This window comes from Neopelma chrysocephalum, unplaced genomic scaffold (genome assembly GCF_003984885.1).
Source record: "Neopelma chrysocephalum unplaced genomic scaffold, ASM398488v2 Primary Assembly neopelma1_97222, whole genome shotgun sequence".
Taxonomy (NCBI): Eukaryota; Metazoa; Chordata; class Aves; order Passeriformes; family Pipridae; genus Neopelma; species Neopelma chrysocephalum.
The window spans coordinates 917,004-989,092 of NW_020925863.1; the positions used below are offsets into that span (position 1 = coordinate 917,004).

Genomic DNA, 72,089 nt, shown 5'->3' on the forward strand with positions numbered 1-72,089 from the left:
CAGGCAGGATTTTATGGATGGCACTGGTTGCCCTAGCAGCCCCTACACCCTTAAATTGAGTGGTTAGTGAAGCAAAGGGGTGGCACTTCCCTTAGCCAAGAACTATACACTTTAGCAATTTTTCCCCTTTAAAATTGTTTTACGAAAACTTGGCTGTCAGGGTGCACTTCAAAACACCCTGTCATGTACACCCCACTGAGGTGGAGAAATCATTGAGGGGATATAGCTGTATTGAAGATCTAAGCAATCACATGCTTTGAAAAGTTGACTAGAATGATTTTGGTATAAGTCAATTTGTAGAGATGTAAAAGATGTGAAAAGGAGGAGGTGATGTGCTGATTACGCCCAAATAAGTGAAGCTTTCCTGCCTGCAAAAAGTTATATAAAGGCATTCTGGTCAGCCTTCCAAAATGGACTAGTTGAATAGATTGTAGTAACTGCTAGTGCAAACTTTATAAATTCTAAGAATCTGGGCATATTTGCCCATGCAAAGGTTTGTGTCCTCATATCTTTGATTTACTGAACCACCAGTTTGCTGCTAACAGAATAATTATAGGCAATGCAAAAGTCCATTATCATCTTAATGCTTTTCCAGTTCTTCTGTGTCCCTCGAAGCAAAGAACAGTATGAAAAGGCCTGATTTTCGTTTTCTTGGAGGTTTGTTTGTTTGTTTGTTTTTATCAAATACATTCATCTCAGTAGTGAAAAGCTGGCTGTAACAAGCGAGAACTGTGGCATATTTGGGCTTACAAACAGTTTCATCAAAAAGTACCACTACAGTATTGATTATATCAGAGACAATTTTGTAAATTTGAAGATTCTTTGCAAACTTAAGAAGGTCCACAGAGTGCAACAGGGGACAGAGCAGAGGAAATCAGATCAGGTAGAAAGTGTAGGTACGCAGAGTACACCTGCAGAGGCAGAGCGAGGTATTGCATTCTGCTGATTTGCAAAGAAGCCAGTTCATACATCAGTTTAAAGATAACTTGGTCATCTGTCACAGGACATGTGCTTCCTGCAAATTGACTCTGCCCTTTTTTTTTTCACTTATAGTCCCTGAACATTGAACCGCTGTGGTTTAATTGGGCGTAACTGGGTTTCAAGATTCAAGATACTGCTCAGATTATTCTGCAATAAACTCTTCTGATTGCCAGCAGGAGGGAGCCCATGGATGCCAAACTAACCTCATCTCTTCAGCCAGCTGGGCTATCACATGAAAAAAAGATTCTTACTTCTGGGTCACTCAGACAGCTGTGTTGTCCAGGTGATTTTTTGGATGTGTGACTGTTCTCTATACTTGCCTTTGATGCCTTTGATTTCCCATCTATACTTCCTGCTAATTTCTTCATGGCTTGCAGAAGGCATTAGTTTTATGTGTCTTCTCTGCCCTTGCAGTCCTCACTCACATAAAAGCTTCACCACAGCATGCCCTTTTATACCTTAGTCATTCTTGCTTACTGCTCTACAAAGGGCATAGCCGATCCTGGGAAATCTTTTTCTCTGGCATGCTGATGTATTGTGCTTAATGTATTATCAACAATGACAGATCTGCCTCAGGCAACTCCAGCAACCCAGAAAGCATAGGGGGTTTTTATACAACAGCTCTTTTGAAAACAAGTGTATATCCCACGCAGAAAAACTTTTTTCCCTTTGGTTTCCTGCAGGTCGAATCAGCAGTTGATGCTACACAGAAAGACAGGCCAACATGACCTTGCTCAGGTGAAACAAACCTGAAAGTAGCTGTAACTATGCTGAAGTTTATTTGTACTGTCCATTCGTATAACATTGCAGAGAGCTTCATGCAGCACGCAGCAGAAAGCAAGTTCTAGAAAGGATCCTACTGTTACCCCAACACCAAAGGGCAATCCTGCCCTCGCTTTGGGGGCTGTGATGTAAGGTCCACTCCTACCACTGCATTTGCATGAGAAAGCAAGAAAGCCTATGCCTTGTTGTAAGGCCCTGGAAGGCTGCACTTGCTAATTAGTTTGGGGAAATAGAAGGAGGCATTTCAGAAAAACTTCACATTTCTTGCACACAGTGCAGGTCATTTTACAGTTACATTTGAGCTCTTAGGATTGCAAAACATTTCTACTCAGAGAGATAGGGCTGCTGTTCCAAATAGATTTTTAAATTGTTTTTCTTTATTTTAAATAAGTCCAGAGTGAGTGTTTTTCTTGACAGTTGGCAGTTCTGTAATTTTGGACATTAGGAATGCTAGCATAAATCCCACACATGTGTTTCTAAATTAGAATCCAAAATAACTTTATTCTGTGATCATAATTAAAGAATTTTCCAGGATCCAGAAAGAAACCAATCTTTCAGAGAGTTTCACTTAATTTAGGAGGTTGTAATGATCAGGAATTTTTAATCTGCTTGAAATCTCCTTTCAAACTGAGCTCTAGCTATAACTGATCCTTCTGACTAGCTGGGTATAGTTAGAGTGCCAACAGCTAGAAATACAAGTGCACAGTGCTCTTCTGTCTTCACAATAAACTTGAAATCTCTGTATTTTGGAACTAAGCCTGAAATGTTTCTTGCATGCCCTCTCCTCTCTTGACCTCAGTTGTCACAGTGGCCCCCTGCACCACACAGGAAAGCATCTTTGTTTTCCATCAGACTCCATTTCAATATTATCAGGGCAATGAAGAACGGAGTTTTTGAAGCGTATGCGGTGCTGCACATGTTTTGTCTGTATTTCCACTATGCCATGTATACATATCACCATCTAGGAAACTGGTTCAGACATTTTCTGGAGCTAAGGGAAAGGGAGAGGTTTATGAATTATATCTTTTTCAAAAAGAGACCGTGCACAATGCGGCTCAGATTGCTCGCAGGGCAGATGAGAGAGCTATTTGGTAAGTCAGTGTTGTATGGCAGAAACCTTCCACCCACATCCTGGACAAAGCTTATACTTAGAAAATTACACAGTAAAAATGAATCTGCAAGCTGACCATTTAATCCATTTAAAATTTTTTATGATGTCTGTCCTTTTACCTGCTCCCATGGTGAACAGAGGCAAACTCAGGCACTGCAGTGGGGAGAGAGCAATGTTTAATAGGACAGAAAAGAACTACATGCCACCAGTCACGTATTTGCTTATTTGGCAGGTGAGAGGTATCCCCCTTTTTTGCATTTAGTTTTACCCCTGAGCTCAGAAGTCAGTACGAGCAGCAACAGACCTTCACAAATGTGCTAAGGAGGAACCTTATGGTTTGGCTTCTCAAGGTGCTTTATCTTTTGCTGACAAATTGGTGTCAGGGCCAGAACTTAATGAAGTCTTTAAAGAAAATTTTCCAGCGAATCAGGGGATCTCAAAGGTACAGACCTGCAGTAAAACCAGTGTAACATGTGATGTATCTACTTTTATTCATCTTTTGAAAGGCTGAAAGCTCAGCTTCGTGGCAAACTGTAAAATCACCTTCTTAGCTGCATCCACATTATTATTTTTCAGGTTTCCTTACATTCAAAAAAAAAAAAAAAAAAAGAGGCCAGGACAGTGGATTGCAGTAATTTGCAGTTTATCTCCCACTGATATCTTCAGTCTCTGAAGCTTCTTGAGCATCTCTGCTGCACTCCTTAAGAAAATTACCTGGACAACAAAGCTGTCCAAACATGGTATGTCAATGACTCTCTGTTTCCCTCTGGATTCATGTCAGCAAGGAGATGCCACTTTTTTTCCAGAAGGACACTAACAAAGTTTGCTCCCCTGTCTGTTTTAGAAACTCAAGAGACACCATGCTTTCCCGAAGCACTTCATTTCCAGTGCTGGACCAATGTTTCTGTCACCACAGAGGACTTCCAATGCTCAGGTAGGACCTTTTATGGGTTTGGCTTGTTTACCACAGAACTGTTTTGCTTTACTCACTCAGATGCAGGAAAGACAAACAAATGGGCAGAACCTAAAAGTGCTACAAAAGATCAGGACAATAGCGGTAGAAATAGAGCTGTATAAGTAAGTGGTTTTTCTGAGCACCAGCAATTTGGAGGGAAAATGTAAACAGTGTCATGATTCTGGAGAAATTAATGTAAAGTTGCCAAATTTGCCAAAATCGTTTTTTCCATTGAAAAAGATGTGGGCAGAAATGCTTTTCTCATGTTTAGGAGCTAGGGTTTTTTCTCCATTTGAAAACAGATAAGGTTTTCAAAGGAGTTGGTAGCATTAACCTCTTGGAAGAAAACCGGCCACTCATTAAAAAACACTCCCAGATCCGCATTGGCCATCTCAGCCCATAGATCAGAAACTGAATGCATATGTAAAATCAGTTACTTTCTGCCTAACGGAATAATATATATGAAGAAACAAGGGTTCCATTTGCTGCTGCTGAGCCAGGAGCTGGGGAGCACTGCCCTCATAGCACCCCAGAAACCAGGCTGGTTGTTTTGGGTCTGAAGGACAGACCTCAGCTGACCAGAATCAGTAGGAAGGTGTCAAAGGACTTGGGACATCCCAAAAGTGCAGATTCACTTGTATAAATACAGGGACTAATCTTTGGAAATTGCTGCTCTGAACTTGATCATTTCCACCAACAGTAAAACAAGGCAATAGAGATGGTCGTGGCCAGTGAGAAGATGAGAGTCCCACACATAAATGTAGCTTTGTTACTGAAAAAGGGTTATTTGTTCAGATGTGAAGGGAGGAGGGCCTAATTCCCTCTTGTACCTCTTGTTGAAACTAACTTACAAGGCTGCACAGTGGGTGTTTGGAAATCACCTTTACTAGATATGTTTTCTGTTTTAAAATTTCGTGTTGTAATGAACAGTCAAGAAATCCAGATGTGCTCTGCTACAATGAGAGCATTTTAAAGGGACAGATATTCTGGTGCAGTCTCAGGACCTTTCTGTATCTTTTGTATTGCTTCGTTGTTTATTGTCAAGGAGTTTGATTTTCTCAACAACATTGGGTGATTTTTATGAAATACATTATTGGATGCAAGTAGATACTAATACCCAGGATCAATTCCTTCCTTCTGATTCTTGTCTTATACATAGGACTTGTGCAATTAGATTTTTACATTAAACAGATTCCTTCTTTGAAAGCTTAATTAGCTTTCAAATTTAGATTTAAAAAAACATAGAATGAATGAAATTAAATGTTTCTTTTGGATAGCACACTGACAAAGAAAAGGAAATCCCTTGCTGGGGGATATTGCAGTCACGGGTCACGAATGTTTAAGCAGGAGTTACTGCCATCCAGAGGAGAAAAGCCATAAGCTGTCATATTTCATTTTTTTTAAGCATAGAAAGTAAACCTAAATGGTTGATTCCATTTATTTCATATTAAGGAACCAAAGTATAGAGAAATAATATACATGTACCCAGAAGTTTCTGTGGGGTTTTTTATGTAGGTATTTATGAAACAAAGTTCAGAGTAACACTGAAGAAGTACAGTGAAAAACACACTCATAGAAGCATCAGGTTATAAATGGGATTTATTTTCCGTTCTTCAGCTTGAGATATTTAAGGAAGAGGTTTAAGAAATACCTGTGCTAGGCTCCAAGCTTTATACATGACCCAAAAAGTGAAAAGGAGATGTATAATCTGGGCCACTCATATCCCAGGCCTCTGGTGACAGCAGAGGATGCCCCTTGTCATAGAGAGCTCAGTGAGACATGACTGGGGATGCTGGGGATGGACTGGGATCTCCCTGCAGGGCACATGGCAGTGCTGGCCCGCAAGGGCTGGTGGCAGAAAGCACCCAGGACTTGCAGGGTCTGGTAAATCAGGACACTGGGTGATGTTGTGGGCTGAAGGTATTTTTTACAGCTTCTGATAACCCAACTAACAAAAAACCCCTGGATGTCCAGCTCCAAATCAAAGGTCCCCCCTTCTTCAAACCCTCCTTCCCCCCAAAAATGCCAAAAGCACAGTAGAAAACAAAGAAATAAGTGATCTGGGGAAATATAAAAGGAAAAGGGAGAATGGGAAGTTCACCATGTCCCTGAAGTTGAACAAGAATAAACATTCTTAGCTGAAGGGGAAAAAGAAATCTGAAGGGGGAAAAAAAAACAAAACAAAACAAAAAACAACAACAACAAAAAAAACCAAATTATTGAAATGTAGTGCTTTTTTCAGACAGTCCATCACCAGTCACAAAGTGTAGAAAATCCAAGAATGGCTATTCATTCTGCACAAAAAAACAATAACAAAAACCCTCCCAAGAAAGGTCTTTCTGAATAACATCTTATGGAAATTGTAGTTAAAGACCCTTCTAAACTTTATCGCTTCAATACTTTTTCTCCTTCATCAGGAATTAATTTCCGGGTGCTCGTATCTGTCCTTACATACATGCTGAGTGAGAAAAGCCGACCCAGGCGTTCCGTGTGGCTTTTCCCGGCCGTTCCCGGGTCGGGAGCTGTTCCCGGGTCAGGAGTTTTATTCCCGCCTGGTCCCGCCGGCGCTTCCCGCGGGCACACGGGCCGGCAGCGCCCCCTGCCGGGCGCGGCGCTCCCCCGCGCGCTCCTCGCCCGCGCTCCCGGTGCCGCGGGGACGCGCACGGGCACGGGCACGCGCACGGCGGGTCTGCGCCGCGCACCGGGCAGCGGTCCGGGTCATGCCGCTGTTTTCCAAAGTGAAGCAAAAGGAAAGTGTCACTCAGCTCCGCACCGGGCAGGGGTTGCCAAAGCGGGAGCGGGAGAGCTCTGAACTCCCGTTCTGCAGCCTGAAGCACCTGTAACTACTTTGCGGGCGAGGGGGCTTTCGGGAGGGAAAATTTCCCCATCCGAGGTTGATGCTCTTGAATTTTAGACCACCTCTAAAGACCCCTACTTAGCTTTCCTGGTCAGAGTTTGCCCGCAAGCTTCCCAAACACCTAACCCAGGAAACAGCAGAGCCCAAATCCTCTGTGAACGCAGCCAGAGACATGGGAGGCATCTTCATGTTTCGTATGCAAACACAGTACCCAATGGGGTTAAATGAATTAATTCTTTCCTCGAGGGTCTCTGCTTAATGGAGGGATTTCCAGAAGGACCTCAGCCTAGGACCAGTGATATGCTTGCCCCAGTCTCAGATTTATTTGTTGAGGTAGGAGAGAGGTCAAAAGCACTGAGCCTTCCACTTCAGTAACTTATGTGCCTGATGACCTGCTGTAGGAATAACTATTGATCTCTGCTTATAACTCCTGTTAAGAGTCCTGTACGTATTGACAGTCCTGGAACCTCACATTTAAATACTAGGAGTGCCAAAGACAACCAGGAAAATATCTCAGCTTTGCTGTCTGCAAACTTCCCTTCTGGCAAAATATTTCTGGTTTGATTGTTTCCAATGACATGTAAAAAATCTGAAATTTTATTGGTTTAGAGCCATTCAAAATAATAAAATATTTCAAAATAATGGTTTAGGTTTTTTAAACAGGTTATGTTCCCTTCTCCTCCTTTATAATGCTGAAACTTGAGGGAAGAGGGGAGCCTCTCCTTTACTAAATAATTTTTTGTCAATAACATTCATAGTCCATTAAAAATTCCATCAGAATTTCCTATTGATTTCACTCAAATACCCACCCCACAGAAATTCAATTAAGTCAGTAGTGAGACAGGACAAACCAACCCCATGTTTTTTGCCACTGTGCCAGGTACTTTCAGTATAGCATCATGTCATCCCTAGCTCCATCACAAGATGACCTATTTCAATAACATGTGAGGAGCAACTGTTCTTACAGGCAAAAGATAACCCTAGAACAGCAGTACCCAAGAAAAGCAGAGCAAAAATCACTAACTACTGTTTCCAATTAGAAAATAAAGCATAAGGAAGAGCCCCATTTTACAGAGCTAAAATTGTGTTCTATTTCAGATGGTCTATTTTTTAAATATTATAACCCAAATAAAAACAGAGTTTAGAAATCTGTATTAAAAGCTGGAAGCAGCACTGTTGAGATATAAGGAGGTGTATGGGCCAGTACCCAAGATACTGGATATAATTTTCCACCACATTCATCGAACCAAATCCATGTAAACTTTGAACAAGTTTGGCAAGAGTTGTAGTGGTTTTGCTTTTACTGCCATATAAATGAAAAAAGTCCCTTGTGTATTGGATATCCCTTGAAATGGGCAAAATCATTGTGGTAAAATGTGTTTATATGTTTTAAGACAATCATGAATCAAGACAATTTTTTGAAGACAATTTATGGTAATAATTTCATGCCTGTTTGTTAAGCTGCCTAGTCTACATAGCTGCCTACATGGGTAAGTTCCAATGTAAACAGTCAGCATTAGGTGCTGCCAAATGAAATCATCACCCATTTTAGTGCCCCTTACCAAAGCATGCTCCTCACTGGCAGCCTTTGGTACATAAACAAACGGATGAATCATCTTGCCAGCTCAGAGGGTGACAGTGAAATTAGATTCCTTCTCTGCTCAATGCAACAGTTTAGTCATTTGAGACAGGAAATCACTTTGTGTTGGGAAGCAGTACTGGGTAAATCTCAACCAGTTTCCAGAACAGTGAAAGGCTCGGGTTGCAGCAGGAACGATGTGATTATGGTGGTCAGGAGGCAGAACAGGACAAGTTCCAGCAAAAACTCCACAGAATGCAATAGCAAATATTGTTCTTGGTGTAGATCTTTAATAGGTCGTTCAAAAATTATGCCAAGGTTAATTTTACAAATACATTAAGCTCCTAGAGCTGTTTCTATAGAATTCTATTCAATATGATAGGATTTTTCTGTACACATACTTGTCTGTGCCCTGCATCAATCACCCTGAGCACAGTTTTACAGAAGTATCTTCACGAATAATGATGTAAAGGAGGAGACACAGAGAAGTAAGAGTTCTTTTTCTCTCCCACTTCCTGTCAGCCATAGTATCTCACTGTCAGTGAAAGCTGACAGAGGGATCAGTGACAAGTTACCAAAAGATAAGGAAGGCACAGACTGTTCAAGAGCACTTTGAGAAGTATCTCCTATGAAGGATCTGCACCAAAGCTGATTTTGCTTCCTCTTTGTCAAGGCAGAGGCTAAACTTTGGAGTGGTGTCAAGTCTGTTTTTATGATACTAAGATCTCCCTGGGAATTTATGAGACTCTCTCTTTGGATTTAAATTATCTCTTCAGGAAGTGTGGGTTATAGATCAGTCGTTTTAAGCCAGCTGACCTCAGTCACCTTCAGTGACAGGTAAACTCAAGCTTAAATTAGTGAAAGGATCCTCAAGGTCATTGGTTTCTGTTGAGGGATGTGTGTGTGTGTGCTATCAGAATACTCAAATAAGAGAAATGTGATGCAAAGTGGGGTCACTCACAGCAGTGCTGCGGATACCGAACACTAATGTAAGAACCATTGAGATTTAATTCCAGAATTTTTAATGCTTCCCAAATGGTCCAGATTTAAATGGAATTAAATTAAATAGTGAATCCCACTTTATATGATGATACAAGAGACTAATAGAAATTCCCTGCTGAGTGACAAGGGAGCTAAGCAATATCTAAGACATTTGGGTTACTCATAGCAGACTTTAAATATTGCCTGAAAAGGTGCTGCCTTTTGTACAGCTCACTGTAATCTACCCGTAAAGCTTCATAATTTTCATGGCTGTTTTACATGCAAGAAGTTCAATTTCAAGCTGAAATGCTGGCCTTAAATATTCAGGGTGGGTTCATTAAATTCCCAACAGCAGTGAAGGGTGAAAAAGCCACTTGTAGAGCTCTCAAGACTGCTCATCAATCCTGGGCAAGGAAGTGTTCCAGTGTTTTCAGTGTCTTTGCAAGGCTATTGAAAGGCAGCAAAACATTAGGTATGTTCAGAGATATTGTGGAAGGCAGTAAACCATGCAGTACACTTCTGGAGTGAGTTTTTTAAGTAGTTTATGATTTTAAAACTCAAAGCTCCATCCACGTTGCAATTTAAGCATTTGTAGTTATTCTGAACAAGGGAGAAATTAGGAGAAGATGATAGATTCTATTGTAGGAGAGTTATTTAATGCCCTATTTGAACACTAACCAGATACTCCATCTGAAACTTTCATCTAGAGTAAATACTATGAGGGATCAGCTGTCTGAAAGAAATTAAAATGATGGAACATTTTCTTGGCTGTTAGACATCTGAGAAATCCAGAAGTGGATGATGCCAGACTATCTGTCATATGTGTACTTCCTCTAGTCTTATTCTCCTGAATGAAATGTGGTTACCACAAAGGATATTTGCAATTGAGATGGATAGATCAACTAGATTTGGCTTTCCTAGATGTGGTCTATCTCTTAGCAAGTGTTTTACAGTTTCTATTACAAATTTGAAGGAAAGTTTTTCTCATTAACAATTGTCAGGTTACATTTTAAGCACAGAAAAATTAAGGATATTGAGATAAGTTTCAAGCCACCATTTTAGAGTTTTAGACAAGCACTCTCATTGACTCATTTGATTTACACCACAGGCACCCAGTATACTAACTGGACCATTTACAGATTTACTTCTATTTCATCAATCACTGAAGTAAAAATTAAATAATCAAAGCATATTTATGTACCAAATTACAAAAATATTTTATAAGCTATTATAAGTAGTAAATACATAATTCCAACCCTTAAATAAATAAGACAAAAAATTGCAATTCAGTAAAATTTCATTTAATAACAACTGTAAGGAAAACATTTCTGATTTCTTCAGGTCAGTTTTCAAATCATAGATAATTTAGGCTGAAAAAAACCTTTAGAGGTCATCAACCCCTCTTCTCAAAGCCAGTTTCATTACATTAGGTTGCTCATGGCTGTGTCCAGTCTAGTTGAACCCTCCAAAGACAGAGATTCTGCAACCTCTGGTGAATGCTGATTGCTGCAATGCATTGGTAGGAAAGCCATACAAATGCAAAATTATTCTCCATTTTTCTGGATACAATATGAAATGTTCCACTTCCTATCAAAGGACATTCTCACTTACTTAACTTTCTGAATTGCATATATACCTTTCAGGAATCATATATCAGAACTTGTATCTGGGGGTATCTAACAGGTGCCAAGAGGTGCCTCCTCCACTTAGGCTTGCACAAGGCTACTGTGGAAATGATTACTTAAGTAGCTCAGAACTCAAATTTAGCACAGTAAGTAAAATCCTTTGGTTAGTCTGTGGTTTGTTCCCTTGTTTGCAAAACTTGCTGGGTTTTTTTCCCCATTTATTTTAAAGCAGTACTTCATTGTCTCCAAAAGGTCTTCTAGATATTTCATTTAACCTATAGCATTTTGGTTACTTATCCAAAGTTTTAATGGTCTTTTACTTATGCTTCATAGGAAAATATTGACAAAAGCCTTATCTGGCATCAAAGCCCCGTAAAAATGCATCAGGGGAATTTTTGCAACACTTATACTTCCCAAGCTGCTTTTCTTTGTGGGTCAATCTGTGGGTCTTTCTGCCTTACCTGTCCTCCTCCTTGGATCTGTCTGCGGGCAGTTGTGGCAATGTCAGGGTGAGCAGCAGTAAAATCTGATTCATTTTCTTCTTACCTTGGAACAAACCCCTCATTTTATATCTAATGTAATTTTTCTGGCCAACAGTCTCTTAGAATTAACTATGCTATAGTCAACTTTTAAGATTTAAATCTCTCTTAGGCTTATTGGGGAGGTTATAAAAATCTGAGGATTGCTATTGTCACTAGTATTTAGAAACAGCCCCTTAAAAAGTGTGCAGTGATTTAACTCACATTTTTGGACAAATTCTGGAAGCTCCAGCATCACTGCTAGAACCACTGATAGCCCTTCCCAGTGCATAAATCCCTGTTGAGTTCAAAGACCCTGTGCAGACCTCATCTGACCTCTGCAGAACTGGGCAGCAGAGGTTCTGCCTCATCCCTGCTGACCTGTCCTATCTCCTTCAACTTCTGTCCCCTCTTTCGTGCAGATCTCAGGTCAGGACAACCAGGAAAGCTTGTGAGTACTTTTGTGGCAAAGTGCTGCTTCGAGAAAAACACATCAAAGACACAATTGATCCCTACTACTTTGGTCCCAGATACTTGCAGTACAGAGGTTTGGATCCAGACTAATGCTGGGAGCCTCTTCTTCCACCTTCCTGGGAGACCAGTGCTGCACTAGGTCAAGATCCCCTGCCAGAAATGAACATGGGGCATTTGTTTAAACTGGGAAGCTGATAGTGTTGAACCCATCAATTTGAATAAATCAGCTGGATATCCTCTTGCCATCTCTAAAGTAAATCTATATAGTATTGTGAAACTTTATTTATTTTAAGCTTGCAGTATTTACCAAAGCAAACAAAAAGGGTTCTTTCTAACTTCCATAACATTTTTCTGCTGAGCTATTTGTTGGAAAGATATGTTCATGTATAATTAAATGTGGCTTGCTTAAACCTTTGCAGTTGGTAGCTTAATATATATTTTGTTGTGCTTTGAGTACAAAGGCTATATTATGCTTTTGTTGGCATCCTTGCTGGTTAGTATGCCAACTGCATAATTTTGTTCTCTGCTATATGTCAGGCTTCGAGTGCCGAGGGCTCAACAGGTGGTGCTGGGATAAAGTTCTGGCAAATCAAATAGGTAATGCGGTTATTTCTTTTGTCAAATTATAATTGAAAACAGAGACGAGTAAAATGAAACTCACATTTTCCTGGTGCAAAACAGAGTGTAGAATTAAATACAAGTCAGTTTCCATGACAAATACACACTACTACTGCAGCTTGTCTGTAAATAAACATGCAACACCTTAGTTTTGATGTAGAATGATTTGTTCCCTGTAAATTTAAACCTTAAGCATCAGTGTTTAAACAATAACAGAAGGCTTGAGTCCTCCAAGAATCTTCTTTCTTGTACATATAGTCAGAAAACGTGCCAAAAGCTTCAAAAAAACTTTGAAAAGATTTAAATCTAAAAAGTCAGAGAGTTTGAGACAATCTGTGATACATAACTCAAATGTTTAACATCGAGAGTTTCCTGCCATATTGTTTTCTAATCATTGCTATATCCATGCTCCCAGCAGAAAATGCTAAATACGTTGGAAATTCCAGTGAATGTGCTGAATGAGGTGCTGCTCATTTTATGCTTGACTTGGATAATGTTTATTAATTCTAAAATCATAAAAATGGGATAAAACCTCCTATAACAAAAATGCAACAAATCATATATGCATAGCTTGGTTTTTCCAAAATTGCACATAAAAAGGCCTATGCACTTCCAGGCCTATCCACTTCGCCATTGTAGCTGATCTTTTTACACTGAGACATTTTTATTTTCCTCTGAGGACCTATCTAAATCTAATATAAGTAATCTTATCTACAGTTTCTGTAATCATTTTGGTTTTATTTAGTTTTCCATTCCTCCTCATTCAAAGACATTTCTTCTAAACTACCAATTATTCAACTCCAAGTTTTGTTTTGTCGGATCTGAACCCATCATCCACTGAAGCAGCTTCCTGCAGTGGCCCCTGGTTCCTTAGGCTGTCACAAACATCTTTATGTCCCTTTCAAGCTCTTATTTAACTCAAGGCGTTACCTTTGTGTGGTACATCCTCTTCTCTCAATAACTAATAACCATAAGTGATCAGGAACTAAGCAGCATGGAAAAAGGGTATCGCATCAATCCATAAGCATAATTTTTTTCACTTTTTGTATACTGTAGTGACCATGGTTTAGTCCTAGCAGGGTGGATGCATTTCTCTCCCATGGCAGCAGGCTGTGGCTGTGACACCAACTGCAGGCAGGCAATGGGACCACTGGCTGTGCCCAGCCTGGGGCTCACTTAAAGAGCCTCAGAAACTACTGAATGTGGCACAAGAAACTGCTGGACATGACAGATCACAGGGTAAGAACCTGACAAATTTACAGACAGTGCCATGAGGAATTCACAGGTGGTTAAGGAGGAGTTGTGAGAAACAGCTGAATTTCAGAGAAAGGTGGGGGTGAGATCTGGGGTTGTTTTGGGGAGCGGGATAGTACAAGGCCAACAGTACCAGGTAACCATATCAGCTTACACACACAAGGCTGAGATCACCTTGAAATGGTATCAGAAAACCAAAATTCAAATTCAACATTTACAGAAGTTGAATATGGAGCAGAGATTAACTGGATTTATGGAGAGATAATAAATCTATGAACCTTTTAGCTTTTGCCTTAGGGCTAGTCACCAGTTTAATTTCTTCACACTTTTTCAGTATGAAGATATCTGGGAACAACAAGATTTTGGCTCAGAATAAGGATCCCACTTCAACATAACCCTCTTCACAATCCCACGCTTGGACTGATCATGTTCCTGGGGAAGGAGGGCACAGCTTCGTTAACCCAGCAAAGATGCACCCAGTTGCCTCAGGAGTTAATCTGGCAGCTTCAATGCAAGGGACTGGCTCAGAAGGTAAAAGTTACTTACAGACCAAGTATTATTAAATTCTTTACCGCTTTAAAAATTCTTCCACTGCACTACTGCATTTCTAGACTGATGTGGGACATGCCATTTGGACTGATCCCCACTCTCTGTGATTTGCCATTAATGTTCAAGGCACAAGAAGAAGTGTTCTGGCTTTTCTTTTATTTTTTTCTTTTAAATAACCATGTTGAATATTTATCTTAGACCTCAGGTAGCTATTTAGAAAAGAAACAGCTGAGAAGCAGATAATGTACCCCTTTCACTGACAAAAGATTTATGTCTTGCCTGGCAGGACTTCATACTTAGAGAGCTCACAGCTGACATAGTCAAACACAAGTAGCACGTAGGCCAGTGTTTATCCAGGGTAACCGAGACTGCTGCTCCCACACTTTTTTGTGCGAAATTAAATCAGCCACATTAAAATTGGCAAAGATTTAAAAACATGATAAAAATTCTATTAAGCAGAGGGGAGAGAGGCTCAGAAGCATTTTGAATCAATGAATACTGTGCAAAAATAAGTGGGGTATGCCTGAACATTTCTGATGACCTTCTGTAGGAGCCATCTGTCTAGTTGCAAGGCACCCTCTCCCCATGGGAACGGGTGAAGAGTTCAGCCACAGTGCCGACCACCCTTCCCCCACAGCTGTCAAAACCATTGTAGTTTGGCCCTAGCACATGTATCACTAAATTCCATGCTGTGCCAAAATGAGAAGGGAAACAGTATGAAACGTGTTCTTAGGTACGTCTTTGCCACGGACTACATGTAGCTCGGTGTCACTGACTGCTGAGAGAAAAGGCTTATCTGCATTTCAGCACAACTTTTTAGTCAATGTCTAGGAAAAAAAACACTAATTTTTTTTTTTTAAGAAGGGGTTGACAAAGGTAGACTAGAATAGTAAAATTCTGCATTTCCCAGGAAATCCTTAATTTTTTCCAAGGATAATATGACAGTTTCCACCAGCTTTGCCACAGCTCAAATGAAGCAGAAGGAATAAATGTCTTTTAGTGTAGTGTTTATACTCAGATGGGCTTTCAAGGGAGGCCAGAAGTAGGGGCAAGGAGTTGGGTATACCTTCATTTCATGAAGTGAACAGGTTCACTGTGGTTTTTCCCTTTCCCTGCCCCTCATCACTCTGCCAGTCCAGACAGCTCTACCCACAGAAGTGCTACTGATGGCAGCCTAAATTGTGTATTGGACAGCACAGGCAGAATTTGGCCCAGAGGAAATAAATTAACCATACATCTCCTTAAAATACCCCCTCCCATCTAATATAAATAATGCTAATATCTTCAGAAGTAATACTGTTACCCTAGGACTGAAAAAAAAAAGAAAAAGAATAGTCAGGAAAATCATTTTCTGGTCTGCATCACACTGCTGGAAAGCCTAGAGGTCGATGAACACAACTAGATGGCCACAGACCCAGGTGCCATTTCTTCTCTAGATGGTATGTTCTCCATTGCATCAGGCAAGTCACAATGTTTCTTCTTCATAATTTCATCCACAAAATGAGAATGAACCTATATAACTCCAGTTCCAGTGAGGATGGTAGAGCTAATCTGACTTGTTTGTGAAATGAGAATGCTAACATAGAAACAGGCTCCTGAAATTCAAATTATTCATATTATTCCATGCTGTTCCAATACAGAAGAATGGCAGATTTTTCTGTGGTACTTACTTAGGAACACAGGAACAGCAAATTTTTCTGATTTTTCTTTTACGTTGTTACAAATGAGAATAGAATCTGCCCTTTGCCTTTTTATGTACAGAATTTGAGTAATTGAAAATTAGAAATGTAATATCTGTTTTATCTTGATCTCTTAGAGCTTATGCTATGTTTGATTTCTTGAAAAGAACAAATAAAGTTTTTTCTGTGTAGTTTTTTGCCATCATTTTCTGTGAGGGCACAAAATGATATTTGGAGAAATAGGGGGCCAGGGGGTATTGTGTGTGTGAGAAGAGTTCGTACATGAATGTGTGGGGGTGTGTGTATTTATATATGTGCATCTCACAGTTAAACCTGCAACCAGATTTCAAATTTTTCTTGAGTTTACATATAAAAAAGGAATTATTTAGACTGAAAATAACATCCCTCTCTGTTATTAAAAAATGGGGTGGGGGCCACCAAACCCTCCAGGACAGAAGTATGATAGACATAATTTGTCCTCTCTACCAGCCCTCTTATAGCCCAGAAATATATACTTAGAGTTATATTTTCATCTCAGTTCGATGTACCAGGTTTTAGTGACTCAAATCCCCTTTTCCATTAGTGTAAGTTAAGCCGCTCAGGCTTTGTGAGTGGATGCTGCCCTACTTTTGCTGCTCTGTCTCTGTGATCCTTCAGTTCTCCTTCCCTAGACTGCCAGGGAGTGAATCCTCACTGGCTCTGGCTGGCTGGAGCATCACTCACAGGCTCAAGCATCACCTACTATGCCTCTCCGACCTGTGACACATTTAACACTTAATTTTCTCCTCCAGGTGAGGACAATTTACAGCAGCACAGCATCAGGTGGCAGGAAGTGCTGAGTGCAGCCAGCCTAGGCAAGCAGTGCCACATCATCAGCACCGGGAAGGCTCCCAGCACATCCCAGCCCCTGCTACTCAGGCCCAGAGATTAGCAGGGGAAGAGGCTGTGAATCAAAGTTTGGGCTTAGTCTGTGTGCATTCCCAGACTCAGTTCTGCCATCCCACCTCTGCATACAGCTTCCCACTTCCTTCTTATTGTTCTTGGATACATGTATGTGACATGAACACCTCTTTTCCCTCAGAACCAACCTCTCTATTTTGTTTGTTTCATCTTTGTTTCTTTCAACTACAAATAGTCTACTAGAGGCAGAGGACTTGATCCACAAAAAGTCTTATCATTGTGAGACCTAAAATGGCAATGTTTACCCTGAAGCGTCTGGTTTCCAGTGACTGTGACAGGCATTGCCTTGTATCACATGCCTAAATTTCGTAACAGTGCAGGAGAAGGGCTAGATACCTTGCTGAAACCTATTTCAGCCTTTTTTTATGATTTTATTATGATTAATGGATAAGACTAAACCATTTGTAGTGCATTCATTATCATAAACAATATTGAAAGTAATTTGACCCCTACAGTACTTTCTTTTTTTAATAATACTACACAGTGGCAAAAAGGCTATGAAATCCTGTGCAGAGATCTTTATCTTAGTTGAACTGGTTGAAATATAGACAATGGAAATTCTCTGGGTATAATAGGAAGCAGCATATGACCTGCTCTTCTGAGCAATGTGCTGTCACCACAAACTACATCCCCATACGTACCCAACATATAAAAAGTTTATTTGTCAGCCTTTTCCTGTGAGCTCTTTATTTATGGACACTTTATCATCTGAAATAAGCCATGTTTTTCATGATTAGAAACATAACAGTCTTGCAAAATCTGAAGTTTATAGGTGAATGTGAATGCTTTTATTATGAAGTCATTTTGCTGTAAGCACAAAAGAAATCAGATAATGCCATACTGTGTTACTCAACTAGCAGGTCAAGTGTGATATGAAAGCACAGTGTTCAGAAAACCTCTCCTGGCATGGTGTGTTTCACCAAAGGATTAATTACTCTCTCCCAGGAGCTGAAAAGTTGGAAACTCAAACTATTATTTTTGTCTGCAGCTTCTTCAGCTGTGCCCATGGGCACAGCACCTCCCCAGGCCCTGGGCTCCCCCTCAAAAGGTTCTTTCACAGCTACCACAGAAGCCAGTGTCATGTGCCACTTACTACAGCATGTGCCATTTAGCTCTGGAGAGATGCTCTAAGGGCTCGCCTGAGGAGTGAGAGCTGAGGTAAGATGTTGACTGACATACCTGGATGCCAGTACCGCTCAGTGGTCAGATGCATTCAGCAGAGTGAAGCTGCCAACTTTCTAAGTGTAAGGAAAAGAATTATGTCCTGACATGGTCACTCTCAAATTCAACTCCTCCCAGAAGGATGGAGTAAAAATAGCAAGCTTTGCAGCAATTTACCTTAAAATGGCAAGGTTGAGCAAAAAAAAGAGCAGCTAGCACAGTCCACTGAAAGTCTGCTTAAAGGTACAATAAAGGTCCAGTGTAAATATATACCATTAAACACTCCCCTTGAATATTAAAAGTAGTTATCCTGTCAAAGGGGTAGAGAACATGGTTTTCAGAGAAAAAAGGCACCCTTTGGAAAGTAAATCATATCCAATGGAGAAAAGTAGATAAGAACTGACTTGGAGAAGTTAACCAAAACCACCATAAATAGGCCAAAAACATTTTGAAGAGTGACTTACTAACCATAGAAACCTAATAACTGCATTCAGTTACCTCAGACTAGATGACTACCAGTGAACTGGTGGTGCCAACACATGAGAGGTGTGCAAATGGAGCAGTTCTGGAAGAGAAAGTCATTGCAGGAAACCTTTGCATTGACCTCAGTACCACAGGAATGGAAAAATATGAAAATATGTGAGAAAGGCTCAGAGGTGACCCTGAGACCTAGGGTCTGCTAAACCTGACTGCTGCAGCAAACAAACTGGTAGAAGTTGTAATAAGAATCAAATTAGTCAACATGGGAAAAATATGTCCCTCAGAGAATGTTCTCTTTTCTGAGGAAACCCCAGACAGTCCAGTTCAATGTGCACCCTCTGAGACACAACTGTGTACTGCTACCTTACTGCATGACATCACTGTGTTAGAGCCATCAAAATCTATTGCAATTATAACTAATATTGCAGGGCTTTGGTTTTCTTGTTGGATGGAACAGAATTCTCCGTACTTCTGACTTCTTTTGAAAGCAGCAAGCCAAATCTCATATGCATGAATTAGACTGTGAAAATGTTCTGCTGAAGCTGCCTGTGGAATACAACTTAATGATAAATTGCACGCATGTTGTAGAGAGACATAACAGAATGTTATTACCGTTGTTCACCTTTGGAATTTAGTCTGCAGAGTCTGAGGTTGTTAATCAGCAGTTCGTCCTGCTCTTACTCGTGTGTGTTCAGCGCCAAGAGTGAATTTCCTCTATATGCTTTTCCACTCCAAGCTTTGCCAAAGGTCTTTTGTTCAGTATGTCAGTCAGCTGTGCTCTTGCTTTAATTGTGCCAGTAACTCATGTCTGGAGATTATTCATTCTGGGCTGGTGCAATGTGTCAGCCTGAAGCTGATGGAGACATTGAGTCTTGTGTAGACCCAGTTCAGGGCTGGGGACACCAAATGTGATTCTGAACCTTTTTTCAAGAGCCCTGCAGCTCTGAACAAGGGGATTTTGAAGGTGTGCTAAGACTGTAAAAATACTAATTTCTTTATTGTGTACAAAGTGCAAGGAGTACAACATCTCATGTTGTCTGAGTGCTCCTATTGCGCAGGATTTGATCTCATGATGAGATTTGTTCCAGGAGATTTTTTTGAGATCATCACCAAGAAACTATAAAATTACTGTCTAGAAAATTATTTTGAGTAGTATCTATTACAAAGCACTAGCTCCTGCAATACTAATGCTAGTTCTAACACTTTGTGTGTCTGAGGGGGCTAGATTATGGTTATACATAACATTTCAAAACCAATGAGCTCATTCTTTTAAAGAAAAGATCAGCTGAAAGTGATCAGCTGCTCTTGGCCAGGGAGAATATATCACATATTTGGTAAAAGATATAAAAATGATTCATATATTGTTGTCTACAGCTTTGGATTCCACTTAAGCACTAATCAGGAGAGACGTTGGAATGGGCTGCCCAGGGAGGTGGTGGATTCACTGTCCCTGAAGGTTTTTAAGATGGTACTGGATGTGGCACTCAGTACCATGGTCTAGTAACCGTGGCAGTATTGGATCAAGGGTTGGACTTGATGATCTTGGAGGTCTTTTCCAACCCGATTGATTCTATGATTCTATGATTATAGGTACATCCTCTCCAGTGAACTAAGTCACCAATTTTCATATGTTTAGAGATGAGCCATTAAAAAGGCAACAGACTGATTCTCGTTTTACTCCCTTTCTCAGAAAGAAAATAGAAAAAGCATAAAAGAAAACTCAGTTAAGACACATTTCCCACAATTTAAGAGAAAAAAAAAAGAAATCATGAAATCATGGAATGGTTTGGGCTGGAAGGTACCTTTAAAGGGACATCTTCAATTATATCAGGTTGCTCAGAGCCCCATCCAGCCTGGCCTGGAATAGATCCAGATCTCCAGGTATGTGTTTGAAACACTGCTCACCCTTCTCATGTCTGCCCAGCAAATCGCAAAGTCCTACATATACCAAAAAAAAAAAAAAAAAAAAAATCAATGGAGATCCCCATAAAAATATATCCAGGACAAATGTCTTCATCTCCAAAGGATTTTGATGTGCAGCCCCAATAAAGATTTAAAGCAAGATAAGGTTGTTTTCATTAGCTGTTGGAAGTTTGGATGAAAACATGTTTCAATGGGCTGTTTCCTTTTTCTTGCCTTTTTTCCCCCCTCTCCTTTTTTTTTCTTTTTTTTTTTTCCACAAAGCTACTTTTGAAATAGTCTTCTGTTGGCATACACACTGTTCCAACTTTTATCCTTGATAAAAACTACAATAACTAAGGGGCAAACCTTACAAAGTAGCTCATGAGTAAATGGAATTTAATGGGGTCAATTATCCCCACATGCTTGTGTGCAGGTTTCATTAATATTAATAAGTCATAGACATGCTATTGAGCTGAAGAATAGGCTGTCACTGGTCTCTACACTCTGTTTTGTGTGTTCTGATTTAGGATTATTCAAGAAAACATGTTCATTTCTAAATGTCTAGCATGTCAGTAGCAGAAAAATCCACATTTGTCCATTATACCTGCAAGATACAGAAGGGTTGAAAAAAATAGGTTAAACATGACTGAAAGAGTGCAGATTCCGTTTGTGCTTTTTCCATAATTTAGAATCACATTACATGCATGTCTCTCCATAAATATTTAATGAAGTGGAAATGAATATGTAGCAGGCTGGATTCTTCCCTCTAAGGGTTAAGTTCCATTTCTGCAAATTGGTTTGTGCCCTATTTCTGTGCCTGTGTCTCTGTGCATCTAGACATTTTCTTGGCATCTCTAACTCTTCTGAGGTTTCAGGAGATCTATGGAGATTTGCTAGTAATTGACCTGTTTGGATTGCCCATGACTGGCATTTGCTAAAAGATAATACAGTCCTGCATTTTGTTGTTAAGTGCTGGTCATGTTATTAACTTGTGGCCAAACCAGAATAAAGGCTCAGGAGACATCATTTTCCCTTAGACAACTTCATTTGGTTCTTACCGTAATCTCCATTATAAATGAAGCACTTTGGTCTCAGCTGAAGGGAGTCACATATTCTTTAACTTGTGAGCCGTGTTTGTCCAGTAATGAATACATCCACTTTGCTTTATTTTTTTTAAGATATTACTGTACACTAAGGGTAAACAATCAACATCACATCAAAGTCAGATGATTTAACCTTCTGCCACTTCTCTAACCACTAAAGAATTCCTGCCGCTGCTAACTGGGTATTGGAACATGTGTAAATGTTTTCTGAGAAAACAGAATTATCAAATGAAGGAAACCTGACGTTTTCTCCTTAGAAAACAGTAATAATTAATAAGATTAGGTCTATCCTATCCCAAAGGAGCCTGAATGAACCCTATTTGTTTTAGGTTTATCATGTAACAGGAACAAATCTTGCCCCCAGCTACAATAGCATAATTCTGGAGGAACCTTCAGGTTCAGTTCTGCTGTAATTTAAACTGGTACTATCTCAGAGTAACACATCTGGTTTTAGCAAAGTTCCTCATATTTAGCACCATCTTTAATAGCCAAGAAAATTAAAAATGAAAATAGAGCCTAGAAACAATGAATTAACACTAGCCAGGGAATCTACTTTGTGTAACACAAGAATTAAATACTGCTGATCTTTGCAAGTAGCAATGACAACTCAAATGCCTTGGGGCCTGCAATAACCTGGAGGCTAATTAACTGCAGAGAGGGCTTTTTATATTACACTTTGTATTAAATAAATTCAGCACAAATCCACAGAGACCAATAAGCATTTTTAGGCAGTCTAGCTAAATTTTACCCCAAAAGTGATCAAGCTACATTGAATTCTGGCTTGTGAGGTGTCTCATTAATATATTGTCCTCCAATAATGCAGGAGCTTAAGATGAAAATAAAAGCAAATAAGAGATGGAGATAGAGGAAGTCTTCTGTCAGTACAATTTTCGTGAATTTGTATCTCTCTTTGGACATAGTACTAATAGAAATATAGAGAAATTTTACCTTGAGGTTTTTTTAATACTGCCCCAAAATGTGTCATCATTTTAAAATGAGAAGCTGATGTGATCAAGTCAGTAAAAAAGCAAAAGGGAGCAAGAACAGCACTCTATAGCTTAATTTAAAGGCTCATCCAAGTACCCCACTACCTCATCATCTCTCAGTGAAACCTGCAGATGCATGCTAGCACAATGCAAGCACAGTGCTGCTAGGCACTGAGCACAGTAGGGATATCAGCAGGGAACCTCTGGGCAGGGGCAATAAGATCCTGCTTTTTCATGAGATGTCTGACCACAGTCAACAACTGGAGTGTGTACAGATCTGTATCCAAGAAATACAGCAGTCACCCAAAAAGTCTATGCCTTGGCTGAAAAGGATGAGGAAATGGCCCACAGTAAAGTCTCTGTAATCCTCCAAGCACAATGCCATGGAAAAAAATAACATGTTCTAACAGGTTTCTTTTTAAGCAAATACCACACTGGGAACAAGCAATACACTGGGTATTAAAAATATCTTTTTAGTGAAAACTAATTCTGGATAGTATAGTTCTTAAAATATTATAATTCTGGAGTGATGATTCATCTGACAGGACATTCAGCCTCCCAGGACAAGTCTAACAGCTTCTTTGTTGCCATTACCTGGAGATGGGAAATTGCTTGGTAACTATTACAGTACTGCAGGGCATCAGACTCTGTACGTCAGCAGGAATCCGAACATTATTCTTCACTTGCGAGATGATGTCCCTTTTCTTCATGTATAAAAAAAGCCTCAATAACATTAAGTAAGTCTGGGCTTCTATCTGTTACACCAAAGTTCTTTAAGAAATTTTTAAAGGATCCTGTACCTGGACTTCTGCTGGTCCCTGTTGTAATGACCAATTTGTTTTCCTTGGACGGTATCATGGCCTGGTTGTGACAACATAGCAACCCAAAAATGGCACAGCTTATCTCAAACATAGGTCAGAAAGGAAAAATACAAGGGCAAACCTTGCAACTCCACTTTTACTGCAGCTTTTCTCTCTACCAGTGGAGACTAGAGTTTCTCTAATAACATCTCCCTGGTCTTAGATGGCTGAAAAATTTGGAACATAATTGGTGATGGCATCAACTAAATCACTGAAAAATGCACACTTAGAAAGATTAAATAATCTCTGTTTTGGTCACAAGGAAATGTGACACTTCTCTTAGTAGATGTGTTTGTCTTATTCTTATCCTCTTCTCCACAAGCCCAAGAAGACTAGAAGAAGAAACAAGGCAGAAACCATGTCTAAGTCAAACGCTTAGCTTAAAAATAAGACATTGCTCATTTTTTATTTCCAAACTAGCAGGTATGTGAATCAAAACTGAGCTAAGTTTTAAGTTATTATAGTGAACTATGCCTTCTTTCTGAACACTTTTCATGCAGTTATAATGCATTGAACATAGCAACGGCTTGCAAGGCAAGCAAGTGGAATCTAGCTTGAATTTTGTTAGACCCTTCAAGTTGAAGAAGCAGTTTCCCAGTACTTCTCTCTGTTAAAATATTAAAATTCCTTAAAAGAAAATCTGTCTCCTTCCAGAAGAGATGCCAGGTATGTCAACACTGTCTGGTACAGTCAGTGATGTCTTGTGTGATCTGAAATATCAATAGGACCTCCTCAAGCAGTCTGGCATAATCTTTGCAAAAGAGAGCAAAATGAGGCAAAAAGAAAGCAATGTTGCTTTCCTCCAGATTATCAGATATCTTTATCTCAAATTTGAAAGAAGAGGAGTAGACATTGGTGGACTTCACGAAATTACAATAAATAAAATAAAGCTGTCCCTCATATGGAATCTTTCACACAGGCACTGTCACCCTTTTTTGGAAAAACAAAAACTTAGCCACCAGTATGAGTCAAGTTCTCATTTAGGACCTTCAGTGAGGAATAACTGCTGAAATTTATGCTGGGAGTAGATCAGTGAAACCTTATATCTCCTCAAGTTATGACCCCACTAATAAACAACTTGTCAGCCTGCATCAGGATAGCTTTATCCACAAATTAACACACAAGCTGTTTGCCATCAGCCAACCTCAGCTGTTCACAAATGGAGGCAAGCTGGTTTCACCCTTCATTCTCATAGGATTTCTTAGATATTATGGCTAAAGCAAAGTTGTCATGTTTTGATTTCCATACAATCAGAATGGAATAATAAAGGAACAGAAAAGTAGTAAAGAGTAATTCACAGGCAAAATATATGTCCCTAATATGCAGCTGCCCTTTGTAACCACTGGTGGGTTTTTTTAAAGATGCTTGAAAGTTTCACAGTCTCCAGGTTAAGATAAATCCACTATTCCTGGAATTCCTACATTTGCAGTGTTGCACTGTCTTGACAGAGAGGTCATCATGGCATCTCCCCACTGACAGCATCCTACATGTCACCACTGGCAGGGTTTTGGCTGAGGAGAAAAAAAACCCAGATAAAACCATAATTCCAAAATATTTTTTTGAAAAGAAGAGCTGAATCCCACAAATAAATTTATGGCTTTCCAAAAAAAAAAAAAAAAAAAAAAAAAAGAAGAGAGGGCAGCTTTCTCCTGTAGTCAAGAACCTTCATTAATGAGATCCAGACAGATTTACATTTTTTTAAAAGCACAAGACTTTGGGGTTTTTCCATTTAAATCATCAACCTACTGCATATATTACATTTGTAAAACCCATTGGCTCCAATCAAGAAGTATTTAAGAGTCTGTCTGACTGAGTTATGAATGGAGCAGGTAAGAGGAAGTGGAAAAAAAGGGCAAGCTATAGAATATCCATTAGTAAGATGACTAATATTACTACAAACCTGAGTTCTCATTTCTTTGGCTTCTTTCATGGAGATTTAAAGATAATTGTAGCAAAGGTTCAGGAAAAAAAGCTAAAAGAAAGACAAGAATTCATATTTACAAATGCTTAATATTTCTTCTGGTTTATTGTAAAGGATTTATGAGGTGCTTTTCAATATTAAAGTTCTTCATTAGTTCATTGGAGACAAGATTAGTAATGAACTAATTGTCATAGAAAAAAATTTATTGCTAATGGTCTCCAAAAATCCAGTGGTTTGGCTTCTGTGGGTAAAAATGAGGTAATGTAGCAAAGTCCTGACTGTGAGGAAATAGTTTTTTAGATCACAGACAAATAAGATTAATGCTATATCCCGTGCTGTGCTGAAAGGAATATCTTGCATGGGTAAAAAATATATTTAAAAACCATCTAATTTCCCTGGGTTTTCCTATGTTTTACTTTTTTTTTTACCTAAATGTTTCCTGTTCCAATAATATAACTTTTCCCTGTCACATAGCTTGCATTTTCCGCAGCTTCAGTAATGAAAATAAATTAGTTAAATTCCCTTTTGTTAAAGCCAACTTCTCATTCAGCTTTCCACTCAGCCAGCAGACTACATTAACACTGAACTCAGAGCTGGAAATGAGGACATTGAAGACAATATCATATAGGTTTTTTTCTTCTAACTGATGGAAATATTTTTACTGCTTTTTTGTTTTTCAAAATCTTGGTACATTTTGTCCTTGAACTGATCTGGCAAATTGGTTCAAACTGAACTTGTAGAAAAATGGAAGCTCTTTCAGGGTAATGTTTCACTTTGATAAATTTTCTCATTGTTTTACTGCTTTGGACAAATATGCATTGATCTTTCAATCATCATCTAAGGCAGTTAATAACATATCTGTGGGCAAGGCAGATGGATCTGTGTAAAGCAAGAACTTTCCCTCACTGGCTGCTGTGCCTTTCCCTCAGCCTTTGAAGAACTGTAAGAACAAATTTCAGCCCAAAATCTGATCCCAAAGCAAACATCAAAAGGTTTAATTACTTTGGTTTGGTTTGTATGTGTGTTCTTCTTTATACTGGTTGTTTTTCCTCTGGTCACAAACAGCAGTGCCTTTTTCATGTTTTGAATGTCAGGAAATATGCAGAAATTAAGACTGTACATCCAATTTGAATTTTTCATCTTTTTTCATGCATTATTTCAGTCTCGAAAGGTTTAAATAGCCTTATGACAGCATGAGGCCCCCAACTTTCTTCTGTGAGTCACTCAGTTTGGACATCAGAGAGCACCAAGTCAAGAAATTCAAGTAGAAAATACTACTGGATAAACTGTTACAAATGAGACTTCATAGTGGCATATGGGAGGATAATACTTTGTAGACTAGTAAAAGTAGGAGGGGCTTCAGCATGCAGTAAAAATGAATCACTAAAAACGCATTCTGTGAAACTGCACACTTATGTAAAGAGAACCTCCAAAGCTTTCCATGTTAGTTTGAAATTACTTGTAAATGCCAAGAAACTCCAGGCAATCTACAGTTACTAATTTTCACTCTATTTATTGCTATTTAAAAATATAGAGGGAAAGAAAAAGGGGCCATGCAGTCTTCTCTAGTGGCCTACAGCACCATAGGAAACATTTTTATACAGATGTAAGATGTTATTCCTGAATATTTCAATTTTAACAGAACAAGTTACTTTCGAAAGGAAAATATTGTATTGGTAACCTCCTGCTGGAACTTCTATGTTTCATCTTTAGCATGAAACAGTCATGCTGTGACACAACCCAAGCTGCACCCAGGTTAAGACTTGCACACAAACACTCCTCTTCTGCTGCTTCCTGCTTTCTTTCAGTGAAGTTCTGCCTAATATCACCATTTGTTGTAATCAGAACTGCCTTTTTACAGTACTTAGAGGCGAATTTCATCCCCAAAGCCCCACAGTGGTGTTCCCTGTACTGCCACAGCTGTCATGCCACTAACTCCACTTCCAGGACACCGACTACTGATGCAACAAGCAGGCAATTACTACACTTCTCCAGAGTGACCAGGAGAATCAGAAATGTCTGCTTGAATATATTACCCTATGGCAAATTCAGAGACTCTGACCCTCTCTCATGTTCACAAGACCTAATTACTTCCCCATAACTCTAGCAACCTCTTTAGCATTTGGAGAAAATTAAACTAAATGCAACTTGCCAATGTCAAATACTCAAAGAACAACTTTTATTTTAACTACTGTAGACATAGAAAAAGGAGTTCTTTAAGGAAGTCTGTCAACTAAGAGCTATATATAACTCTTGAGGAATTCCTTAGTGATTTTCCTGGTGAAACAGAATTCCTTAAAAATGCACTTGTTTGCTGCACAGGGTGGAATTATTGTAAAATCAAATAGTTATTTTTCAAAAGTCTCATCTGACTTGTAATGCTAAGACAGCAGATAGTAAACAGACATCCGTTAGGTTTGTCGTATTGATCTTAAAAATGACTAGGCATTACAGAGCCAGTGTTTGTATCTACTGAGGAAAGGGCCAGGATGAAGTGTTAACTGGCGGAGTTAAAGCTCTTTCTCTCATCGATTTCAGTAAGCATTTTTCCAGATCCAAAGCCTGTCTATTAAGTTCAGTGCTCTTTCAGTCAGGGCTGTGATATCCATTGAAGCCGAAGAACAGCAAAGCTTGTCTGATCTTTTTTGAGACTCCGGTTTCAGTTAAATAACCCAGTGGACCATTCTCTGAATTAGCATTGCAGAATACATGCCAGCAGAGAGGGGACTGCTAAGCTGAGAGCTATCTGAGAGCTGCTCCAGAACAAGGAACCCAACAGGCCATGCAAGCTGCATGCAGCCCTAATTTTGAGCTATTATGAAGGAAAGCATCTTTCCAATATTTCATTTCTTTGCAGACTTGGATCAATTCATTTCTTTCTTAGATTTACATTCCCCTAATTTATTAATTAATTTCTTTATTAAAGTGAAAAGAAAAAAAAACCTACCTGTTTCAGTGCTTCATTTTGTAAAGAGTGGCATTACTTCTATTGAACAACACAAAACCAATCTGCACTGCTGTGAGAATTAACAGAGGATGTGTGAATAGGCATTCATAGGGATGAATTCAGAGATGATAGTGTAATATAAACTGAGGAAAAGGACCCACACAGACTCTGTGTTAAGGTAAATCATAAAAAGAAGGAGCAGAAGAGGAAAAGCAGTTAAGTGAATGGTATGTAACACCTAATCTAAAGCACGTTTATCTCTCCTTCCGCACACACAAAACTTTTACTAGTTTCTTTTTAGGGTTACTGAATACCCACATTATCTGAAGTAAGAATTTACTGTTCTGGGCTTTAAAACCTTACTAAGACCATAAAATATAGGCGTCATAATAAAAATATTTAATAATTTGTAACCTACACCAACTCTTACACTCCTACTACATTCATCACATTTTCTCCCAAGAAGAATATGTATGTCAGCCACAGAAATATATTTGATGTACTTACACTAGAATAACAGTGTTTCACTATTTTCTGTTTCTTACTACTTTGGCTCTATTTGATATACATCCGTATGTTTGCTCAGCAACTCAGCTTCTGAAACACAAAAATAAATTTACTAATTCCTACAACTGTGAAAAGATTTCTGGAATATGGAAAATTTTCATTCAATCACTTTCTTAACAAAAACAGCCCAGGATTAAAGAAATCCAGGGAAAGAGAAAAGATTAACCTAGAAAAGGCGAAGAGGCAAGTCAAGTGAATAAATCTGAGCTTCATTGTCACCTCCCACTTCAACAGAGGAGTCCTACAAGGGTCAGGCCATGGTGCTATAGCTCTCACAGGCAGAGCAGGGGTGAGCACAGGTACCCTATACGCACATCAGCTCCTCTGACATTAGTCAGGACCACAGCGCAGTTGTTCAGAGGAGGAGGAATACGCAGTCCCTGGCACAGAACTGCATTTTCTCCCTGCTTTCCTGCGGTTAACACAGGGAGCGCAGGAGTCAGAGAGATGCCGTGGCACCGTAATCGAAATAAATGACTCCGCAGACCCAACAGCGGGAGGTGGGAGCGAAAAAACCTCCTCATCCCCAGCCCCAGCGGCTGCGTAAATCTGTCCCCGTCAGGCGAGCGCCGGGAGGGGCTGAGCGCCCGCCGCCTCCCCAGGAGTCAGTGAGAGTTCAGGTGCTTACTATGTCATCAGGCTTGACCTTCAGAGGCGACACCGCCAGGACGTTTGTTTTCCCACAGCAGTGATTGCTTCAGTCAATTATTATTGCCCATCCTAGAGTGCAAACACATAAGGACTTGATTTACAGTGCAAAATATACATCCTGAATTTACTTCCTCTTTTGTTTTTGGGCTGCCGTAGCATCTTCAGCTTAAAGAGATGACAGCAAATTACTTCGTAGGTAAATATATCTACGTATAGGGAAGGATAAATATCAGTCATTCAGGGCATCCTGAGATGAACACTCAGTATAGCATTGGATGTGTTGTGTCAGATGAGACAATATATTTAAAGTTTTTTTGCTTTTTTGTTTTAAAAGTTCTCTTTCTTTCTGTTCCCCCCAGAAGAAAAAAATCATTAGCAAATTTGTTGATTTGGCAGTCTAACCATTAAACCCAGTTTAACACAGATTTAAGATTGTACATTCAGTTCTTTAAGCAATGTTTAGGTATTACCAATATACTGAAAGATAGATGAGACAGCCTCATGGTAATACAGCTTTTAACCTTTCCTCTCCTCTACCATGACGGGGGAGAATTACAGTAAATGATGGTTACCTTGTCTGCAGTATGGACAATTGATTTGACCTCACTGCATCTGATGCTCTAATGGACTTCGTGGCTGAATCCCTGGAGGTATAAAATATGTCCAAGTGAATTGGGGCAGGTTAAAGAACGGACCCGCTTTTCATGGCTGGCTCAAGCTGTAATAGATCTCCCGGTTGTTCTGAGAAGAAGATTAAAAATGATCAATATCCAAATCATTAAAAGAAAAGTGGTTGCTTCTGTAAATCTACCTTACCTTTTTTTTCCTCTGCTCAATGCTGGCGGGGTGAAGGAAGTCTATGTTGAGGACATGAGTTTCTTTAACAAATGTTTGCTTCTATTTATTTTCTTGTAACATGGTCCCTTTTATATTAAGAATCAGACACTCAGATGGCATGAATCAGCACTGCTTTCCTGAAGTCATGCTTGTTTACACCATGAGGAGTCTGGTCTCAGGTTTATTTAAGATGGATAAAATAACAATACTATAATATCTATAATATTTCTAGGACCAGAAAATAGCATAAAGGACAGATTTCAGAGAATAACGGCAACTTAGATAACTGAATGTCCTTATAGCTCTGCTAGCCATGGTGCCTAAGACAAAAAAAAAGGTCTAATTTAGGGAGGGAAAAACAAAAAGATTTTCCTTGGCTGCTCTGAGCCCTTCATTTGGCAAGAGTAATTCAACATCTTGTTTATCCTTGCCTACCTCTTCATGAATATGTTTGTGCTCTTTTCCCACCAGTGTCATGTACGTGAGCCTGTAACATCCCGCAAATCAGAGACCTTCCTCTCTGCATACAGCAGTAATGTGCCAGGCAACTTCTTTGGGATTATATACCTACATTTACTTCATTTCCTGTAAAACTCAAGCCTTAAGAAAGCAGCTGTACAACTGTTCCATAGGTGGCACGTGTGTATTAGATAATTGTTTAGTAAACTTGAAATCTAAGAAAGCCCCAATCTTTAACCTGCAAAGTCTGACATTGTTTGTATCTGATATTTCCATTTGTTTAATGACAGAAAGAAGAGCTAATCCCATAGTCTGTATTTGAAGATCCAGCCTATTTTCCTAGTTGGGAGAAATTTAAGGATACAAAAATTGGACTGACCTAGCTCATTCTATTAAATTGAGTGAATGTGAAAAAAACACTTCTATTATAAAGAAATAGGTTTCACCAATTAAAAAAAGTTTAAATTTTTTTTATCCAGTTGTTTGCTGACCAATGTTTACCTTTTTGTCTTTCACACATTTTTTGTTTAAAAATGTGGGTGTGTAACAGCCTCTGAAAGGAATGTTTGCTTAACCACATGTATCCCATATGTAGAAAAGTAAAGGCACTTTACATGCTCAAGTCTCTGGAATTGTCTATACCCTGTGGCTAGGGCTAAGCTGAATGCCTAGCATCCATGGGTAGAAGAGGGAACAACTGCTGACCCTCCAATCCAGCTATTCTTGTAGCTGGAAACATTGTCAGGGGCTGCAAGCATCAAGCCATCTGAAAGGCCAAAGTTGAGCACTACATTATTGGAGTAGATGACACCTTATTCTTATTCTTCAACAATTCTAACCACTTCAAGTCCCTCACTGTCCCTTTATGAACAAAGATGTCATTTTGATGGGGGGACAGCCAAAATGACAGGAAGGTGACCTGTCAGTGAACTCAGGAGCAGGTGAGGCCTGTCAGCTTCTAATTTGAAACTGGTGTCAGTCCTGAGGAATGGCTGGTATAATCACATTTGTAACTGATACCCTATAAACTCTGCAAACATTCACAGTGTGCCTGTTATGAGTAATATGAAATTAACAATTTGTGCTTATGACACGAGGCACCAACTGAATCAAGCAGGTTTCAGGAACAGGATTGGCTCCGTCCATCTTCCAGAACAGAACATCAGACTGCCCCAGTCACTGCCAAATGACTGTGTGCTTATATTACAACAGGCACTGTATTTATTTTGAAGACAAGCTTTTGTAACTAGGTGTAAAGTGAGGACCTAAGAACTAACTTCTAGATGAAATTATTCCTTTTAAAATTTCTCTCATTCAAGACCAGCCCTTCAGACGTTTACAATTTTTAAGCTGAAGTTTGGACCTCACGAATCGCATACGTACTGTATCTCAAATTTTCTGAATAACTGAACAGAAGGCTCTGTGTATATCTTCTCTCTCAGAGAGAACACATAAATTACCAGCTGCATGAATACTGCCATTAAGACATGCAGACAAGTGCAAGGGGTGGGGACAGGGCAGGATGCCCGAAAGAGGTGGAGTCACAGAGAAAACAAGACATTTGTTCACGGAGTAATTTATCCTTAATCTATCTTCACTGTAGCTGAGCAAGAATGAACACAAGTTAACCTGCTTCACTTCTCTGGCATCGGAAAACTTTTTTCTGCAAACTAGGCCTTTTCTTCCTGTTTCTGCATTGCTTTATCTGTATTTTTTAATTAAGAAAAGTCAAAATTGCAGTATGTGAGGCAAAGACTTGAATCAAAATCAGGTTCAAGTACAAACTTAGGTTAAACTATTTCTGATTTGGAGGCAACAAAAGTCCCACATATATTTCAGCCCAAATTGGCAGAAATTCTGACCATTCGGTTCCTTTCCTGATGAAAGCGCTGCCAAGCTTGCTGCATATACTAGAAGAAAGTTGCTTTTTGCAGACTTGCAAAGTTAAATAAGAACTGGAAAATGGCATTGCAATTTTTACAGTAGAATTTAGTTAGTGGCACTAGGTAAACTCAGGTCTAGAAACCAATTAGCTAGAGAAGCTTGCTGATTAGTTTAATACATTTCCACACATACAATCCCTTTGAGCTACTAGCCTATTGTAGTACTGCTCTGTGGTAAGGAAATACCACTTACTTATTCCCTTTTTCCAAGAGAGAACCGTGTCCCATAGGGCTTCAGTAATGTGATCAAGGCCAGGTACAGCAACACAGCTGTGAGCCAAGCATAGGCATCCTTTGCAGTCTGACCTGGCACTAACACACCACACTTCTCACACTGCTTAGCTCATGTTCCTAGCCATGGAATCGACCTAATCAACAAAAGACAGGTACAACTGCAAACAGCCATTTTGGGGACAATGACAACCCTAATCCCACCAGGAAGATCAGGGTGCAAACTGTCATTAAACTTTGGATGCATCTGAAAAATATAGGAGCACTTTGTGTTGCTGCTACCTAAATCTCAAGACTTCATCCCGTGCAGCTTTAAAACTCACTAGAAGTAGTCCATCATACTGAATACTGAAACCTTACCAATCCTTCTCCACCACACAAAAACTCATCTCAGAGCATCAACCTTGAATCCTGAGGCAGGGCCTACAGTGTACACACTGCCACTGATGTGGTCACCTCAGGACACTTAATACAACAGCTCACTTTAAATCTGATGTGCAGCACAATTTTTTTGGTGTTTGGATAGGGCACGTACAACCTTGATAAAAATGACATCCATTCAGAGCTTTTCTAGAACCCAGAGAAATATGTTTTTGCTTTCCTCCTACTTAAACAGTTATTATTCAACATATGGTTTAAATAGAGAGCTTACCTCTGTGGAACAAAGCCCAGCACAACAGCACATGGTCCCACTGCTTCAAGTCAACACAGAAGCATGGCTGCTGGGTGTGTGCACTGTGTCTCTGAGGCTACAGTGAGTTAGGCAGGGCATAAGATCATGTATAACATCAAAAGAGGCCCTTGGGCTGGGTTGCTGGAGGCAGGACTGGCAGATCTGTAGGGTTCTTCTGAAGCTCTATTCTTGTGTAAAGCTTTTCTGTCAACAGATAAATCAGTTACATTTCTGATTATCAGCTGTAAATGTGCATTATCTTTTGATTTCTTAGTAAATCAAGTGTGTATACATCCTCTGTGTTCATTATCTCTGGCTAGTCCCTTCTGAAAGGAAAGATAGGAAGTGAAAGAACAGGACAAAAACCTTTGTTGTGCTGTTTAGAACAGACCCTGATCTTGAGCCTATTCCCCATACAAAGAAAGGAGTTACAGAGCACATCTGTTTTCATGACATATCTGATGGTATTTTGAGCACTCAGGTCCTGCACTTCCCCCTGACATTGCATCACCACTTTCTGTTAATACAATTACTTTCAAGGCATCCTCAGTTCCCACCAGCTTTAGTTTTGAAGTGAAACAAAATTAGTCCTTCCAGGTCAATTGTGGAATGCACAGTGGAGCATTTAAAAGCAGGAGATGAAGGCGGAAAAAAATGAGACAATAAATAGATTTCCCCATTTTTAATTCTATTAATCTCCATTACATTGGGGTAGGTAGAAACAAGGAAGGCTGCATCACAAAAAAGAGTTGAGGCAAAAGAGTTGGCCATGTTGTGCTGAAGAGAGAGTAACATTACCTCTTGGCTCATTGCATGGGAGATACCTGTGCACAAGTCCCTGGTCCTACCTCACCCAGCTGCTATACCTGCTGGCTTATGGGTGGTTTTTTACTGACTAACTGAACTTCTAATTAGTTCTACAAAATGAATTGGTGCTAGCAGAATATACTTAGACTATCACCCAATAATTGGGAAACTAGTCTGCAAATTAGGTTCAAATCCTTACCCTCCTTCATTCCCTCTCAGGCTCCGTGACTGTTACTTCAGAACTCACTGCACTTTGCTGGCTACAGGGCTCCCACAGGCAACTGCCCTAATCATGGAAGAATCCTTTTTTTTCTATGTACAGAAAGACCACCCTGTTTGGGAAACTTTCCCCTCAAAATCAATCCATTTACAAGGTAAGTTTAAGTTTTTGTGACTCAGTGTTTTCTTTTTTAAAAAAGAAAAAGCATGTTTCAGTCGAAAACCTGTAATCAACTCAAACTGGAATGGCACGGTTTTCCCTGCCCTTGGCTGCATGGAAATGTGTGTGCAGCCCCAGGGAAAGCTTCAGCACCGATGCAGTGACCCAGTGAAAATCCTGGAAGCGGGCAGACAGCATTAAAGACATGCATTAAGAAGTGTTTACATATACTGCTGAGGTGAATTACAAAACTCCCCAGAAATATTTGCAATGTGATGGCTTCGGAAAGCCATCTGGGAATTGTACCTCAGACAAAAGATATTATGCCAGTAACAAAACTAGTGGCTGTATCTTACCCCCTGAAGCTCATCTTCTCTTTTTAAATCCCCAGGAGCCAGAGCTGCAGAGTCAGAGGGGGATGCCTGTGGCACACAGCCGTTCCCGTTTCCTCTCATTGGCACAAGGCTGCAGAATGACGACACGGAGTTACTCGAAGGAGACAGTGTGGAAGCAGATGTGGATGCATGTGACAGAGCTGGAGGCATCTCACTGTAATTAATACTAGTGAAACAAGTAGTTATTTATGTTGCACACATCTAATGAATAGGAATTAGTATTGCTGATTCTTGGGCAGCTATTCGTGCTGTTTATCTGATATTTTAAAGGAAACTGCACTGACTCTTTTCTAATCCAAAGAAACAATTCTTTGGTGGGTAAAACAAGAATTGACTTCTGCCTTTGACTAAACATTAGGAAACTGGTTTCCAAGATAGGAAGAGTCAGGATGTATTTTTTCATATTTTTTCTTTCTTTGAGTTTTCCTGACTCCAGTCAAGAGGTGAAATGCCAGAAATACCCAGAGACGCCCTACCTAACCAGATAGCTCCCCTGCGGGCAATGCAGCCCGACGGGTGGTTTTCCAAACCACTCCTGAACTCTGAACCTTCAAATCATTTACAGATCTCTCACAAGTGGAGATGAAACCACATCTCTGCATGACTTTTGCAAGCAGCATGAGAGCCTGGATCAGCAGAGTTCCTCTACACAGCCCGGCTGTTTTCCAAATGCAGCTCGAGTGGCTCTGAAGGCTGCTGTGGTCTCAGTAATGGGCACCCATTAGCTCTGCAATTACCCAAAGAAAACCTTCACCTCGTCTGCTCAGGGTAGAGCCCGAATGAAGCTTAACTAGCGAAAGACAACTGGGAAACCCTAAATTTCCTATTACGAGCACTGTCTGGTCTGACAGCATTTTTGTACCAAACTAACGCTGCCTGTCCCTGGTGATAAGCTGGGTTTTATTATGAAATATAACAGTTGTATTGTACATGACTGCTCCGTGCAAGGCAATTTACAGACCTGCTCTGGTGACTGCTGTGCCCTTTACAATGGAACTTGTATTGCGTCAAAATCTTCATTATTCTAAGAGAGGGGAGAAAATTCCTGTTAGGTAACTATTATTGAAGTGTGTACAAGATTGGATGTCAAAACATTTTCATTGTTAGCTGGTGGGAATTACATTGACTGACAGCAGCAGTTTAACAACTGAGATTCAGTGTAGTCTGTTATTTTATTTTTTTTCCACGTATTTTAGGAGACTATAAATTTCGAGCGATAAAGCCTGTCTTTAGAAACGCACACTCTCTGCCTTGCACTCTCACTATCGTTCTCATGTTGGTAAAAGACGAATGAGTGATAAAAGAGATTAAAAAATAATGCTTTAATCTCATCTTGCTACATGGTGTCAAGGTATCCTGTCCTCTTAATAAAATAAGCAGCGGGACTACTGGACACAGAGTTAAAATGAAAATGAGCAAAAGTTTGGAGTGGATTATAACTTCGGGCCCAGTTCTGATTCTCTAATTACCCGGTTAATCATCCCCGCTCCCCGCCAGCCGCCGCCGTTCCGCCGCTGGCCGCGAGGTGGCGGCCGAGGCGGTGCCATCGCCCCGCTTCCCCGCCCGCAGCCGGGACAGACCAGAGTCGGTCTGGTAACAACAATTAACTCCCCCTCTTCCCACTGCCGCGAAGTCCTGCTGCTCGGATTACAGAGGCTGTAAACAATCACACTCTGCCTTGCATCCTTTGCTCTGCAGGCAAAGGAAAACTGTTCCCTCAGAATTTATTATTCGTTTGCTGTCTTCACTTGAAAATACTACCTGCTGTTGCACAACCACCCTGAAAAATCCCCAAATCTTTTGACTTGAAACTTTGCCACCCACGTGGGTGGCTGCTTACCAAAGTCTCTCATATCACCACACTCATAAGTGGGAGTCTCTGGCACCCGCTGCCTCGGGCTGCTATGACATCTCCAGCCACATTATGGTTTTCCACATTTATTTTACCTCTATTCTTTATTTCAATCCTGAGAAACTATTTCTTCAATGTTTTTGCAGCTTGCTTCAGCATAGAGACCACAACTGTAAACCAGCATATTTGAAAGCTACAGAACCATTTAGAACAGGAACCTTCCCCTGAGCTGGACATGTTTGTCAGATTGTCAGCGTACACAAGGTTTTGCAAGGAAGTGATGGGAACTACGCTGTCAACACGGCATTAATGTTTCTTGGTTCATGTCTGTTCACATTACTAACCTATACAGCTGTGTAATACCTGTGCACCAAAGTCACAAAAACAGACTTAAATGCCAGTCAGAGATGCTGAGGTGGTTGAGCCCATCTGAATTTGTGTTCCCACAACAGTCTGCTCTGGTGGGACTCCCAATTTTAATTCCATCTCCAACATCCAATATGTTTTTAATGGTCTTTTAGATTAGGTCTGGGTTGCCATACTATAACAGTTCTGATCTAATTGGGCCAGAATGGCTTAAGGGTAACATCATGGAGGTCACTGGCCTCTTCTGCCTTTGGCTCTGGCACCACAAAAAGCAGTGCCAGTGCTCGGTGTCAAGATGCACTGGAAATGAAAGCAGCTTGGAACTGCAGTTAACCCTCTAACAGCATTATAAAATATTAGGAGAGAAGGTGGAAAGATATAAAGGAAAGGAAATGGGAAAAAGAAGATACAGAGAAACAAAAATAGTTGAGAATAATATATAGGGGAGTTAGAAGGTACTGGTCTTAATTTTTTAAGCCTATTCATGTGTGTGCACAAGGGCATGCATGTGCTTGTTACTACAGCACATGACCATAGGAGCTGCTGCTGGAGAACAAAACGAAAAGTGGAAAGAGATGATGAATAGAAAAGTGGTCTAGAATGAGGAAGCCTATTATTTTTTGTCTTTGAAGACTGATGGACTTGCATAAAGTCTTTCACATTGCCGCGGTCCGAAGAGGGGATGGGACACGAGGAAGGGTGCAGGTAGAATGCCCCATTCACGCGTGCACACTGTCTTTTTGTCAGCTCGGGCGGGGAAAGGGGCCAGAACATAGGGCGGAGCATGAGACAGACAAGCAGGGGAACAAACCAGGATCGGGACATGGACAAAAGGGGGAGGAGTGGAGGAAGCAGGGAGCAGGCAAACTCATGGCAAGCCTGGGCACGACCAGGTTGTGCACTGTGTAGTGTGAATACAATGAAACCACATAATAACAGTAAAGTCCATATGATAACTGTAAGGTCCATATAATAAAGTCCTGCCAATTGCTGTATGCTTTTCTCCATGCCTGGGAACTGTTCCCATCCTGAACCTTGCTCCTTCACATCACATGGAAGAATTGATTGTTTTGAAAATGAGTGCAAAGATTCACTCCTGGGTAGAGCTATTTCAAAGCAGTAAAACAGTTGGCTCTTTAAAATGTTTTTGAGCAGTAACAGTGAAAAACTCTTAATGGTAGCAACACGAATAAGGCAGCGTTAATGAATTCAGTCCGTGCTGGTAAAATACTGCCGTGCTTTTTAAGTCAAAATTTCAAACTGTTTTTGTTTGTTTGCTTGGAGTTCATCTCCCTTTTTTTACTTTCCTTTAATCGAATGGGATTTTAGTTCTGCCTGTCATTTTGAAGTAGACTGGAAAAGAGGGAAAGGACCCTGTGAGAAATGAATTTAACAACCAAATGCTGTCCCTGAGAAACCAGAGCAGTTCCTCTGTGCTGGTGGGGACCAGAACAGAATGGGGCGGGGAGGGGGGAAGAGCTGTACACTGCTCACAGGCTCACTGTTGCCCAGCTCACTTTTGGGCTTCAAAGGCCATTGGAAAAATTTTTTAAAATATTTTAGAGATTTGAAAGAAGCTTTTCATCAAGTGTCATGAGGAGCTCCAGGTGGTGGAAGCTTTTATCTGTCCCTTATTTTTTTTACATGCCTAAGGAAAAGCTAACACCTAGTATGAATCTGGCATCAGTGCCAAGGTGTCAAGTTCTGGTTTACCTCCTAAGTACTATTCAGGTTTCCCCTTAGAAACACTTAAACAAAATCCTGTACTTTGAATACAGTTTGCACACATAAAGTTTCAGTTTGAACTGAATTAAAATCAGTAGGATCTGTTCAACAGCAATTTGGCTCTGCCTGAGTTGCCAGGAAGCCTTATTTTATGTCAAGGGAAAGTTTGAGGGGTCTTTTATTGATTTCTCTGGTAAAAAGGCTGTGTCCAAGGCTCACTATCCAGGAGTACAAAAGTCACCCTGCTTGATTCCAAGGGAAAACCCTAGAGAAATAGTCCACTCACTCAGAAATCTGTTATGTCCACATCCAGAGTATTGTTTCCTTACTAGGAGATACCAGTTTTGGAAGAATTTGATTTCAGAGTTTGAAGCAGCTCCACAGACCACTTAGGCTTGTCCTTCAAATGCCTTAGATAGATACAAGCCTTGAAATTGACCCTCTGTGCTCTGGGTATTTTCTAGGGGAAAAAAAATAACCACCCAGGGGGTATATTTTCGACTATGTTGCTGAGTCAATGAATTGCAGTGCTCTAAATCAGCTGAAGCTTCAGTTAACCATGAATAAGTTTTCTTGATGTAGGAAAAGATAATAGTACCAAGGTTGATGGTTTGTTAATGTTTATGTTAAATATATGCCTGTATGACAGGAAAGGAAAAGGAGTCTAGAGATGGAAGAGCAATTTTGTATTCCAGTGTCTGCTATCTGGGAAAAGCAAGGAGCTGAGGAGACATATCCAGGAGCAGACCCATGGCTTCTGCAGTGTTGCTCAGAGTCCCAGCAATATGATGGGCCCAGTGCCACGTAAACATCCTTATGCACCCCATGAGGTTGCCAGGAACCTGACAGGGAAAACTGCTGGAGCAGCCAGACAGCCCATCCAGCTCTTATTGGCAGCATTTTCAGCATTGCAAACACTTGCTACCTGAATGTCCACCACTGATGCTTCAATCTAACATGTCTGGAAACAAGGAGAGACTTTGCCAGACCTTTCCAGCAGCACTGGGGTAAAATAGAGATCTGGGAGAGGTGTGATTTTTTTTCTTAGCTACAGCTGATCCCAAAATTATGCAGGCAAACACCCTTAATGAGAGGTAGGGACAATAAATTGTGTGGCTTTGTTTAGGCATTGGCATTTAAGTATTCAGGACAAAATGCTCCACAGAAGCAAAGAGGGTCATTTATCTTTTCCTACATCTTTACATTTTCATTTCAAAATACGTCTTTTTCATGAGCTGTCTATGATACCCATTACAAACCTGAACAGTTCTTGTGGCTCATCTATCCTATGTATGTTTGCAGCTCACACTGTGTTCTGAGATCTGCTTTCACAGCATTTAGAATGTGCAGCTGCAAATGGGAATGTAGGAGGGGTCAGCATTGAGGGGTTTGCATTTAACATTGCCTACTGGAATCCCAAAACTAAAAATGAGCCAGAGGAAACAAGCAGTGTTCTGCTTTGCATATGCTTATGGCCCATGAGCAATTCCAAGGATTCAGGTCTGATTTCACAATTCTGCACATGCACTCCTGCAAATCTCTTCAATATCTGCAGCAATAAATGTGTAGGCATCTGAGGGTTGGATTCAAATCTCAAATGAATATTTGCTTCTGTCAATTAGGAGTAGACAAATGCTCTATGATCATTACCTTACCAAAACCAGAACTTTATCTGTAGAGTTGAAAAATGGTGTTTGAAGAGAACAATAACAAGATCTGTAAGTATATTTAAGTTCCTCTAACTCTCACTGTTTTCAGTACAGGCACCTAAGTTAAATATCTAAATCTTCTCCCTATTCTACTATGTCAGCGACAGGATTTTTTTTCCTGTTAAGGTTATTGCTACTGTGACATAAAGTAAATTAATATAGCAAGAAAGTCAAAATGTCCATGAAAAATATGTTGACATACCTGCTCTATTTTCCTAGCCTTTTCTTTCTTTTTTTTACTTATTTCTTGTGCTTCTTCCTGTGATCTGTTGTGGTCACTCTCAACAGAAAAACCTCACTACAGCAGGTTTTTTCAAAATTGATGCAAGCTAATTTAATTTCAGGCAGAAATTGAACCTTGTCAGGACTAGCTAATTCTTGCAGCTTTTCTGATTTGAGCTCCAGACACTAATACAAGGGAAATATTTAACAGCACTTAGTAAATTGTTCTAGTAGTGGATTCATTAATTTGAGACCAATGCAGTGAAATTATGTAAAGCTATAAAAACTTCAGGATTGTAGCTATTTACACAAGTTAACTAACCTAGAGAGTTTTCACCAGCCAGCAAGGCACAGAAACAGGTCATTCAGCTGCTGTGGCTGAATAACTCCGGGTTTGTCTTGTGAACTTGGAATACTTGACACAACACTCCTGTAATGACTCTAGCAACTACTTCTTGGACAAACTGCTCATGAGGTGATAGCCTCATCCCATGAATGTCAACCACAAAAGAAGCTTCAGTCTTTTAGCCAAAAAGCACTTTGTTTCTTTTCTTTTCTCTAAGCTCTAAGTGCTCTGTGCAAGTTCCTGACATGAATACCTCATCCTGTTTTCTAACCTGGGCTAGGCTGCTGTGCGCTGGCCCCAGCTGGCCATCTCCACACAGCCCTGCCACTGACCCAGGCTCCATCAGTGGGGTGATGTTCCCAGCCCTACTCACATATTGGGAAAATTACTCTTTTTTTTTTTCCACATGTCACAGATATAATCTCTGTTATTTTGTCATACTGTCTGTATGATATTTTAATACCTCAGCACTCTTTGGGATCATACTTATGCCAGTTTGTCAAAATCTCGGGGAAATCTCTCCCTTTGAATCATTTCACTGATTGACTGCCTGATCCTTGCATTTGTTTTCTTTTGTGAGTGCAACATAAACTTGGGTGCAATTGAGCCACTGTGATGTCCTGCTGTATTCCTGGGAACCAAAATAAATGGATATTTTAACCAGCATTAATCCACTGAGGGCCTGTTAGACTGTAGGGTAAGTGTGATGCCAGTTTCTCTACAGCCCATATAATGTGTCCATCTGCACAAAGTCACCCAAATTGTTTAGAGCTGCTGTGCCAGATGTATTTTGAGATCCAGCTGAGAAACCTGGATTCAGTGCCTTTTAGGAACTGAATCCAAACTCACATTTTGTATCAAAGCATGTCACCCTATAACACTCCTGCCATTTATGCAAGTCTTAAAAGTTTCTATTTGCCCAGAAAAAAATAAAGAGAATCTTTTTGGTATTTAAAGAACTACACAAACCCTGCCCTCCCAGAAAAAATCCTAGACTCCTGTCTCATCTTCCTTGGAAAAACTGATCTTATGACTGGGCTTGTAAATGTTCCTGATTTTTTGCAAGGTTGCAGTGTAGCATATGGGGCTTAGAATTCCAGTCACAGGGTCCATCAGTGATTTAACATTTAACAGGAAAATTACGTTTGTCAGTCACATCTATTGTAAGTTTACGCAGCTGTATTTTCCCCAGCTATGTATGTGAAGAGACATTGTATTAACAGCTCAACTTGTCTCCAGGTTTTTAATCCCTTTCCTCCCACTCCATTCTTCTATCAGGCAATCAGATCAGGTCAGACTCACCTCAGTGGCCCAGCACAGCAGTCTGTATTTAGAGGCAGAAAATTTGAATCTTCACACTGCTGACCTTATTGTTTTACAGACTATTGATTGCAAGTCACCAGGTTTGAGCAGTTCAAAGGGATCAACCCTCTGGAAAAGAAAAGCGGAAAGAAGGAATGAACACATACACAGGACCAGGGCACAATTGCAACTGAACTGACAAACATGAGACTGATTTTATATAATGTGGATAAATAGTAATGAAAAGAGGGTCTCTAATCTCTTGTATGCAGCATGAGAATGCAGCCAGACGGAAGTTTGCAGCACACCAGCATGCCCACATGGCCTGCAGAGAAGGGAGTGCTGGCAAGGACCACAGCAAAGGCTGGGTCAGAAAGGTGTTCCCCTCCAAGGGCTCAAAATGGAGCAGAAGCTCTGTGTTTCCCCCTGTGGGCCCACATCCACCTTGTGCTTTGGTCTAGAGAGAGCAACAGGTACCACCTGAACCAGAGCCAAGGGTGGAACGGGTATCAGGGCTGGTAACAAGCACACCAGCCCTGTTCAGGCTGCTCCAGAAAGGGAAGACAGTGGCAGCAGACAGCAGTGCCCAGGTGAGAGAGGGTTTCCAAGCAGCTTCCCAGCTCTGTTTGATTGCTGGAGGGAAGTGGGGATGGGAAGGGCAATGGGAATAACCAGAGCAACGGCCTGGGTGCCATGAGGGCAGGGTGAGGCCAGCTCTGACAGACTGAATCTCCCAGACCTAAATGCCCCTAAGTGTCCCTAACTTCACTCTAGCTCTAGTGCAGGACAGAGGAAGCCATTCTAAACATTAAAAACAAAGATGAAAAAATAACATGTTTGGCTGGAAGAAGGATTTTGCAAATTTTCATAAACTCGTCATGGGGTTTTATTTAAATATTAGGTTTCAAAAGTTGCATAATGAGCAAATAGATGCAGATACTTTTTATGCATTTACCAGCACTACAAACAAGACCCATTTTTCTGACACTCAGAGTACTGAAGATATGTTTCCTCCCTTGAGATACTGGTAATCAAGATTGTTAAAGGGGAATTTTTTTTTTTTTTAATTCTTCAAGCTGGGAATTTTTAAGACAATTTTGAGAAGATGATTCTCTATATTTTGATTTTCTAAGTCTCCTTTCATAAGTATATTTAATACAATCCATACAAGACTAATAAGACCACTTGTTTCCCAGACATGCTCATCTACTGCAATGAACTTACACTCTGTATTGCTCAGTATAATCGTATTTGTAAATGGGGGTATATAGACTATTTAGGTCTATTTGAGAAGCAGAATATTTTAGTCAGACAAGCTATAGCTTTGTGGTAAGAAGCCTTTGCTATATTAACACATCCACAGCCATGTTCTAGATACCACTGCGCTGTAACTCAGAAATGTGGCAAACTTTGTATGCTCTTAAGACTGTGAACTGCAGGAGACCAGTCTCTGTCCCTCCCCCTCTGCAAGTAGGAATCTGGGGTACACTGAGGTTCTAGCCTTGTCAGCAGCCTGTGGTACCCAGCTGTGCTTTCTGGTCTTTATAATAAAGTATGGTAGCAAAAATATAGCTATTTTTCTTGCTATTGTTTAGATTTCAGGGTTTGTTTGCCCTTTGTTCCTCTTACTGTATCATATTTATCAAAACCATGGCATCCAATGTCTGAAGTACTACGGCCTGGAGGACATTAACATCCAAAAATACAAATGAGAAAAAATTCTAGTTTTGAGCCCTGTTGTACTTGAACCTGATGCTCTTCTCAGGCTGGAAAACTTTTACAAGGGGAAGCAGCATAATCCCAGCCAAAACGAGGAAAATGGCAGTGGTAACCAGTTGAGAGTGTGCAAACACATCCTCCAGGTCCTCATTCAGAGCCATCATTTTTCTCATCTCACAAGCAGGCGAACCTATCTAGTTAGAACATGACTAGCAAAGAACTGGCTTCACCTCACCGGCATCTCCCAGCTCTCCACACGAGCCACAGCTCAATGCAGTTGCAATGCAGTTATATTTCTACCAGCTTTTCTTTAAAGTATCTGTTTTTCACTGTCTTGGCTTCTTTTTGATGTTGCTATACTTACAGAATGAAATGAAACTGGAGATTCTACCTTTCAAATGGAGTCAGTATTTCCCTAGAAAATTGTTTCATTTTCCCTGGAAAAGTTTTCATTTTCACAAAAGAGACAGTGAAGCTAAATTTCTAAAGTTACAAAGTTACCAAGGTTTAGACTAACAACAGAAATAGTTCGAGAAGTATACCTTTGTGGTTTTATTAAAAACTGCTGTTCTCCTACTATTCTTAATAGTTTGTGATATTGCATGCAGTAAGAACTTAGAGACACCAGTGTCATATGGCACTCTGATTCAGGATGCTTCATCTGATAGTAGACTTATCAGTCTCAAGTGAGGCTGCAAATTTCAAGTGTATTTTTTGATAAACTATTTGCAAAATAGATGTATTCCAAATGTTTGCTCATTTAATTAGAACATAAAAGATTTTTCTCTTTGACTGGAGCTGGCTTCTGACCCTTCTTGCCTGTGTGTGGTTTGTATTGTTCTTGGCTAATGAGATATAGGATATGTACTAAACATTTACACATTAAAGACATCCTTCATTCAGCATGAAGGTGTTGTTACATCAAGGATACCTCAAACATGCTGAGATTCCAACAACTTGTCAGACAAATTAGCACCTTACCAATCGGGGGTAAAATTGAGTTTCACATTTCTCCCTGGTGGGAAGAGAAAAAATCAAAAATCAGTGTAGTTTAATGCTTTCTTTGCAAATAGGAACACAAAAGGCTTTATCACCTCTGTAGTGTAAATTATAGCCCTCAGAAACTATCTGATTTTTAATTCATTGGTTTTAAATGATCCCAGGCAGTTCAGAGCAAATCTGTTTTGTCATTCCTCTCTTAGAGCAGACATCTTCCCTGTTTTGAGTTCATATATTTCACAATTATTTAAAATCTACACGTATATTAAAATGGAAGAAAATCAAAGTCCCGAATCTGCGTGTTTCACTAGCACAGAACTACCAGAGGATTTTAACCCAAACTCCAAGGAGTATGTGGAATTAAGGGACTGTATGGCAATGAAACTATAAAGGTTGTGCTTAAAATTAGTGCTCAGTGCTTCAGATTGCTGGCATGAGACATTCAGAGCATCAAAAAAATGTATAGTCAGATAATCCAGTCTAACCAAGTATCCCAAATAAATAACAGGGCTGGGAGTAAGGCTCAACCTTACACAAATCGCTGTCTACATAAGATTTGGAGTGAGGGGCTTACTATCATAAACCTCTAACACGGGAATTATTTGTGCATCTAAAGGGCTTGCTGTAACTTGCATACCTCACTATGATCCAATCACAAACATGTATTTTCTAAGATTATAAGGTCAGCAAATCGAAGTAATAGGGAGCCTAAGATTTATATAGAGATCAGTTATGTACCAAAGTTTCCCTATGTCATCTTCTTAATTCTCAATAATCTCAAATTTAGCAGACTTTTTTATATACAGGAGAGACATTTGAGAAGGATCTGCCTGGCTAAAGTTGCTTTAAATTCCTTTCAGAAGGAGCTATCATACTAATGAATTCTATTATCAGCCTTTCTTCATTTGTCATTAAACGCTAATACCTAAGCAAGACATAAAAATATTTCTGTTCCACACCTGGGTATCTGCTCAATGTGACTGTTATCCTATGACCACAACTTCTCCTTTACGAGGGCACGACATCTTAACTGGTGTTCTGTGTGCAAGCATCTTTGTTCAAAGATTCAAAGATCATATTAAACTCACTACAGAATAGCTGCCTGGGAAAAGAGCGTTACCAGAAGCAGGTATTTAATTCTGAGGCTGCCAATTCCTCCTCTGCAGGTGTGTTTTTCAGAGTTCTCAGCACAACAAATGAGTGGGCCTGTTAGTGCTCAGCATCCATAACAAAGCAGACAAGAACTGCTGAAGGAGAGATACGGGATTGAATGCTGACAGTTTGGGCATTGCACAGGCATGTCAGATTTGTAAACCAGATTCTTATACAAAGTACTTCATATAGAAACCTGGAGAAGACCAGAGTTCTATTTTTCATAGTACATGTTTGTATGGAACTTCAGAGCAGCTCCTGCTCCGTAACAAATATTACATATATTAAAACACCTGCACATGTTTTTTCCTTGAGGGAAACAATATCCCAAAGAAAAAGATGCATACATATAGTGATCGGATTTATAAATATGTAATTAAAAGGATCATAAATCTGTAGATAAGTCTTGGTATTTGACTGAAACACTAATGGCAAGCACTAATTGCATGTGGTCTGTTGTGTGGGTACTGGAATCAAGTAGTGAAGAGGATTACAGTTCCTTATTAGTTAGGACCACCTAGAGTGATGGAAAGCTTGAATGATCAAAGAGAATGGAGTTTTATGCTGCAAATGTTGATATACTCCTGAGCTTCTAACACATTTTCAGGTCCAGTATGACCACTTGATATGCTAACTACTGAGCAGGGAAATGAGCATCATGTTAGACTACAAAAGTTCTGTTTGGTTCAAAGTGAATATTATTTAGTGTTATATTCCTGTCCCTTTTTGGATCACAAAATAGTTTTGTATTAGTACTAGAGCTCAACAACTTATTTTTGTCTACCTTATGCAAGAATAAATTAGCCTTTCTTGCTAATACTGACTCATGAGAGAACCTATCTTGCTTACTTTGAATATCCACAGTGATCACCGGTTAGATAGGGTGAAAAAAATTCAGAACTTAGTTTCTTCGTAGAAATCCAGAGTAATCCAGAGTGATTGTTTGCTTTTCATAACTTAGTCATCCAGTCCAATGGACTTGTTTCTGTCTTGTCCGAATAGCTGAAATGTTTCTAAGAGAGTGAATGTGTCTCTGCAGTATCATTGGTCATGAAAAACTGTCCCTCATGAAAGGTACAGTTTTTCCTTGAAAAATATTTGTCAACAAAAACCTGTTCCCATGAGTGTCTGTAAATACCAACAAAAACATGATTGAAACAAGTCCTGCTTTGGAACTGACATACAATTGAAGAATGAGGATTGACTTGCAGAATTGAATATATATATACATGTGTATATATATAAAAGCAAATCTTCAATTTATTCACATGTATCTGAAGTTATTTTGTTAGTTGCTGTTCAGACTCCAGCCCTGAGGCTGTTCAGTAGGTTATGACATTTGATTCTGAGATTCATCACATAAAACCTACTCTAGATATAGTGAAAGGTGATGGGAAGTAGTCTGCGCTAAGAAATCTGAACATTAATTTTCAATTCTATCTTTAAAAAAACCTTCTTAAATTATGACTGAATAAGAGTAGTGATCTCCTCTGGGAGAGCTTTCATTTAACATAACTGAAGGACATAAGCAGGAGTCAGATACAGTCAAATAACAACCTGATGCTCTCAGTAAGGGTGAGTTTTACTGAAATGTTTTACCCTCCATACATACTGGTTTAACATTTCTCTTTAAAAGCCCTTCACAACTCGAGACGTGACAACCTCTAAATTCTCCAAAATCATCAGAATTTTAAGTACCCTTTTACAACAGGTGCAATTTTCATATTTAATATATTTGTGTTTACATTTATACTACATGTTTAATATCTATTATTAAATAACCACAGAACATATTTAATGTTTTCTCACTAAATAAAAACATACACTAGCTGGAAAAGTATCCCCAGGCATTAGGTTTGGGTTCTTTGAAGTCTGGAATCAAGCAAATAGTTCTCAATATAAAATGGATGATTATATAATCAGATAAGTTGCCTCTTCCTCCTTGCCAATATCTAAAATCCACTTTCTCACTCCTAAAATGTCAGGATGCCTTTGTTGCAACAGCCCAACAGAAGCTTAAGGGAATAGACCGATGTATATGATCATGTGCTCCACTGCAAAGTCAGCATTATCGTACAGAACCCTCAGGCTTGGTATAAGGATGCCCCAATCTTATCTGAGTTTGCTTCTTCAGACCACTTAATCCTTAATCCTGTACAACACTACTACTGAATTAGGAATGAGCCTAGCACCTAAATTCAGCCTTTTTCAAGGCGCAATGACAATCCCGGCTTAGAGACAGACTAGAAAACAAAATATCCATGTTGAGATTTGAGGAACTTTAGCCTTTTCGAAGAAATTAGGGGTTGGGGCTGTCAACTTTGAACCATCAGCATGTTTAAGGTTCAGATCTTATTAGTTTTGGCTAGGAATACTCTCTAATTACTAAGAGAGTTTCCTCAAGTTGCACTTTATAAATTCATCTTTTTTTCTAAGCCGTAAAGTATTCATAAAAAGCTAAAAACTATGGGAAAATTAGCATTGATGGATGTTTTCTTACCCTCCATCAGGAAATGATGTACTTGAAACTCATTACAGATCTTCATAGCAACTCTGCTGAATGTGCCTTGGGCTTTGTGCTGATCAGCACACACAGAGTTTACTGCATAATTCATCTCTCTTGTGCCACATTTAATGTATAACATGTATTTCCTGTTAATTATGAAAATAAGAAGGCGTCCTTTCTTTTAGAAACATAATCATGAAATTACTATAGAAATTAAGAGACATGGAGTTCTATATTACCTCCTGCACAGAAATAAGAGGAAAGCATTGCATTGAGAACTCACCAAAGATGATTTTCTTCTCCTTCGTTCACCAGGCAGAGCCTCCCCCGCGGCCACACAAGGAGAGGTGCCTGGGATCCCTCTTGTCCTGCCGGCTGCCAGGGCCACCCTTCTCACTGGAGCTGTGGTTTGGCATGTGGTCCCCTTAACTTTCTTCCTCTGAGGAGGTTTGGATGTTTTCATGTCTCTTTTCCTGGATGTCAATGAAACATCAGGCATCCTGTATCTCATTTTCCTCATTCAAGGTTGAAGATTATTCAGTAATATTCTACTTCACTTCACCCATCCATCTATATGAGTCTGTTCAGCTTCCCTTACTAAAAGAATGAAGAAACAAAAATCCCATCTCAGCATCATTCCCACACCAATATATCTTATGGGTTATATATTACCTGCCACCCTGAAAGGGCAAGAGATGGAAAGAGTAAAGTGATGGAGCAGGAGAAGGAAAGGAGCAACACCATAAATATGAAAATACACCATTCTTATTTGGAAAAAGAAGTGGGAGAAGGGGCTCATCTGTACTCAATGGTACATTTGGCCTACACATTTTCATTCATATGCTGATTATTTTGCTTTGGAGAAAAAATCCTTTGCTGGGATTATTTGCTCTGTGGCTGTTCCCCAGGAAAGTTTAATGGAGCTCCTGGTGACCAGATATTGTCTCTCACTTGTGGGACAGTCCCATAATTCTCCTTTTCAGAAACTTTCAGGTGATATTCCCTTTCGACTCTTACCCACATGAAAATCTTTATTCATAATTGCTAAGATCAGTAAAGTTGACAAGCTGCCTAGAGCAATATAAAGTTGTGTTATCAGTAATAGTGCTGGTGATCTCTAGAGAGACAAGTGAGTCTGGATAAAAAGACATATTATCAGTACTGGTGTTCAGGAACCAGGATAAATTTCCATTTCCCCACCTGTGGAAATGCCTGCAGCAGAGTTCCACCAAAACAACACTGCAGGACAAGAGCACACTTTTTGTAGCTTCTCCAGGAGGTTTCAACTTCACTGTTCCTTGTACAGATATGAACAATTTTACTGCCAGATTTGGTGGTTAAAATGATCTAGTTGTAAAAAAAAAAAAAAAAAAAAAGGTGGCCTGGGGAAAGATTTCATTCTGACACAGTGATCTCTGTAAGAAACAAAAACAACCTTGTCAGGAAGAATTTAGGTATTTTTAACCTTCTCATTCAGGGTGGCATTTAAAAATCTGTGTTAGCAAAACCCTTAGCACTAGTTATTGTAGTATCTGAATTTGTTGTGGCCTACTTAAGCATCGACTCCTAGAGTCACGTGGCTGTGTAAAATTATCCAGTGTGCTTTTTCTAAAAATCTCTATTCACGATTGTGGGAAAAATTCAGGAAGTGACTTCTACACCCACAAGGCCTGGAAGGCTAGACATACTAAATGTACTCGCTTAACTGCAAACTTACGGCTTTCAAGTCAATCTCATCATTTCTAGTTACTTAAATCACATTTTATTGAAGTGTAGGATGGCAATGATGCAAGTATTGAAACATATCTTTTATCCCTCCAAACCCAAAAATACCTCTTAAAAATCACTGGTATAAACAGTCATTCCTGCCTTTATGGGTAGCTGAACAATGCCTCTTCAGCCTATTTAGAGGGTGAAGGTGCAAAATGTAATGAAGGTGAATAATGTAAGCAAACATGAAGCAACCTGTAAAGAAAAAATATCATGGAATATTCTTTTATAAAATGCAGGAGTTTTATATAATTATCTTGCAACAGAAGCTTTTCCCATCACCTTAGCATTTCACCTCAGGGCAAGTGCATAGATTTTTTTTCAAGATATTGATCCTTTTGTATATCCTAAATGAGATTTAAGTAATAATTCTTTTTATTTTTTTCACTTCTAGCTCTCACATTAGGAGCCTTGCTTTGGAACAGCCCATTTTGTCATTACATTTACATTTCTGCATTAAGGATATTTTGCTGTGAAAGTTTCTTTTATCACTTTCTAATCTATTGAAAGTTGGTTTAAAACATAAAGAAAAAAAACCAATAGAATGATTAAGACACATTCCACGTTAGAACTCCAACTTTTCCAAACGTTCATAATTTTTCCTTCCAAGCCCACATATTTCATTAAACCTCGTCTTGTTCTATTTCTCAGCCTCAAGTTTCTTTCACTCTTCACTGGCATAAACAGCGAGACTGATATTCTTTGATAATACATCTGCACAGATCATTTGTTCTTGAAGTACAATATCTTATTTGCAAGAATATTTTATATAAGAGCTGAATTATTGATAGAGAGCCTTAACATAACATTTAGGGCAAAATATTGTTGCTATATTAAACTAGATTATATTACTTTCAGGTCAAGTGATGGAATAGTTTGATCTTTGTAGTTTTGATCACAGAGATTCAGAAGTTCGACAAATCAAATTGAATCTGTCAGATCAAAATGTGCACCTTCTTAGTTTTGCTGAAGAAAGACTCAACCAATGTCTAAATTTAAGAGGAAAAAAGCAAGTCTGTTCTCTCTGTAGAAATAAGACAGCTCTTCATGCCCCAGTCTTTCAAACCTGAGAATTCCTGGACAATAGAATTACATTGCTCTAAAAGGAAATATATAATATAAAGTTCCTACATAATGAATTCACGAGAGAATTTTAAATACAATTTTGTGTGAATGCTTCTCAAAAATAAAATTTTTCAACATTTTCCAAAATTTCTGTCAGTACACTTAGCAGTCTTATTGAGGCAGACACACTCAGAAGATACTCAACCTCAAACTGTACCATACTAGCAGCACTTCACAAATGTGCTGCCTCAGATCTCCTAAGCCTCCATGATCTCTCCTGGATCTAATTTAAATTTGCCATTGATAATCATTACTGAGAAGAACAAAACCCATGGTCCGATTCTGAAGCCATGCAAGGTTTAATCCCGCCCTTAATCTGGAACAAATCTGCTGGGTCAGTCCACAGCTCAATGTCCTGAATCCAACAGTGACGACCAGTGGATCGCCATGGAAATATTTTTGGGGTCAGCTGAAGAGTCAAAACTATCCCTAGCACCAAATGTTGTAATTTGCCATACCCACAAAGCATCGCTAAGATTATTGACACAAGTACGTTCTTCTCAAATTATTGGACAGACTATTAAAAAAGAGTAAGCCACTGTAATGAACAGAATTTTGCCAGATTTTCTCAACTCATCAAAGGGCACTTCACTTGAATATGCAACTGGGCTTTTATATGATGGAGTTTTTTTGATGCAATTGCTTTATAGAACATATAGTAAAGCAAATCTTCTCCTAGATCCTTAGCACCTTACCTTGAATCTAGGGATTCCTCAGACTAAAGCCCATCCCAAATCAATTTAGTTGTTTTCCCTCCACATCACACTTGTATTACCTATGTATTTCTCTTTCAAGAATGATAAAATGATATGGAGGAAATTAATTGCTGCTACCTGAAAGGGCTCCCTCACTAGGGGTGGGATTTCTTTCCACAAAAAACAGTCAGAGGACCAATAAACAACTCTTTCAGCATCCTTTACTCGGTGGAGAAGTACTACCAGAGGGTAATTAGGAAGGGTTAGATTAGAAGGAATCCTAACTTCAGTATCATAATATATAACCATAAATTAATATCTCCTGTGCTAGACTTGTTCTTCCTCTCAGAACTGCACGTCACTGTGCATCATGGAAATAAAACAGCAGATGTTTCCAAATATAGAGCAAGAGTCATTGTGCTTTCAGCTGTCTTCCTGGACTGCAGACATACATTGTAATTGTAGGCAGAAAGCCTTCTAAAATACCTTACAAAATTGGGGAGGAGGTCTAAAATTTTAAATAATGAGCATATTCAAAATATTTATAGCTGATATTTGAAAGATACAGAATTGGGGAGGTGGAACTGTTAGTAACATCATCCAGCAAGCCCTTTCAGCTAAATCCCTGTAGACAGTCCAGCTGGACGTCTGCAGAAGAATTTGACACTAACATCTCTGATAGTCATTCAGTGGGTGTGAGCTGATGAAAGATACACAGCTCTTAGAGTAAGAATCCTGTTGAAAACCTGAGGCAGCTTTAAAAACAAAACCAGGTAGTGGTTTCCAAAAAGGAACTTGACACTCCTCTCAATTTATAGTTGATCTTTAATCTGTGAACCCACCCACAACACAATTGCTAGTTGATTTTCATTGTATACATTGCTGAAAGAGAAAAGGCAATTGCTGATATGATGCACTTTCACAGTTAGAGATAGCTCTGCAATTTGGAAGTGGTGAAGGGAAGTTATGAGCTGGTTGTTTAGGACCATCTGTCTTCAACATACAATATATAAGATTAATTTTATAAAAAATTATCATAACTACATAAAAATATAGGTATATGTTATGCATATCCATATTGTTTGGAACATATGCAGACAGAGAGTAACTTCATTAAGTCCACAATGACAGAAACTAAAACAAGGAAGATAAATTAGAATTAAAAATGGACCCACCTCTGAATTTCCATGGATACAAAATTCAATATTCCTGGGATTTCCAAAACATATGTCTCTGTGGCTCCCTGAGCTGCCATTTTCACCAGTTTTGAAGTCAGAGTAACTGTAACTGCAAAATGTGAATACCTTGTTGATGTTAGGTCATTTTGCAGACATGGTATCCTGGAAAAAAAAAAAAGAAATCTGTGGAATGCTCAGGATTACAAAGTTTCACTTAGATGAGGAGACACCACCCCTGTGGTGTGAAGGACCACAATCTCTTGCAATTTATGCATACACCTACTTATTTACCAAAATTAGACCTATTTCCTCACTTTTGTAACCATATTTGCTGATTTTAGTTGAAATTTCAGAAATAGCCTTTTGCTGTTATTGTTTTCCTTGGGTTTGCTGTGCTCATTCCACAATGAAGATCTATCTTTTATTTAAACTTTTTATAAAATATATTCAGTTCAGCTGCTAGATTGACTGTCACTGAGTTGTCAAATGCCTGTTATGAATAGTATACAGAAGGAGAAGGAGTTGACCTTGAACTTGCTAAATGTTTTACAAATACCACCCATTTCCAGAAAAATATTAATATGTTTTCCAGATTTGCTTTTTTGCTTTCCTTAAGGCTGCTCTCAGCAACAAATGCCTTTCATCTTACAGAGCTGCTTGTTACATGGAAGGTTTGGGAAGGAGAGAACAACATTTTAATGATGAATTTAACACTTGTGGATTGAACAGGATTGGTTATATAGCTGAATTCCTGGACTTAGCCAAAGGCTACAGAGAATATTGTTGCTATAATGCCCACATTGCTTCCTAGGACTTGTCGAATTCGTTTTATTATTTTCCATCACTCGGATAATTTGGTCTTGGTGACTTTTCTCTTGATTGTTTTTTTCATTTTAAGCAAAATCAGAGTAGATTGTGCTATTTAAATAGAATGAATAAAAGCAATCATAGTTTTGATCTGTCCAGCTCACACAAACCCAGGCACTGTTTCCAAACATACGAACGTGACCTTAGCGCCTCCAGCTGGCGTTGGAAACACGGAATTCTCGTGCATATGCCAAAGAACACAAGAGAAGAGGGGGGCAGTTAGTGCCATGGGATCCAGGTTGTAACCAACAGAGAAGCACTCTAAACAGAATTAATTTAAGACACTGTGCTCAGCACTGGATTTTGATCAAACACTTCAAAAGTAAAAAATAGCAGCTAATTTACTCTGCCATGAAATACATTGGTTCCTTTTCAAAAGCTACTTTCAGCTCTTTCAGAATTTGTGGGCAAAGTGGTTTCTAGCTAATATATAGTTTTAAATGCTTTTCTGAAAGCCTCTTGCATGATAGAGTTCATAGCAACAGCTTCTGCTACTGCTTTAAGAGCACAATAAGGTTTAATAAGAAGGATGCACTTCAGTTCATAGATTGCTTGTTTTCTGCTTTACTTTATTCATCATAATCTTTATCTCTGCTTAGTTAAAAAAAAAAAATCAGAAATAAAAAAGCCAGTGACCAGTATTGATCTTCTCTATTCCAAAGCAGGTTTCCTTGATCTGGATCGAACCTGTCTCTGTCAGTAACAGCTTTTCCAGGAGACAGTTCTATTTAAAATGTTTCACAGGGCATCTAGTTATTTGTTCATTTGTCAGGAATGGTGGAAGAGACTATAATAGACAAGCAGCCTCAGCTGGCTGCTGGATGTAAGACTAGATCCAGTCATACCACAAAGGCAGAATAAGTATATTTTGTATGCACTGTGGAAAATAGATTTATGATACATCTTGACCCAAGACCTATTAAAAAACCCATTATCAATTGAAATTTAAAATTTCCTTTGGAATTTCATTTCAAACATTTTACTCTGATATTGGTTTTGATGGTAAGAATGAGAGGTGAATGGCATGGGTATGGTACACATGGCAGCTATCAATTCCATGCTGCAAGATCTATTTTCCAGTTGAATGTAAAAGGAAATATGTTTTCCTGCAAAGCATGTCACCCATCATCTGTACCATACACTCATGTACATCTGGGAAAAGGACAGATTCTCTTATTATAATGTCATTTATCTAATGAAAACTATCTTAGTCTTTGTGGTTTTCAAAGCATTTCATCCGAAGGATAACTTCAACAAACACCGATATACACAATATGTATTCAATGTCATTGAATGTGAGGTGCAAGTGTAGTCCAGACCATCCAGTGTCATTTTTAATATCAAAGACCACTGATGTCACTTAGAGAGGCAGTTGGAGTGCCCATCCTGCATTAGACATGGTGAGAAGAAACCCGAGACCTGCTCCTTTTCTTCTGACACACTTACAAGACAAACACATGCTCCATTAAAAATAACACAGCTCTGCTCTGATATGTTTCCCTTCTATGTGTCTGACTTAAAAATATGCCTCGGTTCACAGTGTTATGCTTATTAAGATATAATATTACTGCTCTCCAATGAGCTACTTCAGAGAACACAGCAGGGAAGCTGACTCCCATTGTGCTAAAGAGGGCAGCCCCTTCAAACTCAGTGCTGGAGCAAAACATTCTCTCTTGCAACACACTCTCTTGTTGCATCCAGGGTTTATTTTTTTTAATTTTTCTTCTCTTTTGCTTGCTTTCTTATTTTCTTGAGTCGTGCTGGTTCCACCTCTGAAAAGCTGTAGTGACATAATTGACACTATAGCAGCTGAGGCTGAGAGATCTAGAAAGCAGCATATTACATTTTCTTTTCTTTGCACAGGTCACTGAGCATCCAGTATGATTTTAGCACATCTTGTTGAGGAAAGCCTGTAATGCTAATTTGTTACTATTATTTAAGAATAGTCTGCTGACAGGGAGACTACCAGCATGCTGCCTAAACATTAGATATTATTTTGACCTTGCTTTATTCCTGCAGTAAAACCTGATCGCAGGTGGCAAATCCATGCTGTTATTCATACACTAACCAACAATAGGGGCAACCCAGATCATAACTATACAGGGAGAAGGAGTGTATGGAAATTATGTAGGGTTTTGTTTTCTTCTTTTTTTGGTCTATATAAAGGGACTTACATGACACTGATTTTTTGCAGTAAAAATGATACATCAAATATGAGGTATAAATAATGCAGATTGCCACTGCACCTGTGGGGGCACACACAATGCTTGTGTGTGCAGTTGAAACAATGAAAAGATTGAAGCAATTGAAAATACAATTCCAAAAGCAGCAGATTAGGAAAGTATTCTACTCTGCATCTTAGTAGTAAAGACAGTTTAGCTGGATTTGTTGTACAGATTTTTTGAATGAACAAGTATAAAAGCACAGTATATCCTGGTTTAGGAATGGTGGGACAACAGTTTTTCCCCAGCAGGTTCACTATCCCAGAGATTCCTCACACTGAGATTACCAGTGAACTGCCTGACCCCAGGGACAGGATTGCTGTCATGTGGTGGTGGCTGGGAATGTTTCAAATATTTATCACTTATGCACACACTAGCTCTTCTTAATCATTTTTCCTTCAAAATATCTGCAGAAAAAACAATTCAAAGAGTCAGGTTAAAGTGTTACAGAGGTTTTAGTGATTCTTTGTGCTTTTTAAAGACTTTATGCTTCTGCAAATTTAAGTATCAGTATAAGCTCCATTTTTCAGAGCAGAAAGTTTGTCACAAATTGAGAATCTTTATAAACTTTCTCCTTTTTAGTATAGTTTGATCAACATCATTCTTCTTGTTCCCAGCCTAAATTATTATTGCCACTGAGAGCCTCTGTTTGAGAATGATCATTTATGAATGATTTTCCATTGTGGGAATGATCTTCCTTTATGAATTAGAGCAGCTGAGGATTTGTCATGGGTATTTATTTACTTCTTCCCAAATACAACTTCCCATCTCAGCTGAGCAGAGGCTTCAATTTCAACCTCTGCTCGAGCCACATTTTTGGAGTTTTTTCAAAAAATGCTGTCCCCTCTATGTTACCACTAGTAATACACACCTCATACATCCATTTCTTAAAAAAAAAAAAAGGCAGCCATCTAGCCTAACACCAACATATTAATGCTTCATATTATATATTGCAAAAATTACTGCAAATTTTCATGTCTGGTTCACCTCACATATATCAAATGGCTTCAGCCTCAAAATAAATTTAAAACCCCCAAACAATTAGCTGAAGAGAAATTTGGAATGGTTCAACTCTGCTAAGACAACATTCATTCTCGAGACTAGACCATAGTAAGCAAGCAAAAGGTAAGTCTTTCCCAAGGATCAGAAGAGAGCCACATAAGAGAGTCTGAAACAGGAGACATCCTTCAACTGCAGACATGAGACCTACAGTAGTATCTCGTAGCACTGCCCTGGGGCCTGCCAGCATGTTACTATATCTACAATACAAAGTGGTAGTGTTTGGTAGTCCATCTGACAGGACATACCAAAATATTGCCCTGTATGCCAAGAAGAAAAGGAAATTTTCCAGGCAAGATTTAAGGACACAAATTAAAACAAAAAAAGTGCCTTCTTGGAACAGCAAGAAAAGAGAAGAGGCTGTGATTTGGACGGCACAGACTATGTAAGCAGATGGGAGATCTGGAAAACTGTGATGAACATGAAAAGGTCTTTCAATGTATTTAAAAAAATAATTGAAATCTTTATTAAAAAAAAAAAGAGAAGGGATGCATAATAATATACTCAGATTCTGAGAAAATAGCCAAAGCTCTGTAGGCTGACACATAGAAGACATACCTTTAGGACATCCAAAGAGGTGTAACTACATCTGTCATGAAAGGAAGCAGTAAGAAGATGACTGAAAATCTGAAAAAAGGTAAGGGCTAAGTGTGAGCAACAAGCACCAGCAATACCTGGGAGATCCTGCTGTGCAGGTGTCTGACAAGCCAGTTTTACATTATCTGTATGATGATCGCAATGGCTAAATAAGACAAAGGAGTACTTAAGCATTCCCTCTTCTATCACAAGGACCACATTGCTTTATAATAACTTTAAAATTCAGTATTTTGAATTAATTTACTAAGGGAAGGGTTAAATTGTTTATACTGGATATTTGTACAACTACACAAGCCTTTTCCCTGGGAAGGCTGCAAGTGCCACAGAAGGCCTTGAACATTTTGTTGTCTGTAAATCATCTCAAATATTCAGTCACCAGGCTTGATCAACAGGTCTTAAAAGACTGGGAGAATCTTAGCTCTAGGCTCTATTTCCTTTTTGCCTGGAAATATATGTAGAGGACTTGTCCAAAATAAATCTGATTATTCTCGATTTATTTATTATCAAAAATAAATATCTGATTTTTGTCTTGAAATACACATAGCAACTTTTTAATGAAAATCTGTTTTTATAAAGGATTAAAATATCCTCAAGGTGTATGCAGATGCATTTGCATATACACATTCCTTAACTTTATTTCAGACTGAAAAAAATAGCTATACATCAGACACCCATCATATAAGCATGTGCAGACCTGAGAGTGTGGAACCATTCTTCCCACTTAGGAGGATCATTCAAACAGTTCTTAATTGTTCTTCATCTGCCATGCCTAGAAAAGCTAAAAATTAAAAAGACTGAGCAAAATCTAGAGGGTTGGAGGGGTAATGGAGGGCAGAGGGTAGGGAAGAAATCTTATTTTCTATTTCTCAGTGGTGAAAGTCCAGATAAGGTGGATGTTTGTTTACATTCCTCAGACATGCCCTCTAACATTGTGAGTCTTCAGCAAACACAAGCATTGATACGACAGGCATCTATTCAGCTTTCTAATTATGTAAGTACAAATACTTACAATTTGTACAAATTGCTGAAATCCAAATTGTAGATTAATTTGGATTTCAGCAATTTCAAACAGCAGAAATGAATCGGATAAGAAAGGGAAGAGGCGAATTTTTATACTGCAATGGTCTCAGGAGGCAGGGAAAGAGAACTAAGCAGAAGTGTTTGTGATCTTAAAGGCATTTGAAAGATATGTATAAAACCAGGGTAGTGATTAATAGAGATGGCAGTAAATTTTTCCACAGAATAATTAAATCTTCAGGCTTTTTTCTTCTTTTTTTTTGTTTGCTTACCTACCATTCAAATTATTAATAGACAGTAAGAGAAACTTCATATGAAAGATTCTGCTTTCATATCACTGAAATGAGCGCCTGAGACAGCTTCTAGATCAGATTCAGTGGCACATAAAGAGCATTTTCCAGCCAAAAATAAGGTAAAAGGAAACCAGGATCATAGCGTGTCCTCCTCCTTGTCATGCTGATGGTTACTTGGCACACTGATATATGTTTACCCAAGGCTGCCTACCCCAGTTTGCCCACAATGGCTGCCTTGACACAAAGATTCACTTGGCAGATGTTTACTTGCATCACCTTCAGGACCCCAGTGAGTTACCTTGACTGAAAGTCAAGCCAAAAAGATTCAGTGTTTGCCCCCTTCGGGTCCCATTCTGTCTCCTCAGCAGCAAACTACTCCATTCAGTTCAAAAATCAATTTAGTTGCAAGGTCATATGGAAATACCTCACAGCATGAAAAGCTTCACTCTGCCTTAGCAGAGGCCTTTGGATTAAGCAGGCAATTGACCACCTGAAAGCTTTGGTCATACTTCACATGCAAAGAACTTTGTGTCCATCTCCTGTACAGCCAGAGCATAAAACTTCCAAAACTCCATGTCATAATCAATCAAGCTCAGTGGGACACATCCGCTGTTAGCGCTGCAGCTGGTTTCACTCCCCATTGCATTTGCTGCAGTTCACTGTGAAGTATGAAAACCTACATGGGAAAACTGCTGAATAAAAACCTGTCTTTGCATATGCACAGAACAGTTCAGATGATGCTATGAGTAAAGGGGAAAAAAAGAGGTTTTTGGAGGTTTTTATCGTTTGCATTACTTACATTTGTTGGAAGGTTGGTTTGGAGGTCAGGTATCCTCCCCTAAATTGGTCAGTTGTTTTACTTCTCGCTTATTACTTCTATTTTACAAATAATTTATGAATAATTGTGAAGCTGATCTACTGTGATGATTTGTCAAAACATAATCACATAACACAACACAGGCCAAGTTTTAATTGTGCTTTAACTGGAGCCCTTGCAGCCTTAAAAAAATAAAGCAGAGGGGATTGTTTCACTTCCAACCATGGGCTACAGACATAAGTGGCCCTGTGATGAGCTATCAGTGGGGAAGGCCCACCAGCTGGGAGGAATGAAACAGAAATTTTGTTTATTTCTGCAATCAAGCCAAAGTGAGTTGAAAATCCTGAATAAAAAACTTTCCACAGAACTTTTACACAAAGATCAGAGACTTTTTCTTGGGATGTACCACTTGGGAATTTGTGATCCTTGTTCCTACCACAGTTGTATAATTTTAACATCCCACAGAGCTGACAGACTTTGACACTAACAACTGTGCAGGGAGTAAAACAGATTTACAAGTGGCACTGACCTTTTCATCAAGGGAAGTAAAGTAGACTCAAATCCACCGTACCCCCGACTCACAGTCCTGACAACATCATTCAACATACAGTAGGAAAAGCACTTCAGCAAAAGTTTATGAAAGTGACATTGACACAGCACAGAACATTAAAGTGATCCCACCAACATGCCAGGAGTTTTAAGCAGCATCTCTTTTATTTTTGTATTATTGAGATTTGAAGTGTTTTCTGCCTTAATAGTTTAGGGTCGTCTGTTACTCAGACAATTAAAATGCACCAGCACCTTTTTAATTATGAACATATACATATTCTGACCATCCTTCTAATAAAAAGACTGATAAAAAAGTAAAGTACATTTAAAATAATCTATGATTGAATGTTCCTAGTAGCATTTTTTTCTTATCTTATACACCCATAATGCTGGGCTGCCTGGACAGGACTTATTCACTATCTTGAATCTTGTTACCCTAGCAACTAATAGCCAAGCTGGCTTCAAAAAATGTAATAGAGGTGGCCTCTCTGATTTTTAAAGGAAATTGGCTACTTTAAACCCAGTGAATGCATGTTTTAATTGCACTCTTCATGGTTGAGAATCTCTCCCTCAGCATTTTTTCACAGCTAATAACAGTTTTATTCATCTATGTTGTTTCATGTGTAGACACAGTAAAGCAAAACTCCCTCTAACAGAAACCTGAAACATAGTTGTTTAATTTTTAGGCACCTAATAGCCAGAAGTTACACCTGCATCTGCTTATGCAGAATCTTCAGAATTTCATTATGATTTAAAATAAGGCTATTATTTTAAACTTCTGTAAGAGTAAAAATAGTTTACTAAGAAGCATTGTACAAGTACAGTTAATAAAAATACTCCATCTTCAGAAGAAAGAAAATTGTTGAACAAATTTATGGTAAGGCAAATTTTTCCTATTGATCAAGCCCTAGAGGGGCATTAACAACACTTAAGGGAACAAAGTGCAGAAGATGGCAAAACTGACACATATAAAAGAGTCAGCAAGAGAGCTGAGCAGGGCTGGAAGGAAATGGAACACTTTAACATTACATCCTGGTCATACCAAGGTCCATTGACCCTGTACTCATTCCAGATAATTAATTTACAACACATTAAACCCCTGTGTGAAGAAGGATGTTATGCATCAATTGCATAGGAATAAAAAGTGTTATTGATTTAAGATTTCTATTGTATCATGCACTGACAGAAAGAAACAATCTAGTGGTGTTTTAAAGATTAAAAAACCCTTTTCTGAAGGACAACTTTGCTAAATAAGTGCACTTTACACTACATTTAACTGAAGTATTGTTGACACCCTAAAATAAATGCTGTTAGGAAAGAAACCCTCAGCATAATTAGGAGAATATGGTGTGACTGGATAGTATTGGCATTTGCTCTAGGAAACAAATACTTTGAGGTGATAATGCTCTCTTTTACAGTAAGAGTTTAAAATAGAAAAAAAATTGACAAATATTATTTAATGAATAAAATATGAGTGAACCTGTTTGTTTAATACAGTATGATGTCTAATGAGAGTTAAGCCCATTTTCCTCCTGGAATCATTGTGCACTTAACATTTAAGAGAAGGAAACTCTTGCAGATTGGCAAAGTTTTAAGATTCATGAAGATCAGAACAAATTTCATTTACAGAGAAGTGTTTTTCCTATAAATTACAATTTTCAGATCAGAGTTCAGAAAATTCAGAAGTTTGAGTCAAAGTTCTGGACTGCTTAGCATTTCTCACTGCAGTTTAACTTCCTAAGAACACAGAATGCTAAGAAAAATCTGCCCTGTATCACTCACAACATTCAGCAACTATTAAAGTTCATTTAAGATTTGCTGTGGTTAGAAAGAGATTTGAGTCAGGCTATATGTAATATGCTCCCCGTGCCAAAAGATCCAAGAAATTCAATTTCAAGCAAGCAGTACAAAAAGAGAGAGAAAGCACAAGAGATGTCTTTAATTGATATGAACTACAATCAATCTCACAATATGGAGGGAAGGGTTGGCTTCCTGGTAGAAAGCCAGATGGTGTTTGGGATTTGGTATAAAACACTTGGAAAGGGTGTATGAAAGATCTAAAATAAAGCCTGGGATTTTGCAAGCAAGGGAAGCTACTCAGCCAAATTGAAACCAATATGGGAGCATCCCAAACATAGCAGAGAAGTCAAAGCATTACAAGACTCAAATAGAATAGTGTGAAGAATCTGAGATATAAAAGCAGGAGAGTGCCCAAATAACTCCAGATGAACTCAGGTACAGTGGCCGATAGTTTAAACCAAGAAAATCTGTAGTGTTTAGAAGACTTAAGAAAAGCAATTTACATTACTTTGCAAGAGTTTTGGAACACCTGGAAGCATACAAAATATTGGCAAAGTGGATGACAGTAGCAATATTAGACCCAGGACCCCTTTGTAAAAGTACACCACACAGCCCCAGGACACAAATAAATGATATCTTGAAAGCCAGCCATGAACACACAAACAATATGATGGCAGCAACACGGAGACCAGTGCTGCAAGAAAGGCTGCAGACATCAGGAGGTAAATGACTTAAACTCAGCAAAGAATTAATTAATTTAAAAGAAAAATAAACTTTTCTTCATCGTTAAAGTTGGTTATTTATGGACTTCTCCAAGAAATATGTAGTAGTTTCTCTCAACAGTACAGTCAAAACTAAAGTCAAGTGCATTATTCATCATGGGTACTAATAAAAAATTTAATGTCAGCGCTCTCAAAGAGTGAAGGGAGCCTTTGGCCTTAGTCTACATGTGTAAAAAGTTACGTATCTTATTTATAGGAAGTTTATGTTAACTGAAACTAGCTATAAACTACTTACTACATTCCCATAAGGAATCTGATAAGCACCTTTATCTCACCCTCTCTTGAAACAGCATAGTTTATTTCTCAACTAAAAATGGTTGATTTAAAAAAGAAATATAAATCTAAGCAAAATTTGTTGCTTACAGATGCATATATTGAATCCTTTGATACAAGCCCATTGGAGCAATGTAGTATCCCTAAAATTACACTCATATCCATCTGACATTTATGTCCTCTTTAAACGTTTCTGGTCCCAGACAAGGGATCTTGAATAGCAGAGAAAAATCAGGATATCAGCTTAGGTTGCTGTGCTCCTCACTTTCTTGAGGTGCCCCATATGAACACCCTTCAATTAGGCTCCAGGGCACCCTCAGGGCACCTGTTAGCTCCTTTTCATCTGTGACAATGACCAGCTCTGCAATACCTCACCTGTGGGTGGTTTTGCTGCAGGTTTTGCCATGTCTGCAAAGAGACTTTCCACAACCAACTGTGCTCTGCCCCAGACTTAGGATCACACCATCAACTAAAACAACAGCAACCAAAAACCAGCCTTGGTAGTTCCTTGTTGGAAAAAATTATTTTCTGATACCTGTATCATGATCAGCTGTCAGCTGTACACAAATGCAAACTGGCAATCATAGGAATAGAGAGGATATTATAGGCTTGACTCCTCTACGTATACCTGAATTTTCTCTAAAATTATGCTTGTTTCTAAGACTGGTACAGGCTAAAGGGGAGAAAACTCTTGTTTTGCAACAACATGTCCATTCTTAACTCGAACTCAGCAACACAGAAAACTCCTCTCGCAAAAGTCTTGTTGACCCATCATAGCAATTGCTCAAGTAGGTGCAGTCATCACATTTTCGTTTCTGCATACACTGAGACATTCCCAGGATTTTTACAATATAACAACCAAACTATTATCCATCCAAAGCAACCAAATTGCTATCCAGCCAGAGTGCAGGAGATAAAATTTCCTTAAAAGCTTAATTATTTCAGTTATGTATTTTACTGAAATCACTTACTTTTCATTAAAAAAAAAATCTTTTATATTAGAGTTTGAAACATAACCATGACAATTATCATCTAGAAAAGTAATTCAAGCAAAATTTAAAATATCTTACATCTGTCCTTAAAATTGTAATGAAATGAAGGACAGGCCTTTTTCTAGTATAGAATCAGAAGGGGAAAAAAAGTCTCTTATCATTTCAGATCTCATCAATCCATATAAATATGCTACAATATTACAGACTTCACTACCTAAAGTGATATTTCAGCATTTCCCTAGAGCAAACTGTAGCGTCAGTTTTTGCAGGAGGGACACAAAATCAAACCAAAACACTCTTCCTTTTCATTTTACAGTGAAAAATACAAAAAAAAATTGTGCATTCAGATTGCTTGAATGTACTAACCTTAACTATCTGCAGCTTAAATGGACAAGATGATGAAGGATTTTAAGGAAAAGCACAATAAAGTGATTTCCTGTGCGTATGTGATGCACTCTCTGATGGGCAACAGCAAGAGAAGAACAGAATCCTTATACTTTATGCATTTGACAGCATTGTTTCCCCAGTCTGAATCAGAGCTATGATGTTGCTTAGTAGCCTGTTCAATTATGAGATAGCATTAATAAGTAACCTGGGTGTGCTCACCCCTCACTAAATTATAATCAACAGTTGAATCTAATTTCACATTTGCTTTTCTCTCCCTATATGGTAAAGATAAAAATTTCACATTTAGGACACTTGTATGGATAATCACACTACTGTTAACTACTATTGCCACAACTAGGGAAACGTTCTTTTTCTCCTTGACCTACAAGGTAAAACAAAGTCTCACGAAACATTTCATTACTTTAAAAACTTTTTTTTTTTTCCACAAAACCTGGCACTGTCAGTCTAATGAGAATTTTGAGATTTCCCTTGGCAAACATGACAGTGTGTTGAGGAAGGCTGTTGAACTGCTCCCCGAGGCACAGCCTGCCTACCACAATACCTGGTGCTTGCGCTTCTTTGCCCACCGTATGCCAAGGCAACCATGGCACATCCCACAGTACACACTCCCCCCATGTTCAGATGACCCATCACAGATAGATGACTGCACGTGCCTTGTAGGAAAAGTCCAGCCAAGGAACCCAGTCCAGAGGAATGAACAGAAAGAGAGGTCCAAGCTGTTAATCGGGTAAGACAAGGCAACCATGGGAAAACACGCATATGATGTTTAATGATGGCTAAGAATACTCCGAAAAATTAAACTTTTCAGTTCAGTTAAATGTACCAATGTTTTATTTTTGCTTATTTCCTAAGTAATTATTTTTTCACTCTTCACTCAGAAGAAAAAAAAAAATCCATATCACAATATTAACATTTTTATGGGATTAAATTTCAACTTTGCTGTCCTTTGTTGAGTGTTTCCTGCCACATGCATTGCCATGGGTCCTGAGCACCTGACTGATCAGACTTGCACCCTGCATGTTCTTGGTGTACAGCTGATATGCAGATGGTCGCATTTGTTAAAATGGACTCAAATGAACATCTACTTGTGAATCCATCATATACTACTCACTGACTCGTTGAGATCTAGCTGATGGCAAAATTCCATTTAAAGTGGAGCAGTACAGAGTTTATCCTGGAACTGCTGAGGTAGCTCAGAGGTTTGGGCTGCTTTTTTGTTCCAGTGATTACTATAAGCAAATGATTTACTGTACAACAAAGGGTTTCTCTACTCAGATTTTATTAAACAACTTCAAATTGATTGTTTGCAATTGCAAAGAGATGAACCAGAACTCCACTAGGTGCACATTGCTAGAGTTCTATGACATTTATTTATCCTATGGATACATACTTTATATATGAATTGCATACCTTTGAAAGACTACCTGTTACTTGAATCAGCATATCACACACATACATCTAAGGGTGGGTTTATTTTTAAATGTTGTTATTTTCACGAAAATCAGTATCTTGCAGTCCTTTCTAAAAACACTTTTCTAATGGAGTATTATGTATTTAATAACTGCAGTATCAGGTTCAAATAGTAAGTCAGACTTTCAAAGTAGATGAAAGAATGCAAAGTGCAGGTAGATAATAGGGTTTTTTTCTAATTATTCACCCATACTTACTGTGTCCCTCTCCAGAATTCATGTATCATTACTCTTTGTAGCTCTTTTTCTTCAGTGTAAGACTGTGGGATGATGTCCACATTCTGAAATTACACACAAATATGTTAGAAAAATGGAGTGTTTGAAATCAATTCTAATGTTAAATGCAAAGGACATTCTGGGCTCATTAAGTAAAAATATCTCATTTAATGAGCAGGAAAGCACTGGAGCACACTGAACCCTGACACAAAGCAAATTATTTAAGTGATAAATTATATTTTATGGGGAATGTAAAAGTTAATAATACTCAGGGGCAAGGTAATAAATGCAGAGGTGTAACTAACTTCATTGACTGCTTTACTTACAAACATGCCATATGTACCTGGTTACTTGAAATAGTAATAAACGGAATTGGCAGAAACTCAGGGAACCGAAGATTCACATAGAGACCTTTGTAGCGTTCTTTTCCACTAAACAATCTGCGTTTTATTCCTTTCAAACTCATTATTCTCCCCCCTCTTTCACTTTAGAAGATACACCTCCAGTCTTTACTTTTCACTTTTTGTCAAATATTTGATCTTGCAATCATCAAAACTGAAACCTTCTTATCTAACCAGCAAGGCTAATAAAAACAGTGCTCATTTACCTGCAATGATGCCCCAGAAGTGACCTGAAACTTTACTTGAAGAGAACCAATCTGTGCTGAAGGAAAAGTGTGGATCAACTTTTAATCTACTGCCTTGTAGCGCGTGCAAGTTCAGTGGCACTGAATCTCCTGCTGTGATTGTCCTCAGGGATCAGTGCAGCAGACCAGCTCACAAGGACACCTCTTCACATTCGAATGAAGGCTGTTACCATGAATTTAATTATCTGCATTAAAACCCTTTCTCTGTATTTTAATGTGGTAAAGGAGACAATTAATAAATTTCTAATAGAAATCAGTAGAGGAAGAGTATGCTCAGCCACAACTATTTCCTGTGACAAAATCCTTAATCCTAAAATGGAATTTGCATTACTAACGTGGTCCTTCTTTTCAAATTTTCTTTTGTATTTATATTTTCAGATCACCAGGCAGTGCTTTATTCCCACCAGGTGTTACCCTGAATTGGTACAGTTTGCACCTGGATGAGACATTCACACACCATGAGTGTCACATTTGGCAGAATCCCTCAACACAGTTGTCATACAAAAACAATGGAATGAATTATGAAAGGATACAAAGTTTATCCCCTGCATTGGAAATTAACTACTGATGTGCAATTGTTTTCTAGGAACAAGAGTTTACATTCAATTCTAATTAAGTCAACCTAATTTTAGCCTACTTTTCAATTTGCATCTTTAAATAGTCTTGTGATGGTGATCAATGGTCTTATGACACCATCTAAGTAAGCATGAACCATGACTTTGAATTTGGAAAGTGAAAAATAATAAAATCAGAAAAATGAAGTATTCCTGTTGAAATAAAAGTCTCACAAAAAAACCAAATACAAAACAAAAACAAAAAAAAAAAAATCCAATACATTCAAATTCTTCATTTATAGTTGAACTCAATGATCTTAAAGGTCTTTTCAATCTAAATAATTCTATGATTCTAATAAGTAACAATAAAGATGATATAAGATATCGTTTTCTAGCACAAGAAACATGCCTTTCATAGAAAACATGGCTAGAAATATAGCCTTTGGAGAGCTACAATGATTACACTGCACTATTTGTAAAATGGCCAGTCTGTATGCCTGCAAAAAATAGCAGCAGAAGACTCATTCAGGTGGATTATAAACTTTCAAATAAGTGTTTATCCAAATTATTCTCTCATTCTAAATATACATCTCTCCTTCTGAATATACAGATAACTTATTAGTGTTACATGCTTTTTGAATCTGTACTAAAAGGCTCAGATTTACCAGGTGGTTTTGAGGTTCCAGGAAACCTATGTTTTGAACAGAAGCTGAAATTTTGAATTAATCCAGTGACCGCACAAGCAGGAATTTTCAATAAAAACTTTGATTATGGTACTTATTTTGAGTTGGAAGTACCAAGAATTTCAGCAGACTTTTGTATGTCTGCTTGTGTGTGCACATCTGTATGTGCATGTTTATTCTGTATCCATCAGAGACAAAAAAATTGTAGATTCACGGCACAAGAACACTAGTAAAAAAAATGTGTTCAACCACTTAAAAAAAATTTTAATTTTAATTTAGTGAGAAGTGAATCCAAATATAGAAAAATAACTATTGAACAGAAATATGCATATACTCATAAGAATTATTTTAAAATTTTTAGGGATATGTTTAGTAGGTTAAACTAAAAATGTCTGGCATCACCATCCACTGCTCTGGGACATTAGCTATAATGAGTAAATAAGACACGTACAGTATATAAGACTTATATTACAGCTCAAGATGAATCACTATTGAAGGTCCTACTACTGAAATGATAAATATGTCAATTCTCGTATTCCTATGAATCTAATGATACAAAAATGTATGCAGGGTCCTATATAGTAAGAGTCTTTTCAGTGGTATAACTGTTTTTCTCATGGTTCTAAACCATTTTTAGGGTCAATAGTGTTTGTACCTGGGAAATGCTTACTATACACTTATTATACACTGATGCTTGTCTTCTCTGTGCTTTTGCGTTTCAAACCCCCAGGCTGTCATTTACCTGATGAAAAGTATAGCAAAATGATAACAGACAAAATTCATTCCTGAAAAAGCAAGGTATGCCTATTATTTACTTAGCAAATAATTTAGTTTATTCCAAAGATATTTTAGGGTTTTTAGGCAGGAGATAGTTGACATTTTAGGCAGTTTAGGCATGAAAAATCCTCACGCCAATTTGTGTTATATCTATCTTCTGATTTGTATCTATCCAGAAGACAGAAACAGAATTCTGATTCAGAACTGACTCCCTAATACCTTGCATGAGCAGCAAGTACTTTTATAAAGACAGAAAGAATAAGTCCCCTCTTTAAAGCACGACTGTGCTGCCAACAGAAATATTTTTGTGGTGTTCCTAGACTAGATTCTGTTAGAAGATAGATCAATGTTTAGTCTTCCTTACAAAGTTAATATTATAGTTTTCTCTGAAATTTCTTAAAAAAGACAGAAACATTGTATTTCTTTTTGGAGAACTTCAAAATGGTGCAGAGAGTAAGAGGTTACATGAAGTTGGGAAGCTCAGGGACAGAAGGGCTCAGTGTGTTCTCCACTGAACTTCCCCATGAACTTCCAGCGCACTTGATAACAAAAACATGTTGTCTGTGTCTTCTAAACCACCAGATGCTGCTATCTCCACTTCTTCTCCAAATATTGAATTTATGTTTTCAGATGCATGTAGAATAACTAATGCACTGGTGCCAGTCAGATACTTTATATCACCAAACCCCCACAAGCAAATTTGTTTTACACAGCAGTTGAATGAAAAACATCCTGTAGAGAGTGCAAACGCAAGGGAATGAAAACAGAAAACAGCACAAGCAACATGATTTAAATTAAGTGAACATTAATACCTCCAAGACATTGCATTATTGCTTCTTACATTTAGTGGGAAAAGCTGTAATTTACATGTACAATATTTTAAACATCATCTATAAATTAGATACATATAGTTACTCTGTTCAATTGATACTGTAAAGAGAATACTCAAAAACATATGCTGCAATAATTAAAATGCTATTATGCTGACAGTGCCTTTCTTTGAGGAACTTGTAACATCTGTATTGACTATGATAAGCATTGATTATCTGGAGTATTATAAATATTTGGGGAGCTAATAACAATCAGGTAGGAATCCAGTGCATGCTATAGGCAGCAGAGATAAATCACAGGAAACCTAGATCAAAGCTGGCTTGTGAATAAGTTTATTTTTGTACTTAATGACTCAATATAAAGCACACACACAGAAAACTCTTCAGAGATTTGAAACACACGGAAATGCCATAAAGAAACATCCCATCCTGTGCAGCATTTCTGTACATCTGTAGAATCTCCCTATGCAGCGAATAGGATGTCAGCACACAAAGAGGGGAATGAATTCAATCCATCAAGTACTTACCATGCACATTTACCAACATTAGACATTTCTTTGAATTATTAAAACTTTTTTTAAAGCAGAAAAGAAAAAAAAAAAGCATGTAACTCTCATCCCTTCCCCTTGAGGAGTGTAATTTAGTGATGCAATAGGTCAACTGCAATTTAACTCCCATTCAGACTAGGTCAGCTGCCTCTTGGTGCCATGCCAGATATTTATTTATTCAGACTTACTTTCATTAAATTGCTATAGAGTGTAATAAGGGTTTACATCACCCACTGTGGTCCTTTCTAGGTGCATTTTCTCTGCCCCACTGATGTTCCACTACATAAACCTCCACTTTCTTGGTCCTGGCACTTAGTCTTCCAAAGGCTTTCTGGATTTCTGGAGGTGGTGCAGGCTTGAAAGAGTCCTGACAAGAGTCAAGGTGGGCTCAAGTTCAATCAGGTTGAAAAGGGCATGACTGAAAGCAGGATCTCCTCTGTATATTCATTAATGAGGATTTTTATTGCTACTGCTTCCTTCTTTGCACATAAGACAAAAGCTCATTCCTGCCAGTAAGTGAAAGAGAGCACCAGAAACAGCTTGGGAAGAAACACAGCAACGTGTTCTGACACACAGGAGCAGGGGCTGGGATCCAGCAACAGGTCCTGGCTGCTGGCACTGTTGCTCCTATAGAAGCCAGTGCTGACAACAGAGCTGAAGACCAATGCATTAGTGGGATTTTTGCCCCAGAGATAAAATGGGAGCTTGTTGCTGACAATTATGTGACCAAGTTTTTGCCCTGAGTGACTGAATCCAAACATGTGTCTGATTTCAAGTGACTGAGAAGCCCTACTGACT

General features: G+C 38.8%; 2 long non-coding RNA genes across 3 annotated transcripts in view; both read left to right on the forward strand.

Annotated features, from left to right (window-relative positions):
• Positions 1 to 1,214, forward strand: part of LOC113961532 — a 13,013-nt gene extending 11,799 nt beyond the window's left edge. The window contains exon 4 of the long non-coding RNA XR_003532340.1: positions 1,054 to 1,214. This is a non-coding gene — a long non-coding RNA (uncharacterized LOC113961532). The remainder of the gene's footprint in view (positions 1 to 1,053) is intronic.
• Positions 1,215 to 3,457: 2,243 nt separating this feature from the next.
• Positions 3,458 to 19,110, forward strand: LOC113961533. 2 transcript variants are annotated; one of them, XR_003532342.1, is made up of 4 exons: positions 3,458 to 3,615; positions 3,720 to 3,809; positions 14,071 to 14,267; positions 17,913 to 19,110. It is a non-coding gene; the product is annotated as an uncharacterized LOC113961533 (long non-coding RNA). The 2 variants fall into 2 exon arrangements; XR_003532341.1 differs by lacking the exons at positions 3,458 to 3,615; positions 3,720 to 3,809 and adding an exon at positions 13,478 to 13,721.
• Positions 19,111 to 72,089: the final 52,979 nt, after the last annotated feature.